General features: G+C 35.0%; 2 long non-coding RNA genes and 1 other non-coding gene across 3 annotated transcripts in view; all 3 read right to left on the bottom strand.

The window, feature by feature from the left end:
* The window catches only part of LOC145240017 (uncharacterized), a 21413-nt gene extending 12468 nt beyond the window's left edge, over positions 1–8945 (bottom strand). Inside the window, exon 1 of the long non-coding RNA XR_013862462.1 lies at positions 8311–8945. This is a non-coding gene — a long non-coding RNA (uncharacterized LOC145240017). The remainder of the gene's footprint in view (positions 1–8310) is intronic.
* Positions 8946–27810: 18865 nt separating this feature from the next.
* LOC145240016 (uncharacterized) lies at positions 27811–46031 on the bottom strand. The gene is made up of 3 exons (XR_013862461.1): positions 45780–46031; positions 39433–39468; positions 27811–35912 (listed from the first exon to the last, which is right to left on the bottom strand). It is a non-coding gene; the product is annotated as an uncharacterized LOC145240016 (long non-coding RNA).
* A 1701-nt stretch (positions 46032–47732) lies between these two features.
* LOC145240459 (U1 spliceosomal RNA) lies at positions 47733–47896 on the bottom strand. The gene has a single exon (XR_013862514.1). It is a non-coding gene; the product is annotated as a U1 spliceosomal RNA (small nuclear RNA).
* Positions 47897–70705: the final 22809 nt, after the last annotated feature.

Raw genomic sequence — 70705 nt, 5'->3', positions numbered from 1 at the left:
ACATATATATATATATATGCAGATATCTATACATATATATATGCAGATATCTATACACATATATATATGCAGATATCTATACATATATATATATGCAGATATCTATACACATATATATGCAGATATCTATACATATATATATATGCAGATATCTATACACATATATATGCAGATATCTATACACATATATATGCAGATATCTATACATATATATATATATGCAGATATCTATACATATATATATATGCAGATATCTATACATATATATATATATATGCAGATATCTATACATATATATATGCAGATATCTATACATATATATATGCAGATATCTATACATATATATATATGCAGATATCTATACATATATATATGCAGATATCTATACATATATATATGCAGATATCTATACATATATATATGCAGATATCTATACATATATATATGCAGATATCTATACATATATATATGCAGATATCTATACATATATATATATATATACATGCAGATATCTGTACATATATATATGCAGGTATCTATACATATATATATATATATATATATATATATATATATATATGCAGGTATCTATACATATATATATATATATATATATATATATGCAGGTATCTATACATATATATGCAGATATCTTTACATAAATATATGCAGATATCTATATATATATATATGCAGATATCTATACATATACATATGCAGATATCTACACATATACATATGCAGATATCTACACATATGTATATATATGCAGATATCTATACATATATATGCAGATATCTATACATATATATATGCAGATATCTATACATATATATATGCAGATATCTATACATATATATATATATATATGCAGATATCTATACATATATATATGCAGATATCTATACATATATATATGCAGATATCTATACATATATATATGCAGATATCTATACATATATATATAATATATATATATATACAGAGAGAGAGAGAGAGAGAGAAAGGGGGGAGAGAGAGAGAAAGAGAGAGAGAACAAAATTCACCTGGAATTTGTTTAATTGTGAACTGGCACGTTGTTAGAAAAAACTACAAGAATTGCAAAATTATCCATCGGGTATGTGTGCGGACTCATTAACAATTTGTGTTAAGCCATAAGGAAGAGAGTAATCATGACAAAATTTCAATTTCATCATCTTTTGTTTTTAAGTTGATTATCCATTCAACATTTTGAACATTAAAATTTCCACATACGTGAATGTGGACCTAAAGATGAGCAGACAGTGTATGATCAATTTGCTTAAGGATACTTTCAAAGATACCTACTCCATGTAGCTAGGGATGGCTTCTTCTTCAGAGATGACTCTGCCAAGAGAAGGCATACTTAGTATAGACACATATTTCATATTCATGGTGATCTTAAGGGTTGGGTTAAGATATTAAGTTAGAATAAGTGGACGTTTTCATAGTTTGGTTGTGGAGTTTGTGAAAGGGTCAGCAAAGTTATTTAAAGCAGAGAAGAATGAAACTAAGGAGAGGTCAGCAGAGTTATTTAAAGCAGAGAAGAATGAAACTAAGGAGAGGTCAGCAGAGTTATTTAAAGCAGAGAAGAATGAAACTAAGGAGAGGTCAGCAGAGTTATTTAAAGCAGAGAAGAATGAAACTAAGGAGAGGTCTGTCATAATATAGGCTAAGAGACTATTAGTCGCCTAGAGTTATGCCCCTTGGCCCGTGATGTATGGATCTCGTCCGCCATTGTTTCTCAGTGCAACGTTTACTACTAGACAATAAAGAACGCATTTTACACCTTCGAGTCTGTTTATCAATGCTTCCAAAGTACGTATTATCACGACATGGTGTTTGAAGTGGGATCCTCTAAAGAATCACAGGAATAGTAACAATATTACCCTAAAAAAAAAACAAAAAAAAACGAACATTTTCGGGATCTAAAAAAAAATTAATACAAAAACACACGTGGTGTCGGTATTTTTCTCACAATCGACGATGAATACATATTCGCAACTACCACCTCCAACAATCGATTGGAACACTTCAAATTTGGCTAAATCAATGGACCGATTTATCAGGCAAGTTCATTTATATTTCGACGGCCCAATGAAAGACGTAGATTCAGACACAAAGTTAAATTACTTGCTAATATGGTCTGGTATCGAGGGCCAGGAAATAAGTGACACTTTTCCCTTTCGACAGGGAGAAGAAAGGACATTGGATAAATATATCCAATTTTTTAAGGAATATGCGAATCCGCGATCGAACTTTCGTGTAGCTAGACACAACCTACTAAAATGTAAACAAAACGCGGATGAATCGGCACACGCATTTCTAAGTCGGCTGCGTCAGACAGCCAAACAGTGTGAATACAGTCGGACGGTGGAAGAGACCATTGTGTTGGACCTATTCATATTCGGTATTTATTTACAGTCTGCACAAAAGTCCCTAATAAGAGAAGGAAGCGATCTCACGATCGAGAAAGCACTCGGAATCGTCGAGACAGAAGAAGCCACGTGTAAACAAATGGAAGCATTACGTACAACAGCAGTAGAAGACAGCTCTACACTCGCAGTTAGAGCCAGACAGCCCAGTGGACCTACCACATGTGGTAATTGTGGCACAAAACACCATCAATATAAATGCCCAGCTAAAGGCAAATACTGCCTAAAATGCAATAAAAAGGGACACTTTGCTAAAGTTTGCCACTCTAAAATGGGAGACGAGGGGCACACACGCAGACAGTCATTCCAGCCACAGAAGAAATATAATAAGAATAAAATCCACATGGCAGCAGCACATATGGGTAGCAACGACAGTTCCACAGAGGAGCTGTACTTTCACACAGTAAAGGAATTACCATTAGCGACCACAGAAGCTTTCACAAAACTGAAGATAGGCAACAGCAAAGCCCAAATAGAGGTTGACGCGAAAATCGACACAGGTGCAATGAGCAACCTGTTACCTAAACAGGTATTCAAGGAACTGAAAGGAGTACCACTGGAAAAATCAGCTATAAGGCTAATTGCGTTTGGAGGCTCAACGATAGACCATGAAGGGACCTGTCGTTTAGGGGTCAGATCCCGCGACAAGTTCGTTAAAGCGACCTTTCACGTGGTGAAATCAAGAGACCCTATACTAATAGGACTCCAAACATCAAGAGAATTAGGGCTAGTCACCATTAACTTGGCTATAAAAACGGACACAACTCATGTGACGGACAAAGCATCCCGGCCTACTCCCCCGCACGACATGAAACCGGTCCCCGTGCAGGAACCATGTACAATGGGAAACCTTGGAGAAAGGAGGAAAATCATTGAGGAATTTCCAGACGTATTCGACCCCATTGGTTGTCTGCCAGGTGAACACACCATCCATTTAAACCCCGAAGTACCACCAGTTGTCCACCCACCACGTCGAGTCCCAATATCCCTAAAAGGAAAGTTGAAATTGGAGTTGGACTCCTTAGAGGCCCAGGGAATAATTTCCCCTGTAAAGGACCCAACGCCCTGGGTAAACTCATTCGTCTGTACCACTAAAAGGAACGGATCGGTCAGGCTATGCCTCGACCCCCGAGACTTAAATAAAGCAGTGCACAGACCACACTATGCGACTCCGACATTCGAAGACATCACTGCGGAACTAGACAACGCTAGATGGTTCACAAAAGTCGATATCAAGTCCGGCTACTGGCATTTGAAACTGGACGAAAAGTCGAGACGTCTCACAACATTCATTACCCCACATGGCAGATACATGTACAACAGGTACCCCATGGGAGTCAAATCTGCCCAAGATGAGTTCCAAAGAGCCATGCAGGAAAACTTCGCAGACCTCGAAAATGTCCTATCCATATGCGACGACATAGTAGTGTACGGATTCGAGGAAGACGGCAGTGACCATGACAAGGCACTGAGGCAGCTAATGTTTAGAGCAAGGGAAAGAAACTACAGGTTTAATTCAGAGAAATTTGTGGTGAAAACCTCCGAAATCCCTTTCTACGGCCACATAATCTCAAGAGACGGTGTCAAGCCAGATCCCCGGAAAATAGAGGCGATCACACAGATGCAACCCCCCCGAGGATGCAAAGCAGCTCACCAGCTTCCTAGGCCTGGTGAACTACTTGAACAAATTCTCTCCACGACTCGCGACAGTGACAAAACCCCTACGTGAGTTAACATCGAAGAAGAATGACTTCACATGGTCTTCACAGGAGCAACAGGCATTCGAAGAAATCAAAAAAGAGATCGGAAATCATACGACACTCCGATACTTCGACCCTAAAGAACCAATAGTGCTACAGGTAGATGCGTCTTCAATGGGTATAGGCGCGGCTCTGCTACAAAACGACAGACCAGTAGCATTCGCGAGCAAAGCACTTTCCGGACCAGAAACACGCTACTCAAACATAGAGAGGGAGATGTTGGCTATCGTCTTTGGCCTGGAGAAATTTCACAGTTACGTTTGGGGCCACAAAACGACAATTCATACGGATCACAAGCCATTGGAGTCGATAGCATTGAAAAATCTAGCACAAGCACCCCCAAGACTGGCTAGAATGTTATTGAAGGTCGAGGGATATGATTTTACTGTAAAATATACCCCAGGAAAAACAGTTCCAATTGCAGACTGCTTGTCACGAGTAGCACCCAGACCCAGTGGGCACATTGAAGGGATCGATCTCAACATCCATAGCATGATCTCATACCTCAACTTTGCGCCGACGAGAGTTGAAGATATAAGAGTGGAAACATCCCAGGATCCACTCCTAAAGCAACTTGTAAGCATGGTATTGACCGGCTGGCCTTCCAACCGGGCTGACTGCCCAGGAATTCTCCTGCCATTCTGGAATTTCAGAGATGAGATTGGGGTCCAGGATGGAATTCTACTCAAGAGCCAGAGAATCATTATCCCAGCCTCGTTGCAAAGAGGCATACTGGAAGAGCTGCATGCTTCACACCAAGGAGTAGAGAGAACGAGGTTACGAGCGCGTTCAGCGGTGTACTGGATAGGGTTAAATAAGGACATAGAAGATATAGTCCGAGAGTGCCACACATGCCAGAAATACCAAGCCAGTATCCCGCCCGAATCAATACTCCAGCACGAAACCCCTACGTACCCCTGGCAGTACGTCAGCACAGACTTGTTCACATTGGCAGGGAAAGAATATCTGCTTGTGGCAGATCAGTACAGCCGAAACCCCTTCGTACGACGCCTTCCGTCCGCCTCATCAATATCCGTTATTAGAAGTATTAAGACGATATTTGAGGAACAAGGAGTGCCGGAAATCTTGTACTCGGACAATGGTCCACAATTTACAAGTAAAGATTTCAAGGATTTCGCCAGGACGTACAGCTTCCAACACAGGACATCGTCCCCACATTACCCCAAGTCTAACGGATTCGCCGAAAGAATGGTGGGAACATGCAAGAAAATTTTGACGAAGGCAGGGGAAACTGGTCAAGACAGCTACCTAGCAATGATGGCTTACAGAGCCACGCCACTGTCATCAGACATTAAGTCCCCGGCAGAGTTACTCAACGGACGAAAAATACGGACACCCCTAGTATCCAAGCAACAACTTGGCGATGAGCAGACTAGGACAGCCATACAGAAACAGAAAGATCATTCTAAGGTCTGCTATGACAGGAAACATAACAGACACCACTCCCACCTACATGCAGGACAGAATGTCTATGTCCAGCAGGAAAAAGCAAAGATATGGTAGCCTGGAAAAATTCAGCGCTCCAGCGTGACACCCAGATCCTACATAGTTGAATCTGAGAACGGTAACACCTATAGAAGGAACAGGCAGTTCCTCAGACCAGCTGGGAGGAGATCAACAACCGCAAATAGATCCGACCAACCTCGCCCCAGCGACTCTCCACCGGATCCCACCCAGAAGGAAGGTCCCCCCCCTAAACAAATCGAACAGCCGACCACCGAACAACACTCCAGCGGCACGCCTCACACCCGAACTGAGAAACTCACCCCCGAATTAAGAAGATCTCAGAGACGAGTGAATGCTCCTCAGAAACTGAACTTATAGGCTACACTATCCTAAAAAAAGAGACAATACCATTACCCTAGAACAATGGAGACAAGCTAAATAATATATTAGAGACTATGTTATCCCTTAATCAGATAAAGGCTAAATATCGCCCTTGGACTATATACATATATATGGAAGGAAAGGAATTTCATAATATAGGCTAAGAGACTATTAGTCGCCTAGAGTTATGCCCCTTGGCCCGTGACGTATGGATCTCGTCCGCCATTGTTTCTCAGTGCAACGTTTACTACTAGACAATAAAGAACGCATTTTACACCACCTTCGAGTCTGTTTATCAATGCTTCCAAAGTATGTATTATCACGACAAGGTCAGCAGAGTTATTTAAAGCAGAGAAGAATGAAACTAAGGAGAGGTCAGCAGAGTTATTTAAAGCAGAGAAGAATGAAACTAAGGAGAGGTCAGTAGAGTTATTTAAAGCAGAGAAGAATGAAACTAAGGAGAGGTCAGCAGAGTTATTTAAAGCAGAGAAGAATGAAACTAAGGAGAGGTCAGCAGAGTTATTTAAAGCAGAGAAGAATGAAACTAAGGAGAGGTCAGTAGAGTTATTTAAAGCAGAGAAGAATGAAACTAAGGAGAGGTCAGCAGAGTTATTTAAAGCAGAGAAGAATGAAACTAAGGAGAGGTCATCAGAGTTATTTAAAGCAGAGAAGAATGAAACTAAGGAGAGGTCAGCAGAGTTATTTAAAGCAGAGAAGAATGAAACTAAGGAGAGGTCAGCAGAGTTATTTAAAGCAGAACAGAAGGAAACTAAACATAGCAGACATTAAAAGCAGAAGGAAACTAAAGAGAGAGAATAATGACAAAAGAATGAGTAAAAAAGGAAGACATTTTAGACCATTGAAAAAGAAATACCGTAGCAATCCACCATAAATATGGTATCGAGGGGCCACACTAGAAGCTACTGACTAGTCTAGATTCCATTCACCAAATGTCAATGCAGTAGGGTTGTTGTTTTGCACCTTTTAAAAGTTATACCAAGGTTCAGGTCTCTGACTATCAGGTAGATAATGTCAGCTTAGGAAAACGGGGAAAGTCACAAAAAGGGTTTGTGGTTGATATGAGAAAATGCGTCTGTGTAGGCATTAAAAATACGTCTTATCTATATTTTCTTATAAACTCTATTAAGTGACATTACCAAAAAAAGCTCCAGTATTTTTATTAGTGACATCGAAACAAGAACAGAATCTAAATAATAAACTAGACAAAATACTGTTAGAAACTCACTCAATATATATTACCGTGACATAGGTTGACATATATTCGGTGTTTTTTAAATAGTATTTTGTCTAGTTTATTATTTATAATACCTTTTCCCAAACTTACCGTATTAAAGAGAGAGTCGGCCACAATTTTGAATTTTCCAATACATCGGTAAACACTGCATGTTTTTTCGAGCTGAATAAACATGTTACATTGAATAAAAACACAAAAAATATATCCAGTTTGGTAGAAAAGTAACTTATCTTGCCTTTGATAACATTTATTTGTTATATATTGTTTTTTTTTTTGACAACTTTTTCGAATCTATGTGTACAGTAATACAAACCCGTTCCCGTTCTCATTAATTAAATTGAAACATTTCCAATTAAACAATTACTTTTTTGTTATTTATTTGCGCGAAAAAAATTTATTATTTCCCTTTCCGGAAGTAATCCTTCGGCGAGATAATGATATATCCCTTAAATTTTACTAGCAAGTGCGTGGAAACAATGGCGTCTTCAATTTCGGCAATAAACTTATTATTTTCTAAAATTTGTCTTAAATAATCGCATTTTTGACAAACAAATATACATTTCACATTGAATAATATATTTTCGTACTCATGCACTTATTGATCCGTGCTGAAATAATAACGTTATTATTTAAAAAAGCCATTCTTAACATGTGGAGGAGGGTGTTTTGTACCTATTCTCTGTACTTTAACCTTACAATTGAATAAAAAAAAAAAACATATAAAACTTTAATCAAACTTGGAAATACGATATAAAAAATAGCGCGGATCAGTAAGTGCATTAGCACCTATATTTTTAGATACGTTTTTAATCTGAAATTCATTCATACTTTTTTTTTTTTTTTTTTTTTTTTGCAGAATACGTTGGGGGGGAATAAAAATAAATAAATTTTAAGGTCTAAGATTATTAACAAGTTATTGAATATAATTTTTTATAAGTGTATAAAGAAACGGAAAGAAATTCAAAAAAGTGTAATAAAAATAAAAAAAACTTACCCTTTAGTAAAGGAATGCAATAATAATAATGTAAAAAAAAAGCGGATGAATTCGTTTTTTTTTTTTTTTTTCTTTTGTTCAAAACAGAAAATGTGTTTTGTTTGCTAGGATTTCTTTAGAAAATTGATAAAAGTTTTGTTTTGTGTGTCCAATTCATTAACAAATAAAATATATGAAAATATTAAAGAAAAATATAAAAGAATCAAAATTAAAAAGTGAAAAACACGATTTAAACGTGAAATTATATAAATAGAACATTAACTGCTACAGAACAAAGAATTTAGGTCATCGTAACACGGTGTAAATCATTAGTCGTTCCTTGTCTAAAAAATGTTCGTTCTTATCAAGTTTACATTATAATTGTCAATATTTAAGGTTTCTTGGGATTTCTTTTATAAATTTCCCTTTTGTGTGTAAAATTTATACAAAAAAAAACCATATGCATGAAGATATAAAAATTATCTTTTAAAAAAAAAACTGAATATTTCATTATTATTTGGATTAGTCAGACTAATTTTAACATCCTGTAGTCAGTCCGAATAATCCAAAAAAATCCTCAAAATTGTAAACTTAATATTTCACAACTCTATAAGAGGAAGAACTATACAGACGGTGTAGTCAGTCACAAAATAAAAATAGATTTAGACCAATAAATTAAACTATAACCATATAATTACATTATGAAACGTGCAACTTATTATTATCAAAATTGCAAAAGTAATATTTCAAATAAACAACTCAAATAAGAAAAAGAAATTATACAAACGGCGAATTAAAGCAAAATAAAATAATAAAATAAAAATAAAATAGATTGTGTCTATGAAAGTAAACAACGTGAAGAAAGAGAGAGCCTGTTTCCTCGGTTTGACTATAGGTGGCGTTACTGTCTGTCCACCCCGTTACGGAAGCACAAAATGTATATAATGCTACCCTTGAAATAAAAATAAATGTTTTTGTTATATTTTAATTTTAAACATGTTTTTTTTTTTTTTGCAAACAGTTTTAAGTTTTATTTTTTTTCAAACATTTACGTTTTTTTTTGTTTTTGCAAACATATATAAGTTTTATTTTTCCAAACATTTACGTTTGTTTTTGCTATATTTTTCTTTTAAACATACAACCGTTTTTCGGCGAGTATTTTTTACGCTCTTATGATTAAAAAAAAATCAACGTTTTTTTTTTTTTTTTAATCTTTTTTATGAGCCCCTCCCCCTTTTTTTTTTTTTAATTTTCTGCACTTATTTTACCTTTTCCGCGAGTATTTATATATATATTTGAAAAAGGATATTGTAAAACCTGAATCTTACTTGAAACTACTATTAAGAAATAGCGCGGTACCGGTACAATAAGTGCATAAGCAAACTTTTCAAAAAGAAAAATATTTAAAAATATTTAGTTTATGCTTGCAAAAAAACAAAAAAAAAAAAAAAACGTAAATGTTTGAAAATAAACAAGCAACAAAACGTAAATGTTTGGAAAAATAAAACTTAAATATGTTTGCAAAAACAACAACAAAAAAAACGTAAATATGTTTGAAAAAATAAAACTTAAATATGTTTGCAAAAAAACAAAAAAAAAAAAAAAAAAACACGTTTAAAATTAAAATATAACAAAAACATTTATTTTTATTTCAAGAGTGGCATTGAAAACATTTTGTGCTTCCGTAACTGGGTGGACAGACAGTAACGCCACCTATAGTCAAACGGAGGAAACAGGCTCTCTCTTTCTTCACGATTACCCTATATGACTACATTATGAAACTTTAAACCATATGACTACAATATGAAACTTGCATTTATTGTTATCAAACTCCAATACTAACGATTACTACGATGATATCACATTGGTTACTGTTCACGCAATAACCCTTATCCCCAAGTGGCTTCCGGGCTTTGATAAGTGGTGACGGTGACCTCCATGTAAAAAAAATAAAATAAAATAAATAAAAAAAAATTAAAAAAACTCGACTCGGTTTAACTGTAAAAGAAATAAAAAAAAAAAAAAAAAAACTCTTCACTAAATCGGGTTACTTCTCCTTGAACACCCTTTTATAAAAGTCATTCAGTAAATGACTTTTATAAAATAAAAAAATAAATAAATAAATAAAAAAAAAATAAATAATAATAATAATAATATTATTATTATTTTTATTATTATTATTAATAATAATAATAATATTATTATTATTATTATTATTATTATGATGATGATGATGATGATGATGATGATGATGATGATGATGATGATGATGATGATGATGTGTGAATGACTCATTCACATATTAATAAACATGTCTACCTCGTAATTCTACCCTGTCTCAAGTGTCTTCATTAACACCCTTCGGTACTACATTTAACTTAAGATGAGTTTATCTTATAATTACATAATGAAACCTAATTAGTCTGCCTCTTAAACATACAGTCAGCAGCAATTCAATATCAATAAAAGTGTAGTACCTGTTGCTCGTTTGCTTGCATATAATATCCTTGTTTTGAATTATATCATTTTCGCGAGTTAAAGACCAGCTTTACATTTCATGAGCTGCTGAACACTCCCAGGCATTATTTCATCGTTTGTGAAGGTAATAACTAAATGTGTTAAATCATTGCAAAATCGTAAATTAATAAAAGTTACTTCTGCTCAAAGTATGTTTTTCTTAATATTTTGATTTCACTTTTTTCACTCCATGCATTATACGGAGACAATACGATGAAATGAAAGTGTAGTACCTGTTCCTATTTTATCCACTCATGCAAGCAATGTCTTGTACAATTATTTCGACAAATTAAGGCAAGCTTTGTTGAATGGGGTATAGTTTAGCCCAGTTCATGAGTTGCATCATCCCATGCATTGCACCCTCCTTTGCTAATAACGTTGCTAATAATTAAAGGAGAGTTAGAGGTTGAAAGTGTGGCGACGCGCCACCCAAATTCAAGTGACTGAACAAGGAGCGTTTCAGTTGCGCGTACATCTGTTATCTAAACCCACACAAATATTACATCATAAACGGCAAAACATGGTAATTGACGCAGATGGGGTTGAAAGCACCCCACGTGGCAAAGGTGTTGACTTTTCATCCAATCGGCATTCAGAGAAAGCGAATTTCTAAAATATTTTTTATAACAGCTTTTGGTGAAACCGGTCTTAAACCTATAAAAAAGGCACTGCACGTGAAACCCAGTCCGTCGAGTCAGATTTCCCTTGAAGTGAAACTAGCACCGTGATGCTCGTTCTTTCTCGCAGCGTTAGTACCGTTAATATGATTTTGCGCACCTTAAGCCTTGAACCAGGCACTTATAAGTCTCCCTGGATTAATTACCAAAAGAACATATATAACTTTGTATTGCGTCAGATATATTCATGGAACTGATTAAAATAACAAACCATTTTTTTTTTTACAAGGTGATCACCACTTATCAAGCCCCGGAAGCCACTCAGGGATAAGGGTTATTGTATGTACAGTACGTTAGTGGGGGGGGGAGGTTAATAAATATGTCTACTTAAGAGAGCGGATCATCAGGAATTTGTTTACATTGGACTTGAAGACATCCAGGTTGTAGTCAGGTGGGAAGCACGCTGACGGAACAGAGTTCCACAGGCGTGCGGTTCTAAAGAAAGAAGCTTTGTTCATGGAATCTATGTTTTGGTTTAGGCACAGATAAAGAGTGGGGAAAATTTTTGACAGTGGTTTCAGCTAGTCGGGTGTTTTTCATAAAGGATTTGCGAGGGGGGACTAGAGATTGGAGCTCAGACGAGCATCTACCATGGAAATAACGATAAAACAAAGACAGGCTCGCAACATCTCTTCTATTGGAGAGAGGTTGCAGGGAAGAGAAAAGGGCCTCCCCCATTAAGCCACGAACACGAAGTCTATTTTGTACTCTGTCAAGTCAGGATAAGCTGTTTTTAGCAGCTCCTGCCCAGATATGGCAGCAGTATTCCATCCTTGGGCGTACTTGGCTTTTATATAGATAGAGAATTGCATCAGTAGTGAGATATCTTCTGGAGCGGTAGAAGGATCCCACCATCTTTCCAGCGACCTTGGCAACAGACTTGATGTACGTGTTCCATTTCAGATCAGGAGTAAGGGTCAAGCCCAGTAACTTGTAAAAACATGGGGCCTCTCCTAGACGAGAACCATCCATTTCAATTGATGCCAGATGGGGATCAGAGCGTTGATGATGTAAAGATAGGAGCTTGGTTTTAGATACATTAAAGGTAATCAGCAACCTCTTCCCTCACTGAACCACGTGCTCGAGATAAGAAGAGAGAGAATCAGAGAGAACTTTGTCATTTACAGCCTTTGATGTGTTGCCGTAGATGGTCGTGTCATCAGCATAGATGTCAACGAATGATTTAAGTATGTGTTTAGGGAGATCATTGATGTAGATCAGGAAAAGAGTTGGGCCCAGGATGGACCCCTGAGGGACTCCAGCATTAATACTGTGGGCCTCTGATTTCTGCCCATCAACCACTACTCTTATGAGCCTATCGGAGAGAAATGATTTAATGATTGAGAGAACATTACCTGTGATACCGTAGCTGGAAATCTTGTGAAGTAGGCCTTTATGCCATACTTTATCGAAGGCCTTTGATATGTCAAGAACAATTGCCCTGGAAAGGAAGCCTTTGTCATGTTCATAAAAAAGAGAAAGAAACCGTTCTTGCTCTTTATTGCACATTTTAAATGAAATACTATCAGATTGTGTATATATATATATGCATATATATATGTATATGTGTATATATGTATATATATGTAGGTATGTAGATATATGTATATATATGATGTATATATGTGTGTGTTTGTGTGTGTATATATATATATATATATATATATATATATATATATATATATATATATATATATATATATGTCAGGTCATGTCATATGCTACTGGTACCATGAAACCCAATACTACCTGTCTCATAGTCGGATCACCGGCGACTAAACTGGTTCCCCACCAGACTTGTTTGGTGAGGAAGGCGGCTAGTCTCCCTGAAGGATTAAAAACAAGACCTTTTAACGGGCGAATGAACACTTATCCGGGATCAAGGGCCAACTAGCACTGTGTGTGTGTGTTTGTGTGTGTGTATGTGTGTGCTTGGGTGGAGAGGGCTCCCGTAAGCCATGGTGAAGGCAACCTTTATAGGAGAAGCAAATCTCTGATTTAAAAAACCATAAAGCGGGAGACCAGTACCCGTATTAAGCTGGTATGCAGTTTAACTTGTTGCTGGCTATCTTGCTCTTGCCTGTTGTTGGATCTCAACATTTTGAACCGAGAGAGAGACTTAGCTGTCGTACAAAGCTAAGACTCTGTAACATCATCTGTGTATAGATACTCCCTCAGGCATTTGTCTATAAAAATGGTCCTGTGATAATGACAGTCAGTTTTGGGCTCATGGACTTTAAGTGTCTGAAGGAGTGGCACTCGTCTGACAAGACGTTGCAATCATCATATATATCTATCTATATATATATATATGTAAGTCAAAGTGTGTGTGTGTGTGTGTGTCTGTGTACATTTCCCTACGAAATAACTCTGTCAATTTTAAGCCTACAGATTCGAAATTTGATATACAGGGTACTGAAGTTTGGGAAAATTGATGTGATTGGTTTTCGGACAGAAATTTGTTGATTAAGGGGTTAAATTTACACGATTTGACCTTTGAGAATTCTACCAAACTCCTCTTACAATTTTGGGTATAAACACGTGAAATTTTAGATATAGATTCCTTGAATATGGATCTAACTTAATAACTTTATTTGAACCCTAAACAATAAATTTTAAGGGGTCATAAAAGGGGTCAAACTTTTAAAAAAATGACCGTTTTTTTGTTTTGATTTGCTCAGCATACACCTCAAAACACCCGGGCAACGCCGGACACCGATGCTAGTATATATATATATATATATATATATATATATATATATATATATATATATATAAAAGTGAATGTGTTTGTGTTTCTGTGTGTCTGTCTGTGTGTCTGTCAGTGTACAGTTCCCTATGCAATAACTCTGTCAATTTTTAGTCTACAGACCCGAAATTTCATTTACAGCGTACTGAGATTTGGGAAAATCTATTTGATCCGATTTCGGCCAGAAATTTTGCTGTTAAGTACTCAAAGTTCAACGATTTGACCTTTGAGAACTCTACCAAACTTTTCCAACAATTTTGGGTCTAACCACTTGAAATCTTAGATATAGGTTCCCTGGACATGGATCTAACTTAATAACTTGATTTGAGCCCAAAACAATAAATGTTAAGGGTCATAATAGGGGTAGAAGTTTTAAAAAAATTGACCTTTTTTTTTGCTCAGCATACGCCTCCAGACACCCGAGCAACGCCGGGCACCCATGCTATTATATCAATAAAAGTGAACGTTTTTGTGGATCTATGTGTCTGTGTGTCTGTCTGTGTACATTTCCCTAGGCAAGAACTCTGTCAATTTTAATCTAGAGACTCGAAATTTGATATACAGGGTACTGAGATTTGGGAAAATCTTTGTGATCCATTTTCGGCGAGAAATTTCGCTGTTAAGGGGTCAAAGTTACACGATTTGACCTTTGAGAACTCTACTAAACTCCTCCGACAATTTTGGGTCTAAACACTTGAAATTTTAAATATAGGTTCCTTGGACATGGATCTAACTTAATAACTTGATTTGAGCCCAAAACAATAAATGTTAAGGGGTCATAATAGGGGTCAAATTAAAAAAAAATTACCACTTCATTTTTTGCTCAGCATACACCTTAAAACGCCCGGGCAACGCCAGGCTTCAATGCTAGTATATATATATATATATATATATATATATATATATATATATATATATATATATATATATATATTCACACTTACGGTTATAAGATAGACGAATATTAGCTGAAGAGAGCTTGATAAGAATACCTTAAACGGGCCTTATTATCGGGCTTGAAACCGACGGTACCAATGATCTGTCTCAACTAACAACTTTCTGTACACAAAATGTAAATACGCTCTTAAAATTTGGATTTTCCTTTTAATTGAGCACTCTGCTGGAATTCTTTTTCCAAAAAAAAACAAAAAAACTAATCATATATATATATATATATATATATATATATATATATATATATATATATATATATATATATATATATATATATATATATATAGAATGCATACATATATATATATATATATATATATATATATATATATATATATATATATATATATATATATATATATATATATATATGTACTAGTGTTGTACCGATTAATCGGAATTGAGAATCGGAAAAATCAGTAGTTTTCGGGTATCGGGATCGGGATCGGAATCGGTATCGGAATCGGAAAAATTTGTGCCTAATTTCCGATTCCAAAACCGAGACTTTTAATATTTCATTATGTTAATTTTTCATTGCTGGTTGATAAATATTTATTCCTTTTAAACTTGATAAATATATTAATAAAACTAACCTCTATAGATCATGATAACATTAAAAGAAGATCTATATTTATTTTATTTGCGTAAAATGAACAAAATAAAACTTGAAACTTTGTCGAAAATTCGCTAGATAACCTTTAGAAGAATGCAGTTTATTTTCAATGCATTGAAAAAATTGTTTAAATTTAAAGAAATATTTTGTCAAGAAAAATAATATCAGACATTATTGCTAATTAAATCAAAAGTAAAATATAATAGTGTTGGATTTTGTCCGGTTAGGTTTTTGTCCGCTCCCCTACTCCGCATTGGTAAATATGACAAGGAATGGCGAAAAAAAAGCAATTAATTTTGTTTGGTATTTTTGTAGGGGAATGCTTTCAATTTCCCTTTCATTTTTTATTGGTTTAAGTAAATGTTTTAGAGGTCACTTGTCCATCCCCTTATCAAACGGTATAAAACAGTCAAGTATATTTTCACACCTAGTTGCCAAATGTTTACAGTCCGCTTCACAGAGAGTTCATAGTTTAATCTCAGAAGATTTCAAAGACTGGGCGAATTTTATTTTATTTTCCTGGAGCCACTTTGTCTGACACCGTCTGTTTTTTATCGGATCATTCTTGAGTTTTCGCAAACGTTAAAAATATAAATGAATATATCGCAATGAATTTATCAAAGTCTGGATAAAATAGATAAAGAGAAAGCATTTTGAAATTTTTCAAATTGAAAAAGAAATTATATCTACATTTAAAAGTACCCACCACTCGCATTGAAATTTTATTTTGAGCGATATTTGTGAACCCACTAAAAAAAAAAATTATTTTAGAATTTAGGATGGAGAGTTAGTAGCCCATATAAATTTCGGGCAATTATTAAATAAATATCGATTGAAAATAGCTTGTTCTTTAATAGTCTTTTTAAAAGCCCCCCCCCCCAAAAAAAAACTATATTAAAAAGAAAATTTAAATGTGAAGGGTTCTTTAAAACCAAATAAAATCGATGTCTATAAGTTATGAACATGCTTTGTACTACTGTTTACATATTGAGTGTTTCTATTTACTTGCGCCCCCCCCCTCAACAGAAAGTACAGTTAGATACAAAGTAGTTTTTAATATGGTGAATATTTAGCTTCCAAAAGGGGCACTTTTGGTCGGAACAAAATTAAAATTTCCTCGGTCATTTCTCCTTCATTGAACGAAAAGAGGTGAAGTGTAGCATCAGAACAGATACTAAACTTTGTTAATGTTTCGATCGATTTGACTTCGAACCAAAATTCTGTGCAGATTCTCGATTACAACCGAAAAATTCCTGCATTCGAGAGCTCAAAACAGAACAATTAGTATAATTTTTTTTTTAATTGGGGTGGGGGATTAGGGAGTCCTCTTCCGCAAGAACCGGGCTCAAATTAATTTTTAATCGATATTTATTCAATAATTTCCCTTTTATTCCTAATTGGCGAAAATGGCCCTTTTCCGTTGCCCAATTTTCTTAAATTCCTAAATTTAATATAAAATGATCACCGGTTTCCCAGCCATTCTAATCGTTTTAAAGCAGTTAACTAATTTTTTTTTACCATTGACTCGCAACACAATCGGCAAAATCATAAAAAACACAAATAATCGCTTTATTTTTTGTATTATAACGGACTTAGTAGGAAAGGGCTGTGTCGTTTATAAAATGGAGAATCGAACTTTTCTTTTCGCAACAAAAAGTTATAATTGCGATGGGCGGAAAAATGAAAACGGAATGAAAAACACCGATAATTTCACGAGAATACATTATTTACATCTTCGTATCGTTTTACACGTAACTATTTAAAAATGAAATATAAACATTGCCTAAAAACACTCATGATTATAAAAAATAAATAAATATAAAATGATTAGGAATTTAAAATAGAGGGTCAATTTCACAAATAAATTTAGCAGAAAATGAGCTGCTTTTCCAAAACATTGTAGTGTGTTACCAATTTTAAATTATGTGCGCTAATTGGAGGAGGGGGTGTCTACTTTTTAAGCGATTACACATGGTTTTACAACGTTGCAAATCGAACTTGATTTAGTGGGAAACCATTTAGTTAACATCCATAAAGAATTAAGGTGGCCAGAAACGATGATCATTTTACGTTAAATTTATATTTGAAACTGATCTCACACTCTAAATTTTAAAATGATCATGCAGTTTATGTCCCCCATTAAAAAAGGGAAATTTCAAAAAAACAAACAAACAAACAAAACAATTATATTCTACGTACCCGTTATGGAATGAAGTTCTCATAAAAAAATTTCACTTAATTTCATCAAGTATTTTGTTTTTATCGCTAAAAGCATTCATTCGAGGCATTCGAAACAGTCAATCTAAACTACACCATTAGCATTGATTTTGGTCGAAGTATAATGGATTACTTCCCTTTGATATCAATTAAGCGATTTATTAGAGAAATTCCATGTTACTGAGACTGAAAACAAGCTGTAAAATCAAAACTACTTGATGAAATTAAGTGAAATTTCTTAGGAGAACTTCATTCCATAACGGGTACGTAGAATATAATTGCTTTTTGAAATTTTCGTTTTTTAATGAGGGGCGTAAAGTGCACAAGTACCATGATCGCTTTTCTTTCCATCAATTTAAAAAATGTTCCAACACGTAATCTATAAAAGTAATATTTCATTTTGGAATCTACAAAGTCGTCGTTGTTGTTGTTGTTGTTGTTGTTGTTGTCGTCGTCGTCATCGTCATCACCATTTGCACTTCGTTTTGTTTTTGTTTTGTTTTATTTTTATAGCAAAGTAAATCAATTTAATAACCTACCAAATTTTTATAATTAAAATAAAATTTTAGTTCATTCATAGAGAGAAAGCACAGAAAGCGCACGCAATCTCACATTAAAAATGTTTTTCTAAATAGTAACATTATTTAGAAATTCGTTCGTCACAATGGTGCTCGGTAAAAATGGCACCGGTAGAAATGGCACCGGTAAAAATGGCACTGGTAAAAATGGCACCGGTAAAAATGGCACCGGTAAAAATGGCACCGGTAAAAATGGCACAAGTGGAACAACTAGGTAAAAATGGCACCAAAAGGTGCTACTGAAGCTATGGGGTCCCAAATTCTAACCTCATTTTGGGTTTTGTAAAAGTTCCTATTTTCTTGCCGTCAACGAGGGCAGAGTTAGACACAAGGTCGATTTTTAATATCCAGCCCCCCCCCCCAAGGGAAGTTTTCATCGGAACAAAAGATTACAATTACCTCAGTTTAGAAGCATTGTTTATCTAAAGGTTCTTATTTAATTGCACCCCGCTAGGGCAAAGTTAGACACAAGGTTGGTTTTAAATCTGGGGAATATCCAGCTCCCCAAAAAGGGGCATTTTCGATCGGAACAAAAAGTTACAATTACCTCAGTTTAGAAGCATTATTTATCTAAAGGTTCTTATTTAATTGCACCCCGTGAGGGCAAAGTTAGACACAAAGTCGGTTTTTAATCTGGTGACTATCTAGCTCCCCAAAATGGGGTACTTAGGACTAATGAATCGCAACTTATCAAGGATAAAACACACTCGAGGATAAGGGTTAATGTGGAAGTTTTCAATTACACTAAACAAAATGCATCTTTTCTGGACAAGTTGTAGTTGTATTTTTGGGTTCTTTTTTCATAATGAATCGCTAGTTATCAAGGATAAAACACACACGGAGATAAGTTTTTTTTCCCCCTAAAACAAAACAAAATAAAAATGATCCAGAAAAGATGCACTTTGTTTAGTGTAATTAAAAGCTCCCTGGTTGACACTTATCCTCGACAGGCTTTTATCTTTGATAAAAGAAAAAACTAATTTTGGTGCACTCTAAATTAATTTTATCATTGAATGTATTTTATCGTTGATAAGTTGGGCTTTGCCATTTTTTTCTTATTTATCCAAAACTGCTATTATTGAATAAATATTGAACTCTGGAATGTTTCTGTTGAACTCGAGAATCTGCACAGAATTTCTGTCGGAGGTTGCATCGACTGATACGTTAACAAAGAGTAGTATCACTTCTGATGCTACACTCCACCTATTATCTCCCCGTTCAATGAAGAATTAATAAATCCTTTCAGACAATTTAAATTAATAATAATTAATAAATCCTTTCAGAGACAATTTTAATTTTTGTTCTGATCCAGAGTTCCTCTTGTAGGAGAGCTGGATATTGCCCACATAAAAAAACGACCTTGTGTCTAACTTTGCCCTCTTGGGGAAGCAAGTAAATAGGAATACTCAAGATGAGAATAGTAGTCCAAAGCTGGAATGGGAACAGTAACACAAAATTCTCAAAGCTAAACTGTATCAATGCTGTTAATTACCAAAAATAGTTTTATTGCCTTATCAACAAATTCAACAGGCACATAAACTAAAGTGAAAGATAACACGTGTTATCGCGTATACGTGCGAAAAGGTTTTATGACCAATTCATCTCACAGTTTCATGCTCACAGTTGAGTATGAAACCGTTCTGAGGACAGTTCTGGGGTCAATCGGTCACTGAGTATATTTCTGACATAAAATTATAAACTGATTCCAATATAAATAACAGTAAAATAGGTACTTATACATGTTTGACACCCCGAGAGTACAAACAATGTTGAAATAATAACTATTTAGAAAGCCATTCTTAACATGGAGGTGGGGGGTGAACTATTTTGCACTTTCACCTAACAATTTAATGAAATAAAAGTAACATTATTTTTTTAAGTTCATATTTCTTTCGGTATCAAACATCCATAAGTACAATACGTTCGTTTGTTTACAAAATAAAAAAGTTTATTTCCGCATCAAGGGGAGAGGTCATTGAATATTTAGGCTGAATATTGAATATTTAGGTTGAATATTAAGACTCAACGCACAAGGAGTACTTAATTTTTAAAGTATAAAAATGTATCGAACTATAATTTTAAAGTTTAATATTTCTTTTTAATGAGTGATTCATAATTGGAAATAAAATATGCTAAAAACATTTATAGATTGTTTTTAGTATTTTTTTTTTTTTACATTAAGGTTGTATAAAATGTATCAAAATATAATTTTAATTCATCAATGTAGTAATTAAAAAAAAAAACTTGAAATATTTATGAAGAAACTTCTTTATATTTGAGTTTCATAAAGGGGGTCGATAACTCGCCTCCATTGCCGACATGTTGCAATGCAGGAGTTCCATAAAAAAGAAACAACACTAAGTGTACATAAATTACGAGGAACGAATAACATAATGTTGATTTCTGATTTCAATATCAGAAGCCGTCATCAAATGGAATGTTCCTCGCTATAATTGTTTATGCCTAAGTTATTTTTTTTGTATTTTTGAAAAATATATAAATTGCTTATTTTTATTTTATTTTTACTTTTAGCATATTTTGCGTTTGGTAGCATTTATTTGTTGTATATTTTACTTTTTCATTTTGTTGTCTATAGTAATAAATGTTCGATAATTCTTATTTTTAAGGCATTTATTAGTATAGACATCGAATCGAATATATGGTAAAGAAACAAATAAATAGAAGTAACTAATTAAAATAAAAGGAACTTGTTTGTAAATAAGGGAGATTTTTAAATTTATTTCTGCCCAGTGTTCACTGTTCAACTTATAATAGGGGAGAAGAGGTGAATGAATTACCACACAGATGAAAAAAGTTATTTCTGACACCTGTGACGTAATAGCACTTTGGGAAATCTCAAAAACGAGATTCGCATTTAGGATCTATTTAAATTTGACAAACTTCTCATTATTTTCTGTAACACTGTGAGATATTCATGCATGTTCTTGTTTTGTCATTTTTTTCATTAATCCATTACGTGCCATTTTTACCTATTTATTCACTTGTGCCATTTTTACCGGTGCCATTTTTACCGGTGCCATTTTTACCAGTGCCATTTTTACCGGTGCCATTTTTACCTAAATTCCGTAACAATGAGAGGCGGCGTTGTTAAAATGTTGTTCTTACATCGTTTTCTTATTTTGCCTACCAATCTTCGAATATTTTCGACTATTTAACTATTTATGTAAGTAGCATGTTATACACTAAATACGAACTGATACAATATAGCTTTGTTTTAAAATCAAAATAAATGTTTTGTTGTCTTATAATTTTTAATCAATTACAGAGCAAACATTTGAGAAAAAATATACGCAGATATTTCCCAGGGGTTTATGTCATAATTTGAAACTTTACGAAAGAAACAAAACAAAACAAAAACAAAACAAAGCAAATCTCCAATTAAATATGTATAAAGTTTAAAAGAATCGGAATCGGAAATTTTGAAAGGAATCGGTAATTGTATCGAAATCGGGAATAATTTTGGAATCGTCCCATCACTAATATATATATATATATATATATATATATATATATATATATATATATATGCATATATATGTATGTATATATATGTATATATAATATATATGTATATATATGTATATATATATATGTATATATAATGTATATATATATGTATATATAATGTATACATATATGTATATATAATGTATACATATATATATATATATATATATAGATATGTATATATATATATATATATATATATATATATATATATATATATATATATATATATATATATGTATATATACGAGGGGTGTGCAATAACTAATGCCCCTGCCCCATTTCCCATAGCAGTAGAGCAACGAAACTTAGCACACTTATTAGTCTTTCTCTACATAGGAACCACCCAGAGTTATGCATTTCTCCCAACGTTTGATGTAGCTCTGGAGACCGTTTTTGTAGAACACCTCAGATTGGTCCTCCAATCACGACGTGACTTCAGAAATCAAGGCTGCATCATTTGGGAAACGCTTTCCTTTCAAAAACAACTTCATGGCTGGGAAGAGGTAAAAGTCAGAGAGTGCAATGTCAGGAGAGTAGGAAGGATGGGGTAGGATTTCGTAACCACATGCCTGTGCTTCTGATCTGGCGACATGCGAGTTGTGGACTGGGGCGTTGTCCTGCAGGAGGAGGGGCCCTTTGCTGATCTTGCCCCGTCTCTTGATTTTGATAGCTTCCCTTAATTTCCTCAAAAGTGAATCATAATAAGCTCCTGTAATTGTGGTATCCTTTGTCAGGAAATCTGTCATCACTACTCCGTCCTGGTCCCAGAAGACTCTGAGCATGACCTTGCCAGCGGAGGGCTGCACCCTTGCCTTCTTTGGAGGTGGTGAGGCCAAGTCCACTGCATTGACTTGGCTTTGGTCTCTGGATTATAGTGATGATCCCAGGTTTCATTCTGTGTAATCAGTCTTTTGAAAAACTTTGACTCATCTTGGCACATCTCCAAATTCATCCTCAAGCACTTGACGCGTTCTCACTTCTACAATGGTGTGAGCAACATGGGAATCACTCTGGCAGACACCTTATGCATATGGAAATGGTCATGAATGATAGTTTCCACAGACCCTATTCTAATCTTGACATCTTAGGCTATTTGGCGAAAAGTAATGTACCGATCTTTCAAAATGGCAGCCTCAACTTGACGGACAGATGCCTCATCAATTGCAGAAGGGGGCGCCCAGGTCTGGGAGCTGTTTCCACAGACTTCCGCCCATGTTTGAATTTATGATGCCAGCATTTTACAAGGTCATATAGAGGGAGCATTATCACCATAAGTTTCTTTCATTTCATCAAAAGTCTCCTGTGGTGTGCGTCATTTCAAATAAAAAAAAAAACGGATCACTGCTCGACATTCAACAGGCTCCATTTCACACCTGACTCAGTTCAAACACCTGTAAAACAGAAACCACAATTCGTTCAGAGCTGTAATTTGCTAGATAACCCATGGAGATATAAATCATTGCCCATGCAAAATTTCAGCTAGATATGACAAATGGAAGTGGGTCAGGGGCATTACTTATTGAACGCCCCTCGTGTATATATATATATATATATATATATATATATATATATATATATATATATATATATATATATATATACGGCACAATCATGTTGACATACCGGTTCTCGCCAGATCACCAAAGTTAAGCAAGGTTGATCCTGACCAGTACCAAATAGGTGACTATTTGGGAAGGCTAGGAGCTGCATATACCTTCTGCGAAGGTTGGGCGTGGGGCCAGCATCCTCACCCTGTAAAAAGAACTCCTCGCTACAAAAACATCTACAAAGTTGTAGATGATGGCCTCTGCCTCTCCAGGGGCTCAAGTCTATGGATAGATAGGTATATATATATATATATATATATATATATATATATATATATATATATATATATATATATATATATATATATATATATATATTTATATATATATATATATATATATATATATATATATATATGCTTTGTATTTTTTACATGGGAGTTTATAGGCCGCTACGCAGTCTTGAGTAAGGTTCAGTCAGCCAGTTACAAGTAACTAGCGACCTCTTCAGAGTTATTACCTATACAGATTCTACCTTTGTATAAGTAATTTCGTCAGAAGTGGTCTCTAGTTACTGATGACTAGCTGACCGAAACATGCCCATGACTGTGTAGCAACCTATTACGGCTTATGTAAAAAAACAAACAAATAAAGAGTATATCTTGCTCTACTTCCTTATTGAGCACTCTTGTTAAAAGGCATTGTCCTCTGGAAAATATTAGCTTGGAATAAACAGTTATTATTTATTCATTATTTTTTTCATGTTTTTTATATAATTCTTTTTTCGTAATTTCATTTTAACCTCAAACAAAACACGGTGCCACTTTGATGCTACTATCTGTGACATAATTGCAGGGGTACCATGTAGGGAGTTGAGCAGTAAAATTGCTATTTATATTACACTTGAACTTCTGCATGTCAGTACAGTTAGGGAGGCAGGAAACCAGAAGGGAATTCCAAAGTCTAGCAGTTCTGAGGGAAAACTAGAGCAGAAGACTTTCTGGCATTTGGGGATCTCTACTGTGTAGGGGTGGTATTTTGCTGCTTGTCTGATTAATATGGGGTACAAGGGCTTGTAGTTCGTCGGAGCATATACTTCTACAAAGGCAGAGGGATGCAACATTTCGTCGGTGGGAGAGAGACTGAAGCCTATTTGACAGTTTTAGATTTATTAGATTGGCAACTCTCTTTTGAACCATGTTAAGGGGTGAGCGGCTAGTAGCAGCTTCACCAGTCGAAATGTGATAGCAATCCACCATACATGGGCGAATGTTGGCCTTGTAAGTGTACATGATGCTTTCAGGCATAGTTTCTAGCACGGTAGAGAGCGCCCACTTTCCTTGCAGCAGCCTTGGCAATACCCTCGATATATCTTTACCAGCTCATGTTCCGTGTGAATGTAAAGCTGAGAACATAGATTTTGGCGGTTAAGAATGTTTCTTGTAATCATTGAAGGAAACAAGCTTAGTCTTTGCAGCTTTGAATGTGGCCATCCATTTTTGTCCCCATTCCACTACAGGCTAAAAGTCTTGTGTAGGGTTACCACTATTGTCGTAGATGTGCGTTCAATTATTTTCTCCTTATGCCTGCCATAGAGCATGGGGGCATCCTCAAATATACCCATCTCAGAGATAATTTTATGAGGGAGGTCATTTATGAATATTAGGAATAATAAAGGAACACCTGCATTTATATCATATTGTTTTGACGTATTCCATTGAGGATTTTTCTTTTATTTAAAAAAAGATTTAATTAGTATTCCTACACTGATACTGTATGATCTGATTTTCTTGAGAAAATCCTCGTGCCAAACCCTGACAAAAGTCTTAGATATATCTAGGGCTATCGCTCTACCCTCCTCTGATTTGTCCAGTGTATGTTATATATGTTCAGAGATTAGTTAGGAAATCTGCTGTAGAACGGGCTTGCCTAAATCTATATTGTTCGTCGGTCAGAGGTTTAGAAGCTGTAAAGTAATGGACTAGAGCTTGATTAATTAAGAACTCAAATAGTTTTGCGGAAAGAGGCTAATGAAGCGATAATTTAATGGGTCAGTTCTTTCGCCAGAATTCTTGTAAACCGACTTTCAAGCATGTTAGCCTCCCCAGTTGCCGTGCAAACAGCCTCATGATTGTTGGAGAGTGCGACAATTGCCATCTGCTTATTATTTACAAATTTCTGTAGTACGATGTGTTTTCTGGTGGTTTCAGTATATTCTCTCTAAGCTGTCGCTACTTCTTTTCTTACAATTCTAGCTTCTATAAACTTTTGCCTGCTTTTACTGGACTTATGTCGGTTAAATGTGCGGCATGCATGCTGCCATTGAGCAATGGCAGCTGCACAAGTAAAAGCAAACTATTGGGGAACGTAGAGTTTGCTATAGAATTTCCACGTGGGAACATGTGCTTCAATTGCTGTTCAGCGGGAAGATAAAAGATATTAAAATCATTATTAACAATATTTAAGTATGTTATATATATATGATTTTATTTTATTTATTTGATATTATAAATGTGTTTAGTCATCATCGTTATTAACAATATTCAACATCTTATGTATTTAATGGTTTTATTTTTAGCATTTGATTATATAAATGTGTTAAGCCATCATCGTTATTAACAATATTTCAACATATTATGTATTGATTGCTTTTATTTTATATATATGATTTTATAAATGTGTTAAGTCATCATCATCATTAAAAATATTTCAACATGTTATGTATTAAATGAATTTATTTTAGTTTATAAATGTGTTAAGTCATCATCGTTATTATCAATATTTTACATGCTATGTATTGATTGATTTTATGTGTTAAGTCATCATCATCATTAACAATATTTTTCATGTTATGTATTAAATGATTTTATTTTATGTATTTGATTTTATAAATGTGTTAAATCATCATCATCATTATTAACAATATTTCAACATGTTATGTGTTTAATGGTTATATTTTACTTTTTGATTTTATGAATGTGTTAAGTCATCATCGTTAACAATATTTTAGCAAGTTTTGTATTTAATGACTTTATTTTATTTATTTGATTTTATAAGTCATCATCATTATTAACAATACTTCAACATGTAATGCATTTAATGATTTTTTTTATTTATTTGATTTTATAAATGCGTTAAGTCATCATCATTATTAACGATATTTAAACATGTTATGTATTAAATGATTTTAATTGATTTTATAAATGTGTTAAGTCATCGTTATTATTAACAATATTTCAAAATATTATGTATTAAATTATTTTTTCTTAACTTCATAAATGTGTTAAGTCATCATCATTATTAACAATATTTAAACATGTTATGGATTTAATGACTTTATTTGATTTTATAAACGTATTAAGTCATCGTCATTATTAACAATATTTTAACTGTTATGTATTTAATGTTCTTATTTTCTCTGACTTTATGTGTTTAGTCATCCACTTTATTCAAAATATATTTTAACATGTCTTGTATACTCTTATTTTATTTATTAAACTTTGTAGATGTGTTAAGTTATCTTAGCTTTTTACAATATTTCAACATGCTTTGTATTTACCTATTTGTATGTTATATAGAGTATAGTAAGCATTTTATATAGCATAAAGCTTTTTTTATACGTAAATCAGCGCTTCATTATACCATAAATCTAAGCTAAGACATTTTTATGAATTTAAACGGTTACTTCTTCCTTTACACCATGTAATAATATTACTAATAAATTCCTATTAACAATGATCAAATGTCGATCACATGTTTCCATAATCATAAATAGTGAAATCTTAATCAGATATCAATAACAAATATGTTTTAATCGTTTGGAATGCTTACATAATAAAAGAACAAATATTATATTATGCATTTGTTAACCTAATAAAACTTGAAATAGCTGTGTTCGTTACAACTCTGCTTTCAACCGAGTCGTTGTTTGTTTCGTTCTCCACACTCTTTTCTTCTACCTCTTCTTTTACACGCGTCCGTTCGCTTTAGTGACTAAAAATCGTCTGTCCTCCCGCTTTCCTTTCCTCGTTATTTATGGAACCAGGGTACGAGATTCTCCGAGATTTCCCGAGACTTTTTTTTCCACATAAAAGCCTGCGGACGCCATCTTGATTCTCAATTTATGCTCTGCAGGCACAAACGCGCAGCCACTTTAACAGTAAGTCACTTCCTTCTCCACAATAGCTGCAACCCTTATTGAGAAATTAAGAGAAAAATTTAAATAAAACCTTGGAAATATTTAATAAGAATGACAATGGTAACCATGTCGATATTGCAATGGTTGTATTGTACAAATATCGGTTACATCCACCATAATCCTTGATATATATATGGTATTTGTTAAGAGAACTATTATATCACATAGCAGTTCAATGCTTTAAGACTTTACATTTATGACGAGTATATTTGGTTTCCAAATGTTTGCAACATATTTGTTCATGTTTTAATTGTTTCAACAAAAGCTACATGTTTAAATGGTTGTAAAAATAACTATTTGCAAAAAATTGTGAAATATTTTTGTACGTTAATATCAACGTTATCAATCTGAACCAATTTTTATAGTTAAGTTACTGATGTCAATTTTAAATGAGGTTCATATGTTAACTTTATTCATGAAAATTTTATTCATGAAAAAATAAAGTGAAAGAAATATAAATATTAATAAATTGCTGAACACTTGTCGAAATGAGACAATAACTAAAAATATAAGCAAGCCTATAGATTTCATGAAAAAATTTCTGTTCTTTTATTGTGGGTAACAAATATTTATTAGTTGAAAAAGGAAAAAACACACTACATATAATATAGTTAATCTACAATAATTTTGCTACCGTTGCAAGGATTCTACATAATTTCAAATATCTTTTCATTGGGACAATTACCCCCACCACCCCACAAGAAGTATATTTCTTTTTTCAAAGTTTATTTTGTTTCCAAATAATTCAGTCCTTCTGTAAAACTTTATTCGCCGAGATAAATTTATATCCATAGGTTCTTTTATGCGCAACTTCTCTTCAGGTACGGATTAGTATGATATTGTATATTGGTAAATGATATTATGTAGAGACAGCATTTTTCAGGTTTTGTGTGAAGGTAATTAATGTAGCCTGGTGGTCAATAAATAATGACACATCCATAAGATGACAACCTTTGTCAGATAACACTGGGCTGCATCAAAAAAGCAACATCCATGACAATATCCTCTTCTAGACCAATTTTTCGTGCTGATCACGATGATAGTAGTCATTTTGCCCGTAAGGTTCTAGTTTATGTGTTACAGCGTCATATACTGCGTCGTATATTAATATACCTTTTTTGTTGCATATCAATTAAAGAATGGCACGGACTTGCAAAAACCACCCCAACTCATTTTGCTACATCTGCGGAAATTACACACTTTCAAGACAGAAGCGCAAAATCACTTCTACAGTGAAACAACTCTATCGTGCCTACTTTGGCATCGAACTTGGACATCAGGATAAACCATGGGCGCCACACATTGCTTGTGTGAAGTGTTTCGCTGGTTTATGCCACTGGAATAAAGGAAACCGAAAATCAATGCCATTTGGAATACCAGTGGTTTGGCGGGAACCTATGAATCACCATGATGACTGCTATTTTTGTATGATGAAACCACTGGGAAGGAATGGTATAAGTTTGAAATACATTAAATACCCAAACATTCCGTCAGTTACGCAACCAGTACCACATAGTGATGTTGTTCCTGTGCCAAGACCTCCTGATATTCTAGAACGTACCAGTGCAAGTGACTCTATATGTGATGACAGTGAAAATCAGGATGTTTATGAAGATATCAGTGGGACCTCTGAGAAAAGCCCTCAGTTATTTGAACAGAGTGAGCTAGATGACCTTGTACGAGATCTTGGTCTGTCAAAAGAATCTGCACAGTTGTTAGGTTCAAGGTTAAAAGAGAAAAATCTTTTGGCACGTAATACACACTTTGCACAGTATCGACATCGAGAGCAGGAATTTGTGCAGTACTTTACCAAGTCCGATGACATGGTATATTGCCACGATGTTTCAGGTCTTGTAGAACACATGGGTAAAGAATACCATCGTGAAGAATGGAGGCTCTTTATAGATTCCTCCACCAGAAGTCTAAAAGCTGTGCTACTTTTTAATGGTAAAAACGTCGCATCATTGCCCATTGCTCATTCTGTTACCCTGAAAGAAACCTATGATACCATGTCACTTCTTCTTAACAACATACAATATCAAGATCACAACTGGCTTCTCTCTGGTGACCTAAAAGTTCTGACCATTTTGTTAGGAATGCAGGGGGGCTACACAAAATACCCATGCTTTTTGTGCTTGTGGGACAGCCGTGCAGATTCCGTACATTACCGACAAAGGGAATGGCCACAACGGACGGAATTTGTTCCTGGCCGCCATAACGTCAAAACACTACCACTTGTACCACCAGAGAAGGTGCTTCTGCCTCCCCTTCACATAAAGCTGGGGTTGATGAAAAATTTTGTGAAATCACTTGCGAAAGATGGAGAAGGGTTTAAATACCTTTCCAATAAATTCCCTCTTGTCAGTGATGCTAAAGTACAAGCTGGCATATTTGTTGGACCACAGATTCGTGAACTTATGTCTGATACCGGATTTAATGAAGTACTGACACCTCGTGAAAGAAGAGCTTGGGAATGTTTTAAGTTAGTTGTGACAGGGTTTTTAGGAAACAGAAAATCTGATGACTACAAGGAACGGGTTGAGAATATGCTTCAAGCATACGAGACTGCTGGCACACGCATGAGCATCAAAATACATTTCCTGCACAGTCACCTTGACTACTTTCCTGCTAATTTGGGTGAATACAGTAAGGAACAGGGAGAGAGGTTCCATCAGGATATATCCGATATGGAGCGCCGCTATCAAGGCAATTGGAGTGTGACCATGATGGCTGATTTCTGCTGGTCTCTTCAAAGAAGCTGGACAACATCTCCTGCAAGGCCAGCACACAAGAGAATGTCGCGAAAGCGTGCATTTCAAGGGGAATAGCTGCTTTCTAACTTCAAATAGGATGCATTGTTTACAATGAATCTGATAAATATTGTGCCAACTGTTACAAAAAAATGAGAACCTCCTTAAAAAAATGGGTATGCTTTATGCGTTTACTATGCGACACTGCAATGAAAAATGTTAATAATATTTCTGTTGCAAATTTTTTTTTTCCAAATGCAGCCCAGTGTAATTAATGACATTTATTTTAAGTGATATTTCTGAGAGAATTTTATTAAGGCGTTTTATATATTTTCACTAAAAATTATCTCTAATCATCCGAGGCTAATATAATCTCCTTAAACTTTGTTTCATAATTCGACACTCAAGCATTGTATTCTCCTTTACTCCGAACTATTTACAGAGAGCATCCTCTCCTAGGTCTTCAAGAGAGCAGGTGGTTATTCTTGTTGGCCGTTTTAGCTTCTCATTTATTGATTTGCAGATTTATCATCATGCAAAATATTATAGGAAATAAGTTTTGTACTTGAAAAAATTATTAAAAGATGTTGCTACAAATTGTTATTATTCACTTAATGTTGTTTAATAACATAGTGATTTGCTATAAACAGGTTGTCTTGATTAGCTGATGGATAATTCAAAGTACCGTAGTAGACATGTGTATAGTATAGGAAAAGATGACTTTTGGTAACCAAACCTCAGTGAATATCAACTACTAAATTCTCGATGAAAAACAATCCCTGTTGTATCCTGTATTTTTTAAAGGTACGCACTAAACAAAAAATGTTCATACATGTTGTATACAACCAAGCGAATGAAACACCACTATAGTTGCTATGAAGTTATCTAGCTTCTTCAGCCAGAAATTTGATTGGTTGTCCACGCAGGAATTTGTGATATTGACGTTAGGCTATATTTAATATCTTCTTGGTGTCTATATCTTTTCTTTTATATTTTCTTTTTGTTTGTTTGACGCTGGGCGTAGATCATCCAATCGGATAAAGGATATTCAAAGCTTGGTTTTAAAGAGATGGGGGTCTAAGAATTTCTAAATATTTATATTCAATTTCCTTTGCTTCTACACCAAATATTTATATTCAATTCCCTTTGCTTCTACACCAAATTATAATGTTCATATCTTTCATAGAATATTTCCTTATTAAACTTGGTTCCTCCAAGTCGAGAACATAAATATTAACAGTTTGAGCATGGATATTGCTTTTCCCTTTTTTAATTCATTTTTTCTTATTTCCAGGGTTGTATGGTGCAACAGGCCCTAGCCCAGAGTTTAAGTTGCAGCCTAACCCACAATTGCAGAAAATCCAAGGGCCCTTTCTTGGTGTCTATATTTTTTCTTTTGTATTTTTCTTATTGTTTGTTTCATGCTGGGCGTAGAGCATCCAATCAGATAAAGGATATTCAAAGCTTGGTTTTAAAGAGATGGGGTCTAAGAATTTCTAAATATTTATATTCAATTCTCTTTGCTTCTACACCAAATTATAATGTTCATATCCTTCATAGAATATTTCCTTATTAAACTTGGTTCCTCATAATGTTATGTTCTCATTAGTCACTTGCAATCGTCACAGTATTGTTCTAGTTGTACAAATGTTCCCAAATAAATAGAAACGTATTTTATTGTTTTCCTCATATGCACCACTAAACTTGATTTATGAGAACATAAATATTCACATTTTGAGCATAGATATTGCTTTTCCCTTTTTTAATTCATTTTTTCTTATTTCCAGTCGATCACATGTTTCCATAATCATAAATAGTGAAATCTTAATCAGATATCAATAACAAAAATGTTTTAATCGTTTGGAATGCTTACATAATAAAAGAACAAATATTATATTATGCATGTGTTAACCTAATTAAACTTGAAATAGCTGAAACCCTTATTGAGAAATTAAGTGTGAAATATTTTGTACACGTTAATATCAACATTATCAATCTGAACCAATTTTTATAGTAAAGTTACTGATGTTGTTTTTGCTCTTTCATGTCTTCTTTGCTTGCTGGTGTTCGACTTGAACTGCGGTGTTGGTTAGATTTTGGTACACTTATCGGTAGTTTTGAGTGAACTGGCTATTGTTTTGCTCTAATTTTCTTATCTTTGCCCCTAATGTTTAGCAAAGGCCTTAATTAAAGTTTCTTAATCTGCTTTCTTTTTTAGTAACGGGTGATCTTCAATGCTGTATTTTCTTTTCATTCTATTTATTGTTCTTAGGTGATGTGTAGATCTGGTTTGGTTTACAGCATAGGATATAATTTGGGAGGTTCAATTCTTTTTTGAAGCTTGATCTTCCACTATGGTGTTACAGTTTTGGCTCGCTTCCTACTCATTTCCTCTTTTTGGTCTTTCACTGAGTTCTATGGCTATGCTGCAGCGAAGTTTTGATGATTTGTTGATGTTATTTTAGCCAGTCCGATGTTGACTTTTCAGTGTAAGTTCAACAAATTGTGATTTTGAGAAAGAGAATATCCACACACTTTATAACAATGTGGCTTATCACAAGTGTGAGTTCTTATATAAATGATTAATCTTGATTTTTCAGAGTAGGAATATACATAACACTCACAAGAATATGGCTTTTCTCCAGTGTGAGTTCTTATATGTCCTACCAAAAATGATTTGCGAGAAAAGAAAATCCACATACTTAACAAGAATGTGGGTTTTCCCCAGTGTGAATCATGTTGAAATAAATCTGATTTGTTTGGAAAAGAATATCAACAGACTTAAACAGCATATGGCTTTTTCCCAGTGTGAGTTCTCATAGATATCATACTAACAATGATTTTAAATAGAAAAATATCCAAATTCTTCACAAGAATTTGGTTTTTCTCCAGTTTGAAATATATGTTGAATTAAATCTAATTTGTTTGGAAAAGAATTCGAACACACATCACAAAAATGTTGTTATTCCACAGTGTGAGTTTTCATAGATCTTACTAACGATGGTTTTCGAGAACAAGAATATCCACAAAATTAAAAAAAATGTGGCTTTTTCCCCAGTCTTTTCTTATATGTTGAATTAAATTTGATTCCGTAATAAAGATTTTACAAGAATGCGGCTTTCCTGTTTTTGTTTTATTTTACTTCAGTCGAAATTCTTAGAAATCAAAGGGCCCACTACTTGGGGCTAACACTTGAAATCTATATGAGATACATAGATATTCGAATATTCCATTTAAGTTCTTAATCTCTCAAACACTGAGTTAGTAAAGAAATTGAGAACATAATTTTCCTCTCCCCAATTAACCATTTTTATACATTGTAGTATATCTTTCGTTTTAGTCTCTTGGTCTTACTGGATTCCAGGACAAGAATTTATTGAGTTTGGTGGCGTACTCGGCTTTGTGCTACTACTTGAGGTAACATCACTTGGAGAAAGTGCACCATTCCTCGTAAAAGCTAATGTGGGGTCGCCATAGTGAGGAGATCTTATTTGGGCAGCGAATATGTGATTTTGAATATTTGGTCAAGGTTTACTTCTCTGGAAAATGAATCCTCATGCCAGGTTGTTCTGACAAACCCCTGTACAGAGAGACCTTAGACACTCGAGGATAGTGTCTAGTAGGCATTCAAGTTCTCTCCCCAGTGTGAGTTTTCATATGTCTTACTAATGTTGATTTTTGAGAACATGAAGATCCACACACTTCACAAGAATGTTGCTTTTCCCTTTTTAATATATTTCACTTCAGTAAGTTTCAAGAGGCTCCTTCCAGGAGCTAGCACTTTATTCTATTATGATTTAAACTTATATCCGAGGGCTCTTTTTAAAATAGATGCTGTGCCCTTTATGGCTGCTATTTGTAATTCGTTACAGCTTAGTCTTCCATGGATCGCTTCTAAGTATTTCTGAAGATTCTTTTTTATTAAGCCAGTTTCTCCTATAACAACCGGTATATTGTTTATTTCTTGCAGAGACCATATCATCTGTAGGTCATTTTCTAGGTCCTGTTTCTTCAGTATGAGTTCTAATATGTCGCACTAACGTTGATTTTTGAGAACATGAATATCCACACACGTCACAAGAATATGGTTTTTCTCCAGTGTGAGTTCTTATATGTGTCACTAAATGTGATTTTTCAGAACATGAATATCCACACACTTGACAAGAATGTGGTTTTTCCCCAGTGTGAGTTCTCATATGTGTCACTAAATATGATTCCCGAGAACAAGAATATCCACACACTTTACAAGAATGTGGCCTTTCCCCTGTGTGCGTTCTAATATGTCTCACTAATGTTGATTTGTTAGTACAAGCATATCCACACACTTCACAACAATGCGGTTTTTCCCCAGTGTGAGCTCTCATATGAATGATTAAGCTAGATTTCTCGGAACAAGAATATCCACACACTTCACAAGAATATGGCTTTTCTCCCGTGTGAGTTCGCATATGTGTCACTAAATGTGATTTGTGAGAACAAGAATATTCACATACTTCACAAGAATATGGTTTTTCCCCAGTGTGAGTTCTCACATGAACTATTAATCTTGACTTTTCTGAACAAGAATATCCACACACATTACAAGTATGTGGCTTTTCCCCAGTGTGAGCTCTCATATGTCTTACTAACGATGATTTCCGAGAACAAGAATACTCACACACTTCACAAGAATGTGGTTTTTCTCCAGTGTGGGTTGTCATATGTCTGACTAACAATGATTTATAGGAAAATGAATATCCACACACTTCACATGAATGTGGCTTTTCGTCAGCGTGACTTTTCATATGGATCACTAACGTTGATTTTTCATAACATGTATATCCACACACTTTGCAAGAATGTGACTCTTCTCCACTCATCTGCATGTTTTAATATAATTGATTCAACAAAAATTCCACGTTGTTATAGAATTGTGTTCTTCCCGTGTTTGTCTTTATTCACATATGCTCCAGAAAATTTGATAAGCACCACCTACTCTGCAGGAATATATTATTTAGTTATTTTACATATGTAAGAGATATATTTGTACTTTACTGCAATTTCTGATTGCTTTTCAGTTCATTAAATTAAAATTGTAAAGACATATTGCACGAATATGAACAAACATAAACATTATCTCCATGATTATTTTTAATCCAATTAAATAGTCATATAGGAAATAAATATCTCTGTTGTCTTCAACATCAGGCAGTTTTTATTGTCTTCCGTGTAAGGCAGTAATTGTCCATAGACTAATGTTAAACGAAAATGATGAACCATTGAAATTCAATAAAAGTGTTCAAGCAGGAATATCTGCAAATAAGAAAAACGAAATACAATATTAATGAATTTAATACACAACAGATATGACTTATGTAATTATCTTTAATATAGGATTCATTAGAAAATAATCAGATATTTTATAGCTTAACACAACCAGTTGTTTTACATGCAATGTAGAGTGTACACAAGCTAGAAAGAATTATACATAGAAACAATTCTATATTATTTATATATAAAAGTAACTCCCGTTATGTTACACGTGTGGCTTTTATTGTAGCGATAAATAAATATATATATATATATATATATATATATATATCTTCTCTTCTATCTTCTTCTTCTATTCTTCTATTCTATTTCTTCTTCTTCTCTTCTTCTATTCTTTCTTCTATCTATCTTCTATCTTCTCTTCTATCTTCTTCTATTCTTTCTTTCTTCTATCTATTCTATCTTCTATATAAATAAAATGAACTCATTTTTTCCCGTGGGATTTTGACCTTAATATGATTAAAAATCAAGATATTTCATGCAAATACATTATGCACAAACGGCAGAACAATATCTGAGGTTTGTTATAGGCTTATTAGTTCTCAAATTCCTCGATAATCTTAGATTTCTATATGACTTTCATTGTGGCGATAAATAAATAAATAAATAAATAAATATATATATTATTTATATATAAAAGTAACTCCCGTTATGTTACACGTGTGGCTTTCATTGTAGCGATAAATAAATAAATATATATATATATATATATATATATATATATATATATATATATATATATATATATATATATATATATATAAAAGTAACTCCCGTCATGTTACACATTTGAGGGTTTTTTTAATTTCGTTTATCAATGTTCGCTTACATTGTGCAGTAATTGTTAGGTGGAGATTTTTATCTTCAGAGAATAAAAATGATTTACTACCAGTTGCATGGTCGTCTCATAAACGTTTCCTCGTTGTATGTTTTCGACACAAGGTAACATTTCAATTTTTGAATCTCAACAAAGGCTTCCAACCACTCCTAACTCCACCATCAAGTTCACCATGCATCAGCATTTTAACAATTCTATAATCGTTCCTTCTCAATACATGGCTTGCCCAATAAATTTGCAACTACATGAGAAAATTCTCAATTTATTTAATGTTACATTTTGAAAATAAATCGATATGTGCGTCCATATAACGGACAATGAACATATTTTTTCACAGACAATTCTTGAGGCAAACATTTAATTCATTAATGTTCAATCGTTAAGGTGTCCATGTTTCTTATGCTTATATTAAACAAGTTCACAAAGTATATTTTCAATTTTATTTAAACCATACAACAGCATTTTAAAAATTCTCTGACCATCCACTATAATGATTATATTTTTATATTTCGTGATTTCACTTTTTAATATCTTAATTTATTTTTTGATCGTCCATATTTATTAAAGTATATTAAATTTAATTACCTCTATTTCAATCATTATTATATTTTAGTAATTCTGTTCTTAAGATGCTGCACTTCCATTTTTGTTCTCTTTTGGTGAAGAGCAGTCCTTCACGACTGAGACAATTTTTTTGTACCTTTTCTCCACGTTAAAAAAACGACCTTGGTGTCTAACTCTGTCCCGTGGGATTGTAAATAGGTACTATTATAATAATCAACATACAAATGTATTCTTATCAATTATAATTGATATTCATATGATAAATAAATGATAAATAAAACCACGTGTTCATACATCATAATTTATTTATGTAATTTATCATGTTGTGTTATTTTTATATATTTATTTATTTTCTGTTTTAATGATGTAATATGTCGAATAAAAGCAAGTTGGTACTAGTTCTTTTTAATTTTAATATTGTGTTTCGTGCAATTTTAATATGTGTGAGCAACAACGTTTGTAATATATATATATATATATATATATATATATATATATATATAAAGAGAGCGGGAGGGAGACAGAGAGAGAGGGAGGGAGATAAGAAGAAAGACATGCATAGCAAACAATATTAAATATTATCAATGATATTCATGCGATAAATAAATAACATTTTTTCATGCATCATTAAAATACATCGATAAATTTGTTGCCCTAGAAAAAACGATATGATTCCATTTCCCTGTGATCAATACCCGTTGTCTTTTTTGTTGCAGACCATTTATAAGTTGGACAGTTGTGTACAAATCCAAAGGGCGATAGGCGCCTTATATCACGTCTGAAAGTGACACAAAGTACAACGAGTGATATAAGAGATATGTCGTTGTACAACTCATGCTCTCTACCAATCTAATTTATTACAACAGGACCATTGCCAGCACCGTCAAAATGCATAGCTGGATTGCCACAAATATCAGGGATGTGCCCAGGATGAGGAAAAATTTTCCAGTCATTGTTATGATCTTTGGTGTGGCTTAAAGTTGCGGCCAAATCTTGCCACCTCACATCTTCGAAATAAATACCAACCCCACATATCAGACCTTGGTCAATGTAGGGGCAACCCTTCATACCAATTTTCACTATCCAGCTTCCCTACTCCCTAGGAGTTGGTCTCCATTTCCCCTTCACTCCTCACATTAAAAATCGGTCTTGTGCCTAATTTGCTCGGTAGGGGAGCAAATAAATACCTTGCCTTTTTTCTGTTGTTCTTGGCCTTTGGGCCGGGATCAAAGTGTAGTATCTGTTCTGCAAATAAAAGTTTTTAAAAAACGCTGTAGTGTTATTTTCTTTAAGGCAACAACTTATTTATTATTTATTAGTTGTTGTTTTTTTTTAATTGATAAATTATTACTATTCTTATTTTGGACTCATTTGATATTTATTCATTTATAATTTTTCTGTCCTCTGAATTACATCACTCTGGTCAAGGGTTTGCTCACCTATTCTAGATATAGAGCATCATCAGAAATGTTTCCTTAATTATCCCTGAACCTACTCGTTTGACATTGCAATATAATCTGGCACACGGATGTTGCTCGTCAATGTAAAAGATGTGAAAACATTAAAAACTAAACAAATACAGAGAAATAAACGAAACTATGTTAGAAAACTGAAATAAGTTACATATTTCTGTCCAGACATAGATGATCAATTTATGTTTATTTCTTATCTGTGAAATCTAAAATAGTGGCATGGGACAATTTTTTGTCTAGCAACATACAAGTAAGCTTTTACACACATATACGTTGGCAATCAAAAAAAAATTGTCTAGCAACATAGAAGGAAGCTTTTACACACATATACATTGGCAATCAAAAAAAAATTGTCTAGCAACATACAAGTAAGCTTTTACACACATATACGTTGGCAATCAAAAAAAAATTGTCTAGCAACATAGAAGGAAGGTTTAACACACAAATACATGACAATCGAAAAAAAAGTGGGCGAAAATCTCACGATAAATTTATATGTGATCAAAGTTATATCAAACAAAACAATTCTTTGGTCATATGACCAGTAATTGTGAATAAAAATATAAAATTGCCACAGAGTAATAAAAACACAACAATCACTTAGAATTTAAAAAGGTTTTCTCTTCACCTTAAATCATACTCCTGTCTTTGTTCTTCAATAATTCTGTAAATAAACCGTTCAATTAACATGTGTTTTAAATCCATTTGCAGCCCACTGCGATTTTTTGTAAATATATTATAATTTAATGCTATATTTTCTCACAAATCCCCCAAAGATAATTTTCATTAAATATGTCTTTTTTCCACCCACACCAAAAAATGTTACTATTATGCAAAAATTAAAAATAATTGAAAACAAACTTATTTTGGTAAATCTTCACAATCTAACTTGATGTAGTTTACCCCTTAAAAAATAAAAATCAACTTATTCTGTATTACGTTTCAACCGTCTTAAATTTGAAGATTTTAACATTTTGATGGGGGATCACTGCCCTATATAGATTTAAAGTAAAATGAGCACCCAGTTTATGGTCAGTTAGCGCTCAGCGAGAAGTGCACAGTCTCAAAATTTTATGAAAAGAGGGAGAGGCACTCATATCTATTTGTTACTTTCTTAGTATTTGTTTTTTTTTTAGATTAGAATCCACGTGTTGTCAATTATTCTCTACTTTCATCAAACAATTTAAAAAGCAAAACATATTCCAATTGGCTTTCATAAATACAAAGAATTCATAATATATATATATGTGAATAAAAAGGAAAAACCTAAAAGAGTAAAAAACAAAATTAAATCAACGTTTCGTCCCCATTTCAAGGGACATCATCAGGATTTCTAGGCGAGGATGTACAGGAAGACGATCATATCACATGCGAAAGAGGAGAAGTTTAGTTCTCTTTCTGTTCTGGAGAGAAAAAAATTTTTTGATGAAAAGAGAATTTATATCAAGTGTGTGGAGGGGGGTCGGGTTATATACATATATGCATTTTTATATATATATATATATATATATATATATATAAAACTGGTTTGTTCAATTTTTTAAAAAAGTTTCATTTTTAGATTTGTCGAGGGGACATTTTTTTTTAACTTATCTATTTTATTTTTTGGGTGCTAGTGCACTTACTGACCTGCGCTATTTTTTAAATTGTATTTCCAAGTTTAATTAAAGTTTTTTATGTTTTTTTATTCAATTGTAAGGTCCAAGTATAGAATAGGTACAAAACACTCTCCCCATGTTAAGAATGGCTTTTTAAATAATAACGTTATTATTTCAGCACAGATCAATAAGTGCACTAGTACCATTTTTTGTTCTGTTTCAACTAAAAACAACCTCTACTTATATATAATGTTATTATTTAGAAAGCCATTCTTAACATGAGGAAAAGTGTTCTTGCTAACTGATTTGCATTTCCACCTAACAATTAAAATAGCAACAAAAAAGTGATCAAGAAACAAATATATTACAAATAAATATTACTAAAGGCAGTTTTATTGATTCTTCCAGCAACCTGAATAACATTTTGTTTGAACGTGTTTTGAAGCGTTTATCTGATACAAAAAATTAGTGCTAAGTCTTTGTTAGAAAAGGAAGAAAAATAGCTGACATGAGACAATCATCTAAGGAATCCTGCTAATCGCTCAAAAAATAAAAATAAAACAACAAACTAGTATAATTCGACTCAATAAATGTCACAGTGACACTCCTTTGTCTATTAAATTGTGAAAGTAAAGAATATGTTAATCTCTCCACAAAAAAGACGTTAAAAAGGAAAAACTGATACCCCCTCTCATCATACCACAAATTTAGAAACTGGGAATGATTACATGTCTTGTTAACCATTATCTGATTATGAAATCGGTGTTCATTTTACGTTAAATTTATGACAGAAAGTGATACCTAACTTTTTAATCTAAATGAAGTGTTCCTGGTTTAGGACAATAAAATTAGAGAAATAAAAAAAAAGAATTAGTCTTTGCAAGCCAACAACTGCCGGGTTCGAGATCACCACTCTCACCAACCTTCGTCTGTCTGTTTCTCCCTTACCTAAGCTGTCAACTCCTTTTATACATGTATTCTGCCTGATTTCATGTGATTTCGCGTGACTTCCACCAGAGCACACCTTTTATAACTATGGGCGCCATCTTGATTTCTCTCTCTCTTTCGCCCAACCTTGCCCAACACACACGCGGTAACACCTGTTTGTTTGATCTGTTTTTCCCTTTCTTTTTCTCCTTTCCTTCTGCTAACTTTAAACAACAATTTTATTCCTCTTTTTGTAGAAAATATTTAAGGCTTTCAAAACTAATAACAAACAAAAAGTAAATATTTTTAGGGGTTAAACTACGCTGGGTTAGATTGTAAAAAATTTTTTTTAATGTTTTTCTACATTAAGTTTTAGCTCATTTGTGATGGCCAATAAATGGGTGTTCATTTGATGTCTTGGTACCTGTGCATCGATGTTACCGCATTATATTTAAATAGTATTTTAAAATTCAACCACCTTCCCCATGTTAAAAAAGATTTCTAAATAATGTTATTGTTTCAGCACGGTAACATAGATGCACATGTATGTAAAATAATGGATAAAACATAAAAAAATCAAATAGAATTCTTTAACGACAAAAAATTAATTCATGTGTTGATCGTAAATATTATTTTAACATAAATCACATAAATTTTACTAAAATAAACACATTTTTGACAACAATATAAATGACAGATTTTGGACCTTACAGTTTAATCAAGACATTAAAAAATGAAAATATCGAAAAAAGGTAATATTGTACATATCCGTTTTGGACTGAAGATCTCCGGAAAAAAAATCACCTAATTTGATCGAGCATTATTATTTTTTTTTTTTTTTTACAGCGGAAAAACATGTTTTTATGACAGCGGGTTGAAGATTAACATCTAGGAACTTTTTGAACACGTTAAACTGTACAATTACCGAGGTTTTTATGATCTCTGATCATAAAAACCTCGGTACTTCATATTTTTTATTCACGTTTGTTATAAAGCATGGCAGAATCAATATTTTTTATTGAATTGTAATAAATAAATAAATCTAAGGTTACGATCAAGATTCGGTTCTGGGGTTCAGGAAGGAGTGAGCCACTTGCTTGACAACAGCACATTTCTGTCCTCTTCTTTTCCAATCAACCACACCTGACCTCTCGCTACCAATGTCACTCCGCACAATCTGAATGTCAGCAACACGAAATACTTTTCAAGAGATGTTCACGACCCTTTTCTTTTTTGCTCCCTGCAGGGAATTTTTCCCAGCTTTTATATCCTCCTATCTAGAAAAAAAAGGAAGAGACAGAAAAAAATAGCTTCTCCCATCATGCTCTGCCTTCCCAAGATGCCCTTTGTGTATATAAATGAGCTAGCCATCCTTTCCTTCTTCTTTCCCAAAGAGCGATGCAGATACGCTCGGTAAATTTTTTTTAACCATATACCGCACACGCCCCCCTGATCTTCAAGATCAATAAGACACTTCATAATTCTTCATCCAAGCAGGCCTCCTCCTCTTACGTTGAGGCCTCTGGGGGACAACTTCTTGGGGGTTGACATTTTCAGGTTCACTACAGACATTTTTGTCCAGTTATAAAGGACCACAATGTGGGGCTAAATCGAATTGGGGTACATCATTAGCTTCTTGGTGGATCTCGACTTCCTCCTCTTCACTGCCATCACTGCGACCGGCAGGGTTACACGATGCAGGTCTAGGATATGCCGGGAAACGCCATTCACCATCACATTGTTCTTCAACTGCATTCCCATTACGACTTCCCTCCCCCAACGTGTGGTACATTTTGCATTGGGGGGGGCTTCACCCACACTTCCTCACCCACTTTAATGGTAGCTTCTTCACCCTCAATTCCTCCCGTTTTTTTGCAAGGATGCCGCCACTTATATGCGAAGAGGGCTCTATGAGGCACAGTTGTTTCATCTTGTCTGGTTTTCAGTGAGATGTTATACCAAAACACTACCTCCATGGGTGAAATATTGCTTTTTTCTACAGCAGCCTTGATTGTGTGATGATTCCTCTCCACTATCCCATTGCCACTCAGCCAATACGCTGCCCTAAAAAAATGCCTTACTCCCCACTTATCACACACCTCTTTAAAGGCTTCTGATCAGAAAGCAAGGCCATTCTCCAACAATATTTCTTTGATGACCCCTCCGATTGCCCATGCAGATTCTGCCCTGATCTCTCTCCATATGGCAAATTTCCCTGGTCCACATTCGACCATCGACAGATACAGCTTATGGCGTAACATCAATGGCTAATCGCTTCCAGTCCTCCGCAATGTATAACTCTCCTGCTTCATGTCTGGATGGCCCGGGGTCTATCAATTGGCACTCTTTTTCCTCTTGCAGCCAGGCCTTCTTTACCCATGTCATCGAATCTGCCTTGTTCTTTTCTGATGGGACCAGCACTACAGATACCCTCAACTGTAATTCCGCTATCAAATCTGCGAGTGCTCCGAGCCTGCACTTGATCAGCATTTCTGCAGCACCTCTGGTCCTAACTCTCCTATCGCCAGTCATTGATGACCTGATCCATGAAATTACCATTGCTGAATCGGATTTGATTTAGATTGTTTTCAATTCCCATTTCAGGGCCAGATCAATTCCTTTCATAGCGGCCTCCAGTTCTGCTACGTTGATATGGGAATAGTCGTTTTTCTTTCTTAGCCACACCACATCTTCCACAGTTACACCTCCCATCTCTAATACGACGCCCAATGCTAGGCTGCTGGCATTGCACCAAATCACCCCCACGTCTCTGCCGCTGACGTACCATTCTCCTTTTACTGGGTCTTCTTCTGTTATTCTTGCGATGATTCCTTGTAGCATGTTTGTGACCTCCTTCGTAACACGACCCTCCCAGCCATCAGTGCCACTTTGTTGTTTAATAAAGCTGCGTGCTATCCTGAGCCAACCGGCGATTTGCTAGTGTCCCACCAGTCTCCCGCAGACCGAGAAGAGTTCTCGTTTTGTCAGGTCGGTTCCGATTTCAGGTATTGTATTGGCTTCACTCCATGATCTAGCGACATTCTTCATTACCAACGTCGTGGTGCAGCCTGTGTCAACAAGGGCCATGGCTCTCTTCCCAATGACTACTACTGGTAACTGAGGCAACGTTTCGTTGTGTGCCATTTCCACATAGAGGGGGAACCACTGGCACAATGACTCCCCTTCACTCATTTCCCTGGTCCCGTGAAGCAATGCAATAGCAGCTAATGTGCCCCACTCATCCACATCGGTAGCAGGTGACACCCGGTCTCGGCTCTTTGCAGTCCTTAAGCAGGTGAGGACCCTGGCACCGGAATCACTTGATGGCAGGTCTCCCCTCCTGTCGCCTCGCTGCCTGTCTCTCGTCATTCAAGTGGGGCCTCATGCACTTATTTCCACTCACAGCTGCAGCCACGATTGGGCCCTTGACATTCTTGACTAGGACTCTGGCGTGGACCAAGAGATTGTCCACTTCCATCGTATTGACCTCAGTGATTCTCTGAATGTTCGTGGAGATTTCTTCTGGGAAGCCATTCACTAGGTATAGCTTTACCGTCATCTCCAGGCTCCTCCCCACGTAACCAGCCAATCCTGCCAGTCTACTGATCTCCGCAGCAAAGACATCAACAGACTTGCCAGTCCACCTCAAACTTGCAAGCTTGCCGAGTGCTTCAAATCGACTCTCAGCGAAAGCCAATTTCAGTCTTTGCTCCACTGAGGCAAGGTCTCCCTTATCTTCATCACGAATCTGCTGGTAAATAGTGAGGGCTTCTCCCTCTAAGTATAGCAGCAGCACAGGGTGACCACGTCTTCGATTTTTTGCAACCTTGCCACCATTTTTAATTTTTCCAGCCATTTAATTAGGTCACCTTCCCCAGTGAAGGGTCTCAACATCTGAGTTGAGAGTCTCCAGTTAGCCATGTTAACCTGCTTGACTTGCCGAAATAGCTTCTAAGGTTACGATCAGGATTCGGTTCTGGGGTTCGGGAAGGAGTGAGCCACTCGCTCGACAACAGCACATTTCTGTCCTCTTCTTTTCCAATCGACCACACCTGACCTCTCGCCACCAATGTCACACCGCACAATCTGAACGTCAGCAACACGAAATACTTTTCAAGAGAAGATGTTCACGACTCTTTTCTTTTTGTGCCTCGAGGGAATTTTTTCCAGCTTTTATATCCTCCTATCTAGAAAAAAAAAAAAAAAAAAAGGAAGAGACAGAAAAAAAATGCTTCTCCCATCATGCCCTGCCTTCCCAAGATGCTCTTCGTGTATATAAATCAGCTAGCCATCCTTTCCTCCTTCTTTCCCAAAGAGCGATGCATGCAGATACGCCCGATACGTTTTTTTTTTTTTTAACCATATACCCCACAATAAATAAATAAATAAATGAATAAACTTATTTTAATACTTAAGATTAATTTTTAATAGTACAAAAAAAAAAACCTACCTTACATTTCAGGAATTCAATGCGAAAAAAAAATCAATTCGTTTTTTTTTTAATTCTTTTGTGTTCACAACAGAAAATTTGTTTTGTTTGTTGTGATTTCTTTAGTAAATTCATACAACTTTTGTTTCGCGTGTCCAATTCACTAAGAAATAAAATATATGAAAATATAAAAGAATTAAAATTAAAAGATGAAAAACACGATTCAAACGTGAAATTATTTACAGAGAAAATCAACTGCTAAAGAACAATGAATTTAGGTCATCATAACACGGTGTCATCATTATTTCGTTCCTTCTGAAAAAGTATTCATATCTGTGTGTCATGTTTCACGTAATTATCAGTCTAATCATTATTTCGTTCCTCGTGTAACTAGTCCGTTCATTAGTTAAGTGTGCCGAATTGTTTTCATATTAAGTTTAGATAATATTTGTTAATGTTTGAGGCGATGTTAATGTTTGTTGCGATTTTTTCAATAAATTTCTCTTTATTGTGCCCAATTCATTATAAATAAAATATATGAAGATATAAAACTAAGGTATATTTATTTTTATTTATTTTGATTAGTCGAACTACTGTTAAACTATTGAGTAAATTCGTTTTATTGTATATTTATACAAGATTTTTTTTGCGCTGACGAGCCGAGTAAATCAGTGATCACGCGTAATTGAATTAATTAACCCCTTTATGACTAAGCCAATTATTTTTTTTTTCAAATACAGTGTGCTATAATTGTCTCAGGCTTTAATTAAACGTCTGTAACACCGTGTTTAATTTTTAGTCGTGAATCGGTAAATCTTTTTTGGCACGCCAGCATGCCAAATTTTATTCCGTCATAAAAACAACTTTCTACAAAAAAAAAAAAAAAAAAAAAAACAACAACTTATTTTTACATTTCTATCTCGCGAATAAACATGAAATTATATATTAAAAACTGCGTTTATTTTTTAAAAATCAAAATTATGCGCATGGTATGATGTTTTTTTGTTTGTTTTTTCTTCTTAAACGAAACTGTGGGTTTGGCATACCACTGAATTATTATTTCCTGTCGTTTCCTGAATTTATTAATTTATTTTGTTATCTTAGATGGTTTCCTTAGCCTTTCCGGCAATTTGCACAATGGTGTAACTTACTATTACAGGTCCCGAAAAGAAACCTCTAAAAAAAATGTTTAAATAAAAAAATTTTTTTTTTCATATATATATTTTTATGCTTATTTGCTAGGTAAATGTCTAAACATTATTGTAAAAATAAACTTTATTCTTTAGAAAAAAATAATTTAGTGGTACTGGTAGTAGTACGCCACACAGAAATTTATCAAAAAAAAAATTAATTTTGTTTTATAATCAAAAACATTGACTTCAACTCCGTTGTCGAATTTTAGAAATAATAAACACGGGTTTTAATATATAATTTTATGTTTATTAATGAGATAAAAATGTAATATTTTTTTTTTCCTGTAGAAAGTTGTTTTTCTGACGGAATGAAATTTGGCGCGTCTGTCTAGAATATTATATACGGTTTATTGGAAAGAGCATAACATTTCACATTAAACCTGAAAATATCTTAAACATTGAACCAATACAAAATTTTGGATAGCTTTTTAAATTGAAAAAATTTAACTCGTAAAATTCAATTCATTTCATTACGTAGAAAAAATGTCTGCATGAGCGCGCGCAGGCACTTTGTAAACACTGTTTTTTTTGTTTCTTTTTTAATAATATTTCTATTATCTTTCAAAAATCTTTAATAGTTTATTTTGGAAGTATATTCCACAAAGAAATCAAACAAACTACTTTAAAAGAGAAATTACGAGTTTTGCATATTTTATTCGCAGTTTTGTGTTAAGGGTGTCAAAAATTCCCCCAAAATTCTAACACAACTATCCTTACACACACCGATGGTTTTCTGCTCAAAAGAAAGGGTGGGGAAAGATATCTGATTTTGATTGCATTATCGAGGTGAGCGCGTACACAAACACCACACTTAGAAATAGTATACCCTAGTCGTCCACATTTGGGACCATCGCAAAAATCAACCCAACCGCAGTGCAATGGAAGTGCCTTGATCTGGGGGTACGACCTTAATGATCATCGTTTACCCCTATGCAAGGTAAGTATATGTATTTATTTGCTTCCCCACGAAAGCAAATGTGACACAAGGTCGTTTTTAATGTGTGTGTGTGTGGGGGGGGGGGGGGGAAACAGCTTCCCTAAAACAAGGTAAGTGTATATTTTTTGTCACCACAACTGTTTTTATATCACACTCTTATACTCACCACCAAATAGATATTAATAAAATACTAAAATATCTCCATATATTTTCGCAAATTTTTCATTCATTACAATATATTTACTATCATTTAAACCTGCCAACATTTTCCAAACATACTTCAATTCTGAAAGAAGTTTACATTTTACCCTACTATTCAATGTCAAGGTCGTTTAGAGATCAACACCATGAATTCAAAACAAAGAGAAATCTCAATGGTCTGCCTTATGAATTGTATTTGAGGCTTTCGCCCATGCTTATACTGATTATGACGGATATGTGCAACCATTGGTTTGATGAGCAGGGCTACCCGGCGTTGCTCGGGACCGTATAAACAAAAATAAATTCAAGGGAGTGATTATATTATTGAGGAAAACGGATAGGTGTTGCAGGAAAGAATTAGACGATTATAGGCACATAACTGCTAAACACAGAGCTAAAGATTTTAGCCTATTTCCTCTCAAATCAGTTGCAGGTTGTTATCGATGACTAGATCGAACCAACGCAGAACTATGAATGGGAGATCGATTCAAAACAACCATACCATACCATCTTAGAGGGATGCATGAAAGACGACACGGAAGCTGTGCCAGTCAATTTAGATCAGTCTAAAGCTTTTGATAAGGTCGACCACTGACATCTGTTCTAGCAGCCGCCGGATTCAAACAGATATTTTACAAATGGATCTCCATATTGTACGGCGTGTCACTGGCAGTGGTATATGCAAACAGAAAGCATTCCAAATCCTTCAGGATCTCCCGGTTTATGCGTCAGGGCTGTCCGCTGTCTCCTCTGTTTTACGTCTTTGTGTTGGAGCTGCTATTTCATAATCTAATGTTTAATGTGGCAAGTCTGGTCCTGCGTGGAAAATTGCTCTGCCGGCTGAGTTGAACGTCAGGGTCTCTGCATTCGCTGACGACATAACTGTTTTTGTGTCATGATTCAATAACATCGTTGGACAGTGCCAGTGCGTCTCACACAGTATAAAAAGACCACAGGTCAAAATCAACCGCAGCAAGTCGACAGGTTTGTGGTTGGGGGCCTGGAGGGGCACAGACACCCTTTCTGCTTCCTTCAGCCGGACAGACGACTCGATTCGTATCTTCAACATGTGGTTCAGACCAGGTCTCCAGCTAAAAAAAACATTCGTAAAATCAAAAATCAAAGCCACTGTCAGCTCGGGGGTTTGAAATCATCCTTGAAGAGTTGAATAGAGACATGCGCCACCTACATCTTTCTGCTTATCTTTTACCGACTGGCTTTACTTCCTCTGCCTGCAAACAATCTAAAACCCTTACAGAGTAAGCTGTCCTTGTTTCTTTGGGACAAGGGGAAACATTGGGTTCGCAAACAAGTCTATGTTCAACATCCGTTTGAGGGAGGCTTGGGACTGCCGAACTTGATGTGTCATCCACTAGGCTGGCTTTCCTGGCGTGAATCTAGACAGAAGTGTCTGCATGGGGTGCTGTACTCGAGACCATTTTTTTTCAACCTCATCTTTGACCACATGGTCGAGGTATGTCAAAAGCCGTGGAGCAACATACAGATCTTGAGAGAGTGTAAGGACACGTGAAAGAAAAACTCAGGGTTCAGAGACCTTTTACAACTTACTAGAAAGAAACTTTAAAATGAACTAGTGAAAGGGGGCCACTGATGACCCGCTCGTCAAGCATGTAGGTTTGTCGAAGGAAAAAATCTGCTCCCGGTGGAGCTGGGTGCCAGGTTCAAGTCATCTCAACAATTACTAGCTTTCCACTCAGCACCATACTACACAGTCCCAGATTAGTGAGGATCTGCTATACATTCTGAGAATACAACACACACAAATAATACCGAGCATATGTTAACTGGGTGGTGGCTCGTATTGATTCAAAACAGCCTTGTCCGCTGGAGGTTTCCTACATCATCCACAGTACTGAGCCTCCATGGGACAGGGAGTAACTAGCAGTGTTTCTCGTGATCCTAGCCATATACAGAATGATGAAATGGATGTTAAGACAGCGTGAGAAGGGTGAGATTAAATCTTTTGCTGATAAGAATTTGATCCCCTTCTTCAAGCACGAGCTAATCATCAGATGTGATAGGAAAAGATTACCTCCAGCAGCCTGTGATGGAATATAAATTAAAACAATGAAGCATGCATGGTCCCCTTTCAGTACACAGTGAACGAGGCATAGACAAATGACTAAGTTCTGCATTAACGCCCAATTTAGCCCCAAACGTCCCTAGGATTTTCACATCCTGATGAAAAGGAAGAAACGGTGCAGTTTTAGATCTTAATATATGTAAATTTGAGTTCTGCACCATGCAGAAAAAGAAATGACTAAGTCAATCATTTGTTCCCCAAAAAAGTCCTCAAGGTCTTAACATATTTAAATTTAAGTTCAGCACCATGCAAAACTGTTAAATAGACATGAACAAAAAAATTAGGACAAATATGGTAAATAGCTCCTGTCGTGATAATACATACTTTGGAAGAATTGATAAACAGACTCGAAGGTGGTGTAAAATGCGTTCTTTATTGTCTAGTAGTAAACGTTGCACTGAGAAACAATGGCGGACGAGATTCATACGTCACGGGCCAAGGGGCATAACTCTAGGCGACTAATAGTCTCTTAGCCTATATTATGACATCCCTTCCCTTCCATATATATGTATATAGTCCAAGGGCGATATTTAGCCTTTATCTGATTAAGGGATAACATAGTCTCTAATATACTATTTAGCTTGTCTCCATTGTTCTAGGGTAATGGTATTGTCTCTTTTTTTTAGGATAGTGTAACCTATAAGTTCAGTTTCTGAGGAACATTCACTCGTCTCTGAGATCTTCTTAATTCGGGGGTGAGTTTCTCAGTTCGGGTGTGAGGCGTGCCGCTGGAGTGTTGTTCGGTGGTCGGCTGTTCGATTTGTTTAGGGGGGGACCTTCCTTCTGGGTGGGATCCGGTGGAGAGTCGCTGGGGCGAGGTTGGTCGGATCTATTTGCGGTTGTTGATCTCCTCCCAGCTGGTCTGAGGAACTGCCTGTTCCTTCTATAGGTGTTACCGTTCTCAGATTCAACTATGTAGGCTCTGGGTGTCACGCTGGAGCGCTGAATTTTTCCAGGCTCCCATATCTTTGCTTTTCCCTGCTGGACATCGACATTCTGTCCTGCATGTAGGTGGGAGTGGTGTCTGTTATGTTTCCTGTCATAGCAGACCTTAGACTGATCTTTCTGTTTCTGTATGGCTGTCCTAGTCTGCTCATCGCCAAGTTGTTGCTTGGATACTAGGGGTGTCCGTATTTTTCGTCCGTTGAGTAACTCTGCCGGGGACTTAATGTCTGATGACAGTGGCGTGGCTCTGTAAGCCATCATTGCTAGGTAGCTGTCTTGACCAGTTTCCCCTGCCTTCGTCAAAATTTTCTTGCATGTTCCCACCATTCTTTCGGCGAATCCGTTAGACTTGGGGTAATGTGGGGACGATGTCCTGTGTTGGAAGCTGTACGTCCTGGCGAAATCCTTGAAATCTTTACTTGTAAATTGTGGACCATTGTCCGAGTACAAGATTTCCGGCACTCCTTGTTCCTCAAATATCGTCTTAATACTTCTAATAACGGATATTGATGAGGCGGACGGAAGGCGTCGTACGAAGGGGTTTCGGCTGTACTGATCTGCCACAAGCAGATATTCTTTCCCTGCCAATGTGAACAAGTCTGTGCTGACGTACTGCCAGGGGTACGTAGGGGTTTCGTGCTGGAGTATTGATTCGGGCGGGATACTGGCTTGGTATTTCTGGCATGTGTGGCACTCTCGGACTATATCTTCTATGTCCTTATTTAACCCTATCCAGTACACCGCTGAACGCGCTCGTAACCTCGTTCTCTCTACTCCTTGGTGTGAAGCATGCAGCTCTTCCAGTATGCCTCTTTGCAACGAGGCTGGGATAATGATTCTCTGGCTCTTGAGTAGAATTCCATCCTGGACCCCAATATCGTCTCTGAAATTCCAGAATGGCAGGAGAATTCCTGGGCAGTCAGCCCGGTTGGAAGGCCAGCCGGTCAATACCATGCTTACAAGTTGCTTTAGGAGTGGATCCTGGGATGTTTCCACTCTTATATCTTCAACTCTCGTCGGCGCAAAGTTGAGGTATGAGATCATGCTATGGACGTTGAGATCGATCCCTTCAATGTGCCCACTGGGTCTGGGTGCTACTCGTGACAAGCAGTCTGCAATTGGAACTGTTTTTCCTGGGGTATATTTTACAGTAAAATCATATCCCTCGACCTTCAATAACATTCTAGCCAGTCTTGGGGGTGCTTGTGCTAGATTTTTCAATGCTATCGACTCCAATGGCTTGTGATCCGTATGAATTGTCGTTTTGTGGCCCCAAACGTAACTGTGAAATTTCTCCAGGCCAAAGACGATAGCCAACATCTCCCTCTCTATGTTTGAGTAGCGTGTTTCTGGTCCGAAAAGTGCTTTGCTCGCGAATGCTACTGGTCTGTCGTTTTGTAGCAGAGCCGCGCCTATACCCATTGAAGACGCATCTACCTGTAGCACTATTGGTTCTTTAGGGTCGAAGTATCGAAGTGTCGTATGATTTCCGATCTCTTTTTTGATTTCTTCGAATGCCTGTTGCTCCTGTGAAGACCATGTGAAGTCATTCTTCTTCGATATTAACTCACGTAGGGGTTTTGTCAGTGTCGCGAGTCGTGGAGAGAATTTGTTCAAGTAGTTCACCAGGCCTAGGAAGCTGGTGAGCTGCTTTGCATCCTCGGGGGGTTGCATCCGTGTGATCGCCTCTATTTTCCGGGGATCTGGCTTGACACCGTCTCTTGAGATTATGTGGCCGTAGAAAGGGATTTCGGAGGTTTTCACCACAAATTTCTCTGAATTAAACCTGCAGTTTCTTTCCCTTGCTCTAAACATTAGCTGCCTCAGTGCCTTGTCATGGTCACTGCCGTCTTCCTCGAATCCGTACACTACTATGTCGTCGCATATGGATAGGACATTTTCGAGGTCTCCGAAGTTTTCCTGCATGGATCTTTGGAACTCATCTTGGGCAGATTTGACTCCCATGGGGTACCTGTTGTACATGTATCTGCCATGTGGGGTAATGAATGTTGTGAGACGTCTCGACTTTTCGTCCAGTTTCAAATGCCAGTAGCCGGACTTGATATCGACTTTTGTGAACCATCTAGCGTTGTCTAGTTCCGCAGTGATGTCTTCGAATGTCGGAGTCGCATAGTGTGGTCTGTGCACTGCTTTATTTAAGTCTCGGGGGTCGAGGCATAGCCTGACCGATCCGTTCCTTTTAGTGGTACAGACGAATGAGTTTACCCAGGGCGTCGGGTCCTTTACAGGGGAAATTATTCCCTGGGCCTCTAAGGAGTCCAACTCCAATTTCAACTTTCCTTTTAGGGATATTGGGACTCGACGTGGTGGGTGGACAACTGGTGGTACTTCGGGGTTTAAATGGATGGTGTGTTCACCTGGCAGACAACCAATGGAGTCGAATACGTCTGGAAATTCCTCAATGATTTTCCTCCTTTCTCCAAGGTTTCCCATCGTACATGGTTCCTGCACGGGGACCGGTTTCATGTCGTGCGGGGGAGTAGGCCGGGATGCTTTGTCCGTCACATGAGTTGTGTCCGTTTTTATAGCCAAGTTAAGGGTGACTAGCCCTAATTCTCTTGATGTTTGGAGTCCTATTAGTATAGGGTCTCTTGATTTCACCACGTGAAAGGTCGCTTTAACGAACTTGTCGCGGGATCTGACCCCTAAACGACAGGTCCCTTCTTGGTCTATCGTTGAGCCTCCAAACGCAATTAGCCTTATAGCTGATTTTTCCAGTGGTACTCCTTTCAGTTCCTTGAATACCTGTTTAGGTAACAGGTTGCTCATTGCACCTGTGTCGATTTTCGCGTCAACCTCTATTTGGGCCTTGCTGTTGCCTATCTTCAGTTTTGTGAAAGCTTCTGTGGTCGCTAACGGTAATTCCTTTACTGTGTGAAAGTACAGCTCCTCTGTGGAACTGTCGTCGTTGCTACCCATATGTGCTGCTGCCATGTGGATTTTATTCTTATTATATTTCCTCTGTGGCTGGAATGACTGTCTGCGTGTGTGCCCCTCGTCTCCCATTTTAGAGTGGCAAACTTTAGCAAAGTGTCCCTTTTTATTGCATTTTAGGCAGTATTTGCCTTTAGCTGGGCATTTATATTGATGGTGTTTTGTGCCACAATTACCACATGTGGTAGGTCCACTGGGCTGTCTGGCTCTAACTGCGAGTGTAGAGCTGTCTTCTACTGCTGTTGTACGTAATGCTTCCATTTGTTTACACGTGGCTTCTTCTGTCTCGACGATTCCGAGTGCTTTCTCGATCGTGAGATCGCTTCCTTCTCTTATTAGGGACTTTTGTGCAGACTGTAAATAAATACCGAATATGAATAGGTCCAACACAATGGTCTCTTCCACCGTCCGACCGTATTCACACTGTTTGGCTGTCTGACGCAGCCGACTTAGAAATGCGTGTGCCGATTCATCCGCGTTTTGTTTACATTTTAGTAGGTTGTGTCTAGCTACACGAAAGTTCGATCGCGGATTCGCATATTCCTTAAAAAATTGGATATATTTATCCAATGTCCTTTCTTCTCCCTGTCGAAAGGGAAAAGTGTCACTTATTTCCTGGCCCTCGATACCAGACCATATTAGCAAGTAATTTAACTTTGTGTCTGAATCTACGTCTTTCATTGGGCCGTCGAAATATAAATGAACTTGCCTGATAAATCGGTCCATTGATTTGGCCAAATTTGAAGTGTTCCAATCGATTGTTGGAGGTGGTAGTTGCGAATATGTATTCATCGTCGATTGCGAGAAAAATACCGACACCACGTGTGTTTTGTATTAATTTTTTTTTTAGATCCCGAAAATGTTCGTTTTTTTTTTGTTTTTTTTTTCTTGGTGTAATATTGTTACTATTCCTTTGATTCTTTAGAGGATCCCACTTCTGACACCATGTCGTGATAATACATACTTTGGAAGCATTGATAAACAGACTCGAAGGTAGTGTAAAATGCGTTCTTTATTGTCTAGTAGTAAACGTTGCACTGAGAAACAATGGCGGACGAGATTCATACGTCACGGGCCAAGGGGCATAACTCTAGGCGACTAATAGTCTCTTAGCCTATATTATGACAGCTCCCTAAAATGGAATGTTTTTATTAGCACTAAAAGAGCCTTTGTCTCCCACTCAAGTGTTATCGCGAATTATAGACAAACAAAGTTATATAGATATCAGCTAGTTACAACTTTTCAGAAAGTTTTATAAAAATCCAAGGCATCAATTATTTTAATAAGCACAAAAGTGTCAATTTTAATTATTTTAACTCGAAAGGCACCCCTGGGGGGGGGGGACAACCGGAGTTTTCTTGGAAAATCCGTTCTGTTACCTTTTACTCATATCATGCTTAATCTTTGTGCAAAATGTCAAAAACTTCCAAGGCGTACTTATTGAGAAAAGTGCGAGCAGACGAACGGACAACATAAATTTACAGGTCCACCCTCCTTTTGTCGGGGACCAATAATGAGTCTGTGAATAGGTAGAGTTGCCGAGTTGGAGTTTTCCGTATAGGCATGGCGCACACAGTTTTAAATCCTGCCAGACTCTAAAGCCCTAAAATGCCTAGATTAAGATCTTATCAAGCCGAGTGAATAACGCTCACCAGCCATGACAGAAGACCTCAAAGATGCCCTCACCCCAGCTTTTCTTTTCAGTCTCTGTCTCCCTAATAAATGATCCCATCTTCTAGCAATTTAATATACTCTTCCTACATCCTACACTACCTACCCCCTTTTCCTTGATTCCATATAGAATTCAGCCTGCTTTTAAAATGTGATTCAACTTTTTATTTTTCAAGCCTTTTCTATCTTTCAAAAAAATAACAATGTAAAAATAAATAAACACATAATTATTATAAGTATAATTTTAGAAACATAGACGCATGTTTTTGCGGCCTCTTTCTAGATTACACTGTAATATTTGATTGTCTGAACTCTTACATTTTTTTTTACTGACTGATAATTGATATTTATTGTTGAAGAAATAAGCGCATACAAATTTAATGGATCTAAATTAGTAGGATCGTAATTGTAATGTACGTAGGTACACAGGGGACGATAACAGGGGGAACACCGGAAAACGAGCGGTGCAGAAAGAGACAGCATGTAGATACCTGCGGTGGGCTCTCGGCTGAATAAAGTCTTAAAACAAACTCGGCGTTTGCGTTCTCAGTGAGAAACACTTTAGTGGGGTAGTTGTACCCCAGCTAATTATTTATCTTTTAGAACCCTCGATAAAAACGACAAACTCCTTTTAACATTAAACATTTGTAAGTATTTATTCAACGGGATAATAGTGGTGGAGCTCGAAGTTATTGAGTCAGGTCCAAGTCGGACTGTCGGTGCCGGGTGAGGAGGAGAGGAAGGTGTGTCTTCGCTCGCGGCTCTGTGCTGACTGTTGGATGTTCCCTGCACTCTTTTTGGGGACAGTAGGATCAATGCGCCCTGCCTGTCGATTGGCCAGTATATGGCCGAAGAACTTAGAGGGGAGCATTGATCCGCCAGAGAGTATAGTTCATTAGGGGGGTTGCTACAACACTACATGGCGACGAGGATGAGATCATTTCTCATAAAGGGGAAAGTTATTTAAACTTTTTCTCCGAAAAACATCGCGTTTAATAGAAATTAAATAGCGACATATTTCTACCTGCACACACTCATTTTAAAAACATGACGTCTTATGGTAAAATCGACGAATTCTCGCCGAGTGGAGGTGATTGGGACACATACTCAGAAAGATTGGAGTATTATTTCGAGGCTAAGGAATACAAGATCCAGGAAAGAAAAAGGCCGTCCTTCTTTCTGTTTGTGGTGGTGAAACATTTTCTCTGCTGAAGGATCTCGTTACGCCGCAGAGACAAAAGTTATGAGGAACTCTCGCTCTCGTTAAAAGAGCACTGCAACCCAACACCGTCCGTAATTTTGAGCGATTCAACTTTTACATGTGCCGCCAACAACCAGGTCAGTCCATTTTGGATTTTATTGCTCATTTAAAAAAAAATTACAATGTTTCGTGTGTTTGGAAATACGATAGAAGAGATGTTGAGAAATTTGCTCGTCGTTGGATTGATGGATGGCCGAATCCGTCGGCGACTGCTTTCCGAGCGGAAACTGACATTTCCTTATGCCCGACTGATAGCTCTTGCCATGGAAAGTGCAGACAGGAATGTTAGTGACATGGCAGCCTGTTCAACGTCCAATTTTACAATACAGACGAAAGTCAACCAGGTTGAATGGCCTACTCCACTACGGAGACAAAAACAAAGACCATGTTTCCGATGTAACGGAAAACATTACCCCGACTCCTGTCGTTTCAAAGAGGCAACGTGTAATTTTTGTCACAAAACCGGTCACATTTCGCCAGCCTGTTTGACCTGGAAATACAAGGACAGAGCTGGAAATCGTAAAACCCACAAGGTCACCAGTGAAGAACCAGTAGACGAAGATACAGGCAGTGACTGCGCCTTGTGCAAAGGCTGTTTAACCTGCCAGCAAATAGCAAAACTGAGCCCCTGATGGTGTTGGTGGGCATAAATGGCTGCAATGTCGAGATGGAGATCGACACCGGAGCTGCTGTTTCATTGATCAGCCGCAAAAAAACTATGTTGTGAACCTGATAAGCCGGTACTTAAGCCTATGTCACAGAAACTAGCAACCTACACGGGAGAAAGTATCACGCCGTGTGGTACGTGTCAAGTGTCGGTAGACTATGATGGCCAACAGTTTCGTATGCCATTAGTGATTGGTACTGGTTTTGGCCTTGCACTTCTTAGTAGAAACTGGTTATGAGTAGTGCAACTCAGCTGGAAACGCATCCATCAGCTGAAAGCAGTAAATGCTACACCTGCAATTGAAGACATTATTGCAAAATAGCCCGATGTTTTCAAGGATGAATTGGGCGCACTGAATGGTTTCACAGCAAAACTTAGTGTTGACCCGAAAACAAAGCCCATATTCTTCACTCTGACATATAGATATTTTTACAAAACGTTTTTATTAAATTAAAACTTATGATATATGAGAAAAAAAAAAATAAATAATAATAATAACAACAAAAATAATAATAATAAAACAATAATATTAATAAAAAACATAATAATAATAATAACAATAATAATAATAATAAAAATAATAATATTCATAATAATAATAATAATAATAACACAAATAACAATAATAATAAAAATAATAACAGCAATAATAATAATAATAAAACAATAAAAAAAATAATAAAAATAATAATAATCATAAAAATAATAATATTAAAAATAACAATAATGATAATAATAATGATAAAATAATAAAAATAATAAAAATAATAAAAATATTAATAATAAAAATACTAAAAATATTAATAAAAATGCAAAAAATAATAAAAATAACAGAAATAATAAAAATACTACTACTACTAATAATAATAATAAACATAATACAAATAATAATAACATAATAAAAATAACAAAAATAATAATACTAAAAATAAAAAGAATAATAATAAAAACAATAAAAACTAATAAAAACAATAAAAATAATAAAAATAAAAATCATAAAATAATAATAATAATAATAAAAATAATAATAATAAAGATAATAATAAAAAAATAAAAATAATAATAATAATAATAGAAATAATTTATAAAATAATTAGAGTAATCATAATAATAATAATAATAATAATAATAATATAAAAATATAATAAAGAAATAAAAATATTAATAATAATAACAATGACAATAATAATACTAATAATAAACATAATAAAAATAATAATAAAAAATAAAATAATAATAATAAAAGTAATAAAAATAATACTAATAATAATAATAATATTAATAATAATAAAAATTATAATAATATAAAATCATAAAAATACTAATAAAAATAACAAAAACAATAATAATAAAAATAATAAACATAATAGTAATAATAATAATAAAAATAAAAAATAATAATAAAATAATAAAAAAATAAAAACAATAAAAATAATAATTAAATAATAAAAATAATAATAATAATAATAATAATAATAATAATAATTATAATGAAAATAATGATGAAAAAATAAAAATAATAATAATAAAAATAATAAAAATAATAAAAAATAATAAAAATAATAAAAAAAATATTAAAAATAATAAAAGTAATAAAAATAATAATAATAACAATGATAATAATAAAAATAATAAAAGTAATAAAAATAATACTAATAATAAAAATATTATTAATAATAATAATAATAATAATAATAATAAAATATAAATAAAAATAATAAAAATAATAATAATAAAAATAATATTAATAATAATAATAATAACAATAATAATAATAATAATAATAATAATAATAACAATAACAATAAACATAGTGAAAATAATAATATTACTTATAAGAAAAACAATAATAAAAAGAATAATAATAATAATAACAATAATAATAATAATACTAATAATAAAATAATAATAATAAAAATAATAGAAATAATAAAACTAATAATAAGAAGAAAAATAAAAAAATAATAATAATAAAAATAAAAACCAATAAAATAATAAAAAAAATAATAATAATAACAATGATAATAATAACAATAATAATAATAATAATAATAATAATAATAATAATGATACAAATAATAATAACAAAATAATAATAATAATAATAATAATAATGATAAAAGTAATAAAAATAATAATAATAATAAAATAATAAAAATAATTATAATAATAAAAATAATACTAAAAATTATAAAAATAATAATAATAAATTTTTTTAAAAAATAATAATAAAAATAAAAATAACATCAATAATAAAAATAAAAGTAATAATAAAAAAAGAATCAAAATATTATCAAGACCAAAATTATAATAATAATAAAAACAATCAAAATAATAATAATAATAATAATAATAATAATAATAATAATAAAAATAATAAAATAATAAAAACAATAATCATAAAATAATAATAATAATAAAAATAATAATAATAATAAAAAATCATAAAAATAACAATAATAATAATAATCATAAAAATAATAAAAATAATAATAATAATATAAATAATAACAATAAAAATAATAAAATAATAATAATAAAAAAAAATTAAAATATTAAAAAAAATAATAAAAATGATAATAAAAATCATAAAAATAATAAAAATAATAAAAATAAATATCATAATAATAAGAAAAATAATAAAAATAATAATAAAAATAATACTAATAATAATAAAAAATAATAATAATGATAATAATGATAATTATAATTTAACTAATAATAATTATAATAATAATAAAAATAATAATAATGATAATAATAATAGAATTAAAAATAATAATAATAATAATAAATATAATAATAATAACAATAATAATAAAATTATTAATAATAATAGTAATAATAATAATAACAATAATAATAACAATAATAACAATATTAATAAAAATAATAATAAAAATAATAATAATAATAAAAACAATAATAAAATAATAATAATAATAATAATAATAATAATATAAATAATAACAATGATAATCATATAAAATAATAAAAATAATAATAATAATAATAAAAATAATAATAATAAAAATAATTATAAAAATAGTAATAATAATAATAATAAAAAAAATAATAAAAGTAATTATAAAAATAATAAGACTAATAATAATAAAATTATTAAAAATAATAATGATAATAAAATAATAACAATATAATAATAATAACAATAATAACAATAATAATAACAATAACAATAAAAATAATAAAAATAATAATAATAATAATAATAAAAACAATAATAGAAATAATAGTAATAATGATGATAACAATAATAATAATAATACAAATAATAAAAATAATAATAAAAATAATAATAAAAATAATAATAACAATCATAATAACAATAATAATAATAATAATAAAATAATAAATTATTAATAATAATAATAATAATAATAATAATAATAATAAGCGTAAGCACAATAATTTAATGCGACGTTAGTTGCATTGTTACACAAATAAACACAAAAAGTTTGTTTGTTTTTTTCAATATTTTTGTTGTTTAATTGTTTTACCATTTTTTTAAAAAACTTTTTTTCTGTCCACATTTACCTATTATGTCGTTAAAATTATCATTTCATTTTTTGTCTTTTTGATTTAACGGTGCTTGTGCACTTACTGATCCGTGCTATTTTTCAAATCGTATTTAATGTTGAATGTAATAATTAAAGAGGAAAGTGCCCCCATGTGTGTGTGTCGTGCAGTGATGGTGAATCCTTCAACCATGACCTGTGGATCCGTCCTATTCCCCATGATGGTATAACTGTGAACCCCAACACTGACACGGATAGTTCCAGCACCTCTTCTGAGAGCTCCGATGAAGATGAAGAATTCCAGCCTGATGGTATGACTGTACGCCCTGACGCTGATGCTAATAGTTCTGACACATCTTCTGAGAGCTCCAATGAAGATGAAGTAGTCCAGCCAATCCCCCTTCATAGAAGTGCCCACAACAAACTAAATGTGTAGTCTGGAAACCAGGGGAGAGTGTAGAATTTAATGTAATAATCAAAAAGGAAAGTATGCCCGTGTGTGTGTGTCCATGCGATCATACAACTTACCTTTGGATGGGATCTGAAAGAAAGAAAAATTAAAGATGGCAGCCATGGATTTATAAGGTGTAGTCTCGTGGAATCTCACGAGATCTCATCTTCCACTGCATATATATGCAAATGGAATGGGGTCAGTTTTCTGATAAAATATCTGTTGGCAGAGGCAGTGGGGACAGACGTGCTGGAAGTTGAGAGAGAAAGTTGTCAGTGACGAATTCGAGCTGGACTTTTGCGTATTGTATTTGGTTTATTTTGTTTTGCTGTTTACCAGCCCACTTAACGCCAAGCAATTTTGGCATAATGGGGGACAAATTCGACCTTAAATTAATACCGGAATTCGACGGCTCGACCCCGGTACTTGACTGGGTGGAGAAGGTGGAACTGCATTACCTGTTGTCTAGTGTGAAGAACATTGAACATGTGGTTCCTCTATGTCTGTCCGGCGGGGCTTTCACAGTATATCAACACCTTAGTCCTGAGGAAAAACAGGATTATGAAAGGATCAATCTGGCATTATAGAAGGCGTGCAATTTGAGGCAAGAATCTTGCAACCTGGTGAAACTGCCGACGTTTATTTGGCCGAGCTGACAAAATTGACGGTGTTGTTTGGTGGGCTGCCTCAGCAGGCCTTGGCATGCAAATTTTTGGCAGGGCTCCCAACCTGAGCAAAGCAACTTCTGCGGGCTAGCTCAAGCATAGCTTCATTGTCCCTTAACGACCTGGTAGACCGAACCAGGACCGTGATGAAGAATACTTATGAGATGGGAGAACTGGTAGTTGCTGCTGCACAGCGCGCATTAAATGAGGATAGACTGTCCCAGGGGCCCATCCTGCATGGTGAAGTCATGTGTTATAGGTGCAATGGCCAGGGCCACATTGCGAGAAACTGCTGGTGGCGACTGACAGCTATTCGCTGCTACTGATGTAATAAGACTGGTCATATGGCCCAGGATTGTTCGGGAAACAGGGTCGGGGACAAGGTGCCAGCGTCGACCTCTTCCCCAAACAGAAATTAGACAAGGCGCTTCTGACCATTCAGATCTATGTCAATGAGACATTGTGCTCAGCACTCTTTGACTCCGGGTGCTCTCGCACCGTAGTGAATGCAGACCTCTGCTGTACTTGGAGAAGAAGACTACTAGATTAACCACCCTCAGTGGAGCGACTCGAACATCTTGCGGAGTGGGCACTGTGAACATTCGCACTAAAACTGGAAATTCAGCTAATATCGAAGCGCTGGTAGTACTTGACAAACCGCTCAGCTTTGACCTGCTCCTAGGCTATGACGCCATCAGAGCCCTAGGTGGTGCTCACATAACACAGACGGTGGCGATACAGTTTCAGCAGAAGGTTACAGTGTGTGCTGCTTTGAAGATTGATCAGCCAGACTTTATTGTCAAGTTTGACCAGCAGAAGAAGATGTTAGATATCAATGTATTTGTTCCAATTTACGTTAGCCATCAATGTATTTGTTCCAATTGACGTTAGCCATCAATATGTTTGTTCCAATTTACGTTAGCCATCAATGTATTTGTTCTAATTTACGTTAGCCATCAATGTATTTGTTCCAATTTACGTTACCCATCAATGTATTTGTTCCAATTGACGTTAGCCATCAATGTATTTGTTCCAATTGACGTTAGCCATCAATGAATTTGTTCCAATTTACGTTAGCAATCAATGTATTTGTTTCAATTTACGTTAGCCATTAATGTATTTGTTCGAATTTACGTTAGCCATCAATGCATTTTTTTCCAATTGACGTTAGCCATCAATGTATTTGTTCCAATTTACGTTACCCATCAATGAATTTTTTTCAACTTCGGTTAGCATTCAATGTACTTTTTTCCAATTTACGTTAGCCATCAATTTATTTGTTCCAATTGACGTTAGCAAGCAGTGTATTTGTTTTAATTTACGTTAGCAATCAATGTATTTGTTCTAATTTACGTTAGCCATCAATGTATTTTTCCAATTGATGTTAGCTATCAATGTATATGTTCAAATTGATGTTAGCCATCAATGTATTTGTTCCAATTTACGTTAGCCATCAATGTATTTGTTCGGATTGACGTTAGCCATCAATGCATTTGTTCCAATTTACGTTAGCCATCAATGTATTTGTTCCAATTTACTTTAGCCCTCAATGTATTTGTTCCAATTTACGTTACCCATCAATATATTTGTGCCGATTGACATTAGCCATCAATGTATTGTTTCCAATTTACGTTAGCCATCAATGTATTTGTTCCAATTTACCTTAGCCATCAATGTATTTGTTCCAATTGACGTTAGCCATCAATGTATTTGTTCTGATTGACGTTAGCCCTCAATGTATTTGTTCCAATTTACGTTACCCATCAATGTATTTGTGCCGGTTGACGTTAGCCATCAATGTATTGTTTCTAATTTACGTTAGCCATCAATGCATTTGTTCCACTTTACGTTAGCCATCAATGTATTTGTTCCCATTGACGTTAGCTATCGATTTTTAGCCAAGAAATTTTGTGGAGTATGTCGTTCTTCACTGTTGCATTCGTCACATTTGATGTTTGCAAAGGTTTGTATGTGTGCTCTGAATAAGCAACATTTGAAACAGATGCCAGTGTTTTTGAGAAAGAATACTGTTGCGAGGCCATATCAAGCATGTTCCCGACTTAGTAATAAGGAAAACCATTAAACCATCTGCACCCAGGCAACGCCATGTACCCATGCTCGTATATATATATGTATATATATATATATATATATATATATATATATATATATATATATATATATATATATATAAAACTACATTATTTATTAGAAACAAAACAAAACAAACGAATAAGTTCGTACATTGGTGCAATAATTTGGTAGTCCCGAAGGACGTGTGATAGTGGCTTGTATGTGTTGACCTCTGTGGAAGTGTGCGCACATGAAGGTTATAGTTCATAACAGTCTTGGATTGTTCATACTGTTTTAGCTCTACATGTAATAATCTTACAAGTAACAATGTTTATACATAAACAATGCAATCCTTACCTCACACAATGATGCATGTTTATGGAGCACGAAAATTTATACGTGTGCACCGGTTGATGCCAAGCGAGAGAGATGAAGAACAGAAGAAAAAACAGAAAGGCTATGTCAGAGGTCACAGGAAATGCACGGATATCAATTAGTCATGTCATGTTTGCACGTGCCCTACTCCATGCGTGTATGTGCTACTGCACACAGCTTTCCCTGTGTCTGTGTGTTTGATTTAGACAAAGCAAATTTGGCAAGTGCAAACGGTTCTCTATAATATTCACCCCCAGATAGCTGAAAACTAAAAGGAAAGAAAAAGGAAAAGAGCATGCAGATGTATGTTGACCAAGAGTATCAGAACGAAGAGGAAAGAAAAAAATTAAGAGGTGTTGAAGTCCGTGTATTTGCATGGAAATACTACGTGACTACCATTTCAAGTCGTGTGTGCTACAAGTGTAGGTGCAGGTCCAGAGACTGGGAAATGTGTGGCTGGTTCATTACGTGTTGTGGAAGTAGCAGACGTAATGAGGACGTCTGAATCTGCAGTTATAAACGGGTCAGAGCTGGGCATGATTACTGGTTCTTAATCTGAAAAACTGGCAGAAGAAAATCAGAATCATACGAGCTTTCCAAGAAGGCGGGTTTAACGCCATCTATAATAATACAAACCCCTAAAACATATCCAGTTAGGTAGAAAAGTAACTTATCTTTACTTTGATAACATTTATTTAGTATATATTTGTTTTTTTGACAACTTTTTCGAATCTCTGTGTATAGTAATACAACCCCAAAATTTTATTTAACTTGGAAATAATATTTAAAATACACGTGCGTACACTACAGAAGCACTCTTATTATTATCATAATAATAATAGTAAAAATAATTAAAAAAAACTGATGTAGATGATATTATTACTATTATTATTATCATAGTAATAATAATATTAATAATAATAAAAAAAATTGCTGTATTTTACATCGACTGGCGCCACTCCAACAAGTTGTGCAGGGTTAAGGAGGATGGAAAAACCGAGGTTGGAGAGTACTAACCGAATCTCCACTGGAAGTGTGCAGTTCTAATTTGGTACCCTGGGGAGACATTTTGTCACCCAAACTCCAGGAAACACCAATGGCCGATGCCAACGAGAAATCAGTGACAACGGCTGTTGCAATAACATGCAATCATCTGCACAATTGGCCAAGAGGCGGAGAACACTGGAAAGCTGGGGAAGCTTGTTGTCACTTGGTCTCCAGGGAACACCACAGGTTATTGCCAGTGAGCGATCACTAATGATGGCCTGTGAGACAACTAATACGCTACACATTTAGATGAAAAACATGGGAAAAAAATGGGCATAGAAGAACAGAAAACCAAAACTTTAAATACAATTTCTGTATTTAAAGTAATAGTTATTTAAATATTTGAACATATAATCTGGCGAGCAAAATCCAGCTTCCCAATAAGGGGCACTCTGGATAGAAACAAAAATAAAAATTGTCTCAATCATGAAAGATTTCTCCTCCACCGACCGAGGACAGAAAAGGTAAAGTGTAGCATCAAAACAGATACTACACTGTGATCTTGCTCCGAAGGCCAAAAAATATGTGTTTAATGTTTCTTTAATTGTTTTTAGCTAAATTCATAATTCAGTTTTATCAGTATTAAATTATATATTGCTTTAAAATTACTTAATTTTACATAGATAATATTTATATTTTATCTTCTATATACAGGGTGGGCCAAAATAAGGGTCCTATCTTTAAATATAATCATATATATATATAGGACCCTTATTTTGGTCCACCCTGTATATAAAAGCGAAAATGTATGTATGTATGTATGTATGTTTGTATGTCTGCTAAAAACTTTTGACCGACGGAACAAAAATTCACACACTTGGTATCATATTAAAGCCCCTACCCCCGGACGACAAATATCAAAAAGATAGCCCAAAAGGACCATCAAAAGTGCATCAACTGATCGATTTTCTGTAGGGGGGGGTGCCAAAAAGTGACATTTTAATGTTAAACATTACATATTTTTAAATCGATTCATAACTGTCCCAAAAAATACGGGCGCCAACTCTTCTACATAAAGTATACACGGGGCCGTTTATTTTGGGTCAACTTGTATTTAAAACCCGCTGAGTCATGTCGTGTGATCTTGACGTCAGCAAGCTCTAATGGCAGTCTGAATTTAAAAATTGTTGTTATCGGTAAAACAAATTTTAACCCTCACACAAGCTAAACTATGAACTTGCACGCTATGACAACGTTACCAAAGTTATTAGCACATTAAAAATAGTTAGATACGATAATTAAACGAAAAATAACAAGCCAAAAATGTGAAGCAAAAAAAAAATACGCTTACAAAAAAATATTACGATCGAAGTTTAAAAAAAACCCAGCTAGACGCCATTTTCTTTTTTAGTAACAGTCTTTAGAGTAAGGAAGACGAAGTGAGAGAGAGAGAGAGAGAGATAGAGAGAGATGTCTAGACAGGAAACGAAATACGTAATTTAATATTTTTTTTTTTTTTTACACAGTGATCACCACTTATCAAGACCCGGAAGCCACTCAGGGATAAGGGTTATTGCAAGTACATTACGTTAGTGAGGAGATTTGCTGATATGTTTACTTAAGGGGGCGGTTCATTAGGAATTTGTTAACATTGGACTTGAAGACAACCAAGTTGTAGTCCGGAGGGAAGCAGGCAGACGGAACAGAGTTCCACAGGCGTGCAGTTCTAAGAAAAAAGCTTTGTTCATGGAATCTACATTTTGATTTAGGCACAGATATAGAGTGGGGGAAATTTTTCACAGTGCATTCAGCTAGACGGGTGTTTCTCGTGAAAGATTGGCGAGGGGGGGACCAAAGATTGGAGTTCAGACGAGCATCTGCCATGGAAATAACGATAAAACAAGGACAGGCTCGCAACGTCTCTTCTGTGGGAGAGAGGTTGCAGGGTAGAGAAAAGGGCATCCCCCACTAAGCCACGAAGTCTATTTTGTACTCTGTCAAGGCAGGATAGGCTGTTTTTAGCAGCTCCTGCCAAGATATGGCAACAGTATTCCATCCTTGGACGTACTTGGTTTTTATATAGATAGAGAATTGCATCCGTAGTGAGATATCTTCTGGAGCCGTAAAGGATCCCACCATCTTTCCAGCGACCTTGGCAACAGACTTGATGTACGTGTTTCATTTCAGATCAGGAGTAAAGGTCAAACCCAGAAGCTTGTCAAAACACGGGGCCTTACCCAGACGAGAGCCATCCATCACAATTGATGCCAGATGGGGATCAGAGCGTTGATGATGTAAAGATAGGAGTTTGGTTTTGGATGCATTAAAGGTAACCAGCCACATCACCCCCACTGAACCACGCGCTCGAGATCAGAGGAGAGAGAATCAGAGAGAACTTTGTCATTTACAGCTTTTGATGTGTTGCCGTAGATGGTCGTGTCATCAGCATAGATGTCAACGAATGATTTAAGTATGTGTTTAGGGAGGTCATTGATGTAGATCAGGAAGAGAGTTGGGCCCAGGATTGACCCCTGAGGGACTCCAGCATTTATATTGCAGGCCTCCGATTTTTGTCCATCTACCACTACTCTTATGAGCCTATCGGAGAGAAATGATTTAATGATTGAGAAAACATTTCCAGTTATACCGTAGCTGGAAATCTTGTGAAGTAGACCCTTATGCCATACCTTGTCGAAGGCCTTTGATATGTCAAGAGCAATTGCCCTAGAAAGGAAGCCTTTGTCAAGAGATTCACTAATCCTCTGGGATATAACCGTCAGCACATCTGCGGTAGATCTTGCAGAGCGGAAACCATATTGTGTGTCACTAAGAAGGTTATTCCTGCTGAGGTGGTTGACTATTTCTCTATTTAATATGGATTCCAGCAACTTACTCATAACACACAGGAGACTTATAGGTCTGTATTGAGAGGGAGATGACTTATCACCTGAATTCTTAAATACAGGGCAAACTGATGAGGTCTTCCAGGGAGTCGGAAAGCACTTCTCCTTAAGGCAGCGCTTAAATAGTTTCGTAAGTATGGGAGCAAGTTCTGGTTGAAGCTTTTTTAACACTATAATTGGGATGCCATCAGATGTAAATCGCTAATGTGAAGTAAAACAAAAAAAATAAAATACTGCTATGTCATCTCGTAACGTTCCCGCGATGACCTCATTTAGTGGCTGTCAATCAAACATCTTTCACTCGCTTTATAAGCCTTATTTTAACACTATAATCAATTCCTCTTACTCTTGGCCTACACGGTTAAGGGGTTGGAGTTTGTTTCACCTCCGCGTCAAGGCTCCTGGGTTCAATCCAACCTCACGACCAAAACTATTTTTTTTTTTACATCTTTAGACACGCGGGCAACGTTTCTTTATTTTTTTTTACTTCGCTTATTCTTTAGTTTACTTCCCCCCCTATACACACAGCGTTTTTTATTTCGCTGTTTTTTTTTTTTTTTGGTTTTGGTTTTTCCGATTTTTTTAACATCGTTTCAGGGTTATTACTTATCCCCCCTACACACACCTACAAACACACGGGCAACACCGGGTACACCCCGCTAGTATTGAATAAAGTTCAGTTCCAGTATTAATCGAACTATGTTCCTTTTTCTGTTTAAAAATGTTTTATTTCTCTTTTTCAAATGACCCTCATATAGTCTGAAAAATCTTACCTACATTGCCTACAAACATTTTTCAGTTAACATGCCTTCTTCTCACTCTCGGTGGCCGTGGTTGAGAGCACAGTAGTCTCCGCAGTGTCTCTAGTCTCCTTCCGATTTCTTAGGTACCATGTGAAGTGGATATGACCATAGTCTGCTTGAAGACCATATTATTCCAAGGTTCATCATGTGTTGAAATTCCGAATGGGTTAGGGCCAACTTTTCTAGGCACAATCATCAAGGCTTGGCATGTACGGGTGCACAACGGGTTGTAATGTGATGTTGCACACCATGGTTAACATTCTCCATATAGGAAAAGGGTTGGGTGAGATTAGGAAATTGGAAAATGCAAATGGTTCACTATAATTTTATTGTAAAGTAGCTCATGTCAATATTAAGTGAGGTTAATATGTTAATTTTATTCAGAGTTCATGAAAAAATAAATTTAAAAAAATGTAAATATTATTAAACACTTGTCTTTAACAAGGTTGTCTTTGACAGAAAACAATAACTATAAATATAAAAAAGACCACAGATTTCATGATAAAATTTATATTTAATATTTTATTATGCGGGTAACAGATATGTATCAGTTTAAAAGGCAAAAACACACTATATATAATATAGTTTATCTGCAATAGTTTTGATACATTTGCAAAGATTCTGCATGATTTAAATATTTTTTTCATTAGGACAATTAACCCTACGACAGCAAGTATATTTCTTTTGTCATAGTTTACTTTGTTTTCAAGTTATTCCAAGATATACAGAATCCTTCTGCCACTTGATTCACCGGAATAAATTTATATCCGTAGGTCTCTTAAGGACAGCTAACCTTCTCTTCATATTAAGTACAGGTTAGTATTAAATTGTATATTAGTTAATGCTATCAAGTAGAGACAGCATTTTTATGTTTTTGTTTTAAGGCAATTCATGTAGCTTTCTGGTCAATCAATAAGGGAACATCCATAAGAAACGGCAGCTTTTGTAAGTTAATTGATAACATTTATTTTAAGTGATATTTTCGATGTGAGAATTTAAGGCGTTTTCTATATTTTCATTAAAACTTATTTCTAAACATCCGAGGTTGATATAATCTGCTTTAACCTTGAAGTATTCCATCAGATCATCCATAAACAGCAGGTGATGGAGCTTCGTGTTGCTTTTCTTGCTTCCGTCTCTACTCAGGTCATATCCTATGGAGGTAAGTTCTTTTAGGATTTTGCTGAGTGGATCTTGGGCGAGACAGAAGAGGAGAGGGG

Source organism: Euprymna scolopes, chromosome 19 (genome assembly GCF_053919585.1).
Source record: "Euprymna scolopes isolate OS-2025 chromosome 19, ASM5391958v1, whole genome shotgun sequence".
In the NCBI taxonomy this organism is placed as follows: domain Eukaryota; kingdom Metazoa; phylum Mollusca; class Cephalopoda; order Sepiida; family Sepiolidae; genus Euprymna; species Euprymna scolopes.
The sequence above is the reverse complement of the archived record's forward strand: the minus strand, read 5'-3'. Positions and strand labels throughout refer to the sequence as shown.